The sequence below is a fragment of the Protopterus annectens genome, chromosome 3.part0 (assembly GCF_019279795.1).
Source record: "Protopterus annectens isolate FY-2018-M chromosome 3.part0, PAN1.0, whole genome shotgun sequence".
Classification (NCBI taxonomy): Eukaryota; Metazoa; Chordata; order Ceratodontiformes; family Protopteridae; genus Protopterus; species Protopterus annectens.
The window spans coordinates 1,988,040,986-1,988,113,074 of NC_056731.1; positions in this window are offsets into that span (position 1 = coordinate 1,988,040,986).

Below are 72,089 nucleotides of genomic sequence, written 5' to 3' on the forward strand. Positions count from 1 at the left end.
AAAATGATGTGAAAATTACTGAACCTACACACATTGCCAACATACTGGCTGACAGGTTCAGTGCAAACTTTCCCTCCCCAAAAGGAGAGATATCTATTCCAGAGGATTGTAGCCCCAAACATCTCCAAGGTGAGAACTGCCCTTACTAAGGCAAAAACACAGCATCCATGGGACGGATGGTGTCACGACTCAACGAGGAATTAAACCCACAGTTAGGACAGCTGTTTAATCTTAGCCTCACCTCAGGATATGTACCCAAGGAGTGGCACTGTGGTCCCACTTCATAGGGCGGTGCCTCCACAGACCCTGAAATTACCGCCCATTAGCTTGACAAGCCTTATCTGCAAAGCCATGGAGAGGATCATAATGGAACTCATAAATAAAGACATAGGGAACTTGCAGACTTTGGATCCAACCCAGTTTGGCTTTGTCAAAGGCAGATCCTGCCTCTTAAACTTGGTTGACTTTTTGAGACAGTCACCAAGGCCATTGATGAGGGAAAGGCAGTCCATACAGCCTACCTCGACCTGGCAAAGGCCTTCGACACAATACCCCACTCAGGTATCATCGAAAAACTCATCAGCTTGAATGTAAACCCATACATCACAAGATGGGTTGCAAACTGGCTAGACAGAACCCACAGGGTCAGAGTTGCTGGAGCCATGTCAGACTCAAAGCCTGTCACAAGTGGTGTCCCACAGGGCTCAGTCCTGGGTTCACTCTTGTTCGGCATCTACTTTTCTGAAGTACAAGCAAACACAGGAGGGTTATGACAAAGTTTGCAGATGACTGCAAACTGGGCCATAGTCGAAAACACATCTGACACAGATATCCTCCAGAAGGGCCTCACAGAAACTGATAACTGGTGCCAGAGCCATGGCCTGAAATTAAACTCCAAAAAATGCATAGTCATACCGAAAAACAAGGTTACCCCTAGCTACCATATAGGTGGCAATCCACTGAGCACAGAAAAAGTCATCAGGGATCTGGGGACCCAGGTTGACAGTAGCCTTTCATTTGACACTCATGTTGCTAAAGTAGTTAGGAAAACCTTCTATATCGCCCACCTGATCATGAAGGGATTCACATCTAGATCAAGGGAGGACATCGTCCACCTGTACTCATCACTCATTAGACCTATGATTGAGTACAATGCCCGCTCGAATGTATCTGACCAGACACCTGCTGCAGCTTGAAAGGCCCCAAAAGTTCCTCACCAAAAGGATAAAGGGTCTCAAAAATATGTCTTATGCTGCCCGACTGAAAGAACTCCAGCTCTATTCAGTCTCATACCGCTTGCTCAGAGGTGACCTGTGCCTGACATATAAGGCCATGTCAAACCCAGATTTGATGAATATGCTTCACCTCAAAAAATCTAGATCCCTCAGAACCACAAGGGTGGGAGACTTAAACCTTGACACGGTTATAAATAGAACGTGCTGGAGGGACAGATTCATCACCCAGAGACTCCCTATGCTGTGGAACAAAACATGTGAGGCAGAGGCTGGCCTTGTTCAAGAGGAATCTTGACCAATGGATGGGAGATCACAGATATACCCCAGGGATTACTTCAGTGTCACTGCTTGACAGAGGCACAGCATAATGATAGGCATAGTTTTTATTCAAACTAAAGGGGTGGCGAAAGCCACATAACTATGGGCTAGGCTTATAAATGCCCTTGGGCAGATAGCCTAGTATGAACCTATGAACCTATGAACCTATGAAATAAATCCATACTCCTTAAAAACTAGCATTTACCCAACTCATGATGTATAACAATGCATATTTCACTCCTGTTATTTTACATAAATTTAACTCTAAGAAATCCCCTCTTTGTCCACACTGCAAAACTCTGTTGGCCGATACACTTCATCTATTCTGGAGCTGTAAGTGTGTATTTAAACTTTGGAACTCCCTTAAGTTTCAATTACGAAAAATGGGCTATCAATCATCCACACTCACCTGGGAATTTACTCTCCTACATATCATACCAAAGAATATTTCTAAAACTCATGCAATTACTATGATTAATCTTTTTCTCCTAATAAAACTCTATATAGCAACCAACTGGCTTAACCTAACTAGCATTTCCTGGAGGAATTTTAGATTAATGGCAACTAAGCATTGCTTAGCCTAAAAGATTTTAATTGACAAGGGGAATAAAAACATCAAGCACAGGAAATTATGGGAACAAACATTTAATATTATTCTGGCCTAGCTCATTACAATATATTAAAATTAACTACATATAAAAAGCTCCATATTAACCTATATCTATAGCCAACAAAATATTTCTCATTTTTCTTCTCCCTCCTTTTTATAATGTGTATTTCCAATCACAATAACTTTCACTGAACTGTAACAATTTCTCTCTTGAGTATTGAAAGCATCCATGTATATAGTGTAAATAGTATTGTTTGATTGTGTGATGTTACCTCTACATATTATACTATGTTTGTTCAATGAAAATCAATCAAAATAATAAATAAAGAATTTCTGAAAAAAAACATCCCAAGCCACAAAGTTTTTCCGATGGTAAGTAAAAACTTGTCTAAAACAGCACAGTACACACTGAACCATCTAAACCCACCTAAGTGTGGGGGGGGCTATGCCCTCCACACACTCCTAACTATATGTACCAACTCCAGGATCACACTGCAGTCAAGAAAAGGGCTTCTAGCTACGGACAATCAAAAAAAACTTCTCCAAAGCTGATTATAGACTCCTGAGGGATGGTGTAAACTGCTTCAAAGCCTCTTCCCCTCTCTAAGAACTGGCACCAGTATCCAAAACTATACCAAATTACTATACGAACATTTATATAGATGCATGGAATCAGGAATACTTGACCAGACTAAATCATCACCCTTGATAGAAGTGATTTCGGTGGTTGCTCATAGGTGATTACTAGGCTAATGGCACAAGAGCCTTGACAAGCCTAGCCAATAATACCCAGGATATGACAATATTATATCTTAATTCCCCAGATATGGGATGGGGTAGTATCAGAGTAGTTGGTGTTTGGATGTTGGAGCCCTGAGTCATTTTACAGACTGCCTCTGTCCATAAGGGACATGGGCAGTACTCCGGGAGTAAATTTATGATTCCCCATCCATTTATCCAAATTCTTTTTGAAGACAGTAAGTTTATTTCTTGAACAAGGTAGTGTTTGGGATACAAAATTTGTCTCTCCAGCAAGCTCTGTTATGGTCACAAGTTCAGGTCCATGGAACACTTGACCCTTGCATAATTTTTCTTGCGAATATGTAACATTTTCATTAGGGCTGGATCAGAAAATGTCTTGTAGATCAGGCATTAGTCTCCTCTCAATAAATGACATGAGATGGAGTAAAGAGATAAGGTCTTTAGTAGGGCTTACACTTTGTATTTTTTTAGTGAGAATCCTCTGGTGCTACTCCATTTGGTATTAAGTGACTGGTTAGGTACATGCACAATGAGGAATTGTGCTTTATTATGGACCTGATAAGGGTTGAGGACAGTGCCACTATGATGTCCTTTGATCTTAATGCCATGCCTTTATTTATAAATTGGGCCACACAAAAGGATTTCAAAGTTTAGGTTACTATTTATCTATGTTCCTAGGTCCCTCACCACTGGGTCTACTCTTAGGAATGTGCTATCAATATTATAATTTGCAGGGATGTTTGATTTGCTGAAGGGTATGATTATGCATTTTTTTAGCACTTAGTCGCAGACCATGATTTTGCAAAAAAAAAAACAAATCCCATAAATGAATGCAGAAGGTCAGATGGTAGTGGATTTCATGAAAAGGAAGGACATGGCTGCAGTGAATACACATTTTAAGAAAAGGGAGGAGCACAGGGTGGTGTACAAGAGTGGAGGAAGAGGCACACAGGTGGATTATATTCTATGCAGGAGTGCCAGTCTGAAGGAGATTGTAGACTTCAAAGTGGTGACAGGGAAAATGTAGTTAGGCAGCATGGGATGGTGGTTTGTAGGATGACATTGGTGATCAAGGAGAAAAAGATGAAAGTGAGGGCAGTGCCAAGGATCATACAGGGGAAGTTGAAAAAGGATGACTATATGGTGGAGTTCAGGGAAGAGTTAAGACAGGCACTGGGTGGCAGTGAAGAGTTGCCAGATGGCTGGACAACCATGGCAGAGGTGGTAAGGGAGACAGCTAGAAAGATGCTTGGTGTGACATCTGGACAGAGAAAGGAGGACAAGGAGACCTGGTGGTGGAATAAGGACGTACAAGAGAATACACAGAGGAAGAGGTTGGTGAGGAAGAAGTGGGATATCAGAGAAATGAAAAAAGTAGACAGAAGTACAAGGAGATGAAGCATATGGTGAAGAGAGAGGTGATGGAGGCTAAGGATAAGGTGTATGGCAAGGTTTATGACAAGGCAAACACTAAGACGGGAGAAAAGGACCTGCACCAATTGACTTGGTAGAGGGAACAAGCTGGGAAAGATGTGCAGCAGGTTAGGGTGATAAAGGATAATGAGGGAAATGTAGTTAGAAGCAAGGAGAGTGTGTTGCGCAGATGGAAAGAATAATGTGAGGGGCTGATGAATGAAGAGAATGAGAGAGACACAAGTTTGGATGATGCAGGAATAGTGAATCGATGAAGAGGATGAAGAATGGAAAGACTGTTGGTCCAGATGACATACAGATTGTTTCACTCATTGCATCCAAGTGACACCTCCAGGTGCATCTGTAGTTAACTCCTACTGATGCCTCTAGGGGTCAAATATTGCTTGTTCATATTTATATCAGTAATTCCAAAATCATGCTATGTACAAGCTTTTAAAAGATTTTTATTTTAAAGCTTACAAATTGGCAAACTCAACTGCATTAATATTTGACCTTGGTCTAATGCAGCCAAATAAATATTAACTGTTGTTTTTTATGATATTAATTTATATAGATACAGTTTTATCATTTTTCTAAATATCTCAACAACCAAGTAACACAGACAGAACACTTTAACCTCATATGAAAGCTCTTAGCTAGATGAATAAAATATTGCTGACAGTATGTGTGTAACTTGAGTGGTTTCTGAAATGTTTTAAGTTGTTTACAAAATATTACAAATGCAATAATTACTGTTTTTACTGTGACTTATAAAATTTGGTTTAAGATGTAGAACCTAAAGAATACTACCACTATATAAATAGTTTGTGCTGAAGAGTTTGCCATTCGTACTTCTTCTGAAACCCATATGGTTCCAGAGATATGAACATTTGTTTGAAATGTGAGGGCATAATTTCATTCTGTCAAAATGCTTTGGCTCCTCCCATTGGAAGTTACAGTGCAAACTTCCTGAGCTCTATTGGGGTGAATGAGTTAACAAAATCTTGGAAAATGATAGGATGCCTAAGGAGTGGAGGAGAATTGTATTGCTACAGATTTTTAAGAGCAAGGGTGATGTGCAAAGCTGTAGTAACTACAGAGGAATACAGCTGATTACAGTATGAAGCAATGAGAAAGATTAGTGGAAGCTAGTTAAGAAGGGAGGTGATGATTAGTGAGCAGCCATACATGTTCTTGCCAGGAAAGAGTACTACAGATGTGATGTTTGCTCTGAGGACATTGATGGAGAAGTACAGAGATGGCCAGAAGGAGTTGCATTGTATCTTTGTGGACTTATAGAAAGCATATCACAAGATGCCTAGAGAGGAGTTGTGGTATTGTGTAAGGAAGTCAGGAGTGCCAGAGAAGTATGTAAAAGTGGTACAGGATATGTACTAGGGCAGTGTGACAGTGGTGTTGTCTGCAGTAGGAGTGATGAATGAATTCAAGGTGGTTGTGGGATTACATCAAAGATCAGCTCTGAGCCCTTTCTTATTTGCAATGGGGACAGACAGGTTGACAGATGAGATCAAATAGGAGTCCCCATGGACTATGATGTTTGCAGATGACACTGTGATCTGTAGTGAGAGTAGAGAACAGGTTGAAGAGACCATGGAGAGGTGGAGACATGTTCTAGAGAGGAAAGGAATGAAAATCAGCAGGACTAAGACAGAATATATGTGTGTGTGAATGGCAGGGAGGACAGAGGAATGGTGAGGATGCAGGGAGTTGAGCTGGTGAAGGTGGATGAGTTTAAATACTTGGGATCAACAGTTCACAGTAATGGTGAGTGGGGAAGAAAGGAAAAGAAGAGAGTGCAGGCAGGGTAGAGTGGGTGGAGAAGAGTGTCAGGAATGATTTGTGATAGACAGGTAACAGTAAGAGTGAAATGGAAGGTCTACAAGTTAGTAGTGAGACCACCTATGTTATATGGGTTGGAGACAGTGGCACTGACAAAAAGACTGGAGTCAGAGCTGGGGGTGGAAGAGTTAAAGATGCTAAGATTTGCATTGGGTGTGACAAGGATGGACAGCATTAGAAATGTGTATATTAGAGGGTCAGCTGAGGTTGGATGGTTTGGAGACAAAGCCAGAGAGGTGAGATTGCATTGGTTTGGACATGTGCTGAGGAGAGATCCTGAGTATACTGGGAGAAGGATGGTAAGGATGGAGCTGCCAGGTAAGAGGAAAAGAGCAAGGCCTAAGATAAGGTTTATGGATGTGGTAAGAGAGGACATGCAGGTGTTTGGTGTAACAGAACAAGATGCAGAGGACAGGAAGAAATGGAAACAGATGATCCACTGTGAAGACCCCTAACAGGGAAGCCAAAAGAAAAAGAAGAAAAAGAAGTCTAAGACTATAGTTTTAGCACCAGTTGTTTGTCCTTTTTAGGCCTGTTTATTGGATGTCAACATCATCTGGGGATTCAATGATTGCTCCCAGCTTACAGTCATCCATGAAGTGAGCCAGAGGCCTCCAACATTGGCCTTCACTTCAGAGAAGTACATACCAAACAGGAGGGGTCCCAACACTGAGCCTTGTGGGACACAACTAGTAACAGTGTCTTATCAGAAGTGTATTCACCTATCTGGACAACGTGTCCTGTCAGTGAGCTAGGTGGCTACCCATGTGATGATTTAAGAGTTTATGCCTAACTCAGTAAGTTTATTTGGATCATAACCTTACACCAACAAGCCAAAAAACTACATTACATGTTTAGCTGAAATATTTTTTCTTGTCATATGTAATTATTATGCTAGTGACTCCATGGGGTGTTTTATGCACTGCCATGCTTCTCAAAGTTGCAAATCAGATACTGTACCTTGTATCTGTAAGGTAAATACCTTAAGAGTTATGCAAAATCCCACCCCCTGGGTCTATGGTTCCTGAGTGTGGGATTGTGTCAAAGGTTTTGGCCAGGTCTAGACCTCATCTGTGGTGATGGTGACTTTCTCAAAGTCCACCAGATTGAGTAGGCAAGACTTCCCTTTGACAAAGCCATATTGGGTCTGTTTCAGTTTTTGGAGAATTCCTATGTTGTTATTGATCAGGTCCATGATAATTCTCTCCATGGCATTGCAGATAACACTGTATTAGCTTATGGGTCTTGATGCCCCCCCCTTGTGCAAAGGGACAACTGTTGCAGTCCTCCATTCATCTGGGACAAAGCCTATCCAGAGGGTGTGGTTAAAGAGGGTTTATAGAGGCCCTGATAGATTCTGTTTTAAGCTATTTAAGAAGCATCCTGGAGTGTCGTAGGGACCCATGGAGGCTGTGTTTTTGGCTTTAGTGATGGCATTAAGGACCTGGTCCTTTGCAATGACTGGTAGGGAGATGATTGTTGGTAGTTCTTTGGGAGTGGTAGGAGGTGATGGTGGGAGAAGTTTGAACTGAACTTGTCAGCAAGCAGTTTTGCTATAGTTTCAGGTTGGGTATAAATGTTGCCATTCATGATTAACCCGGCACATTGTTAGTATTTCCCCAGAGGTTATGCACATAAATAAAAAAAAAAACAGATTTATGGTTATCTTTCACCTAGGAGGCTATCTTTGCTTCACAGTTTGCTTTGGCAGATTTGGCCAGCTCTGCAATTTGTTTGTTTAGACTGGTAAGTATCTTTTTGCACTATTTTTCGTCCTTTTTGGTTTTGGAGAGGATTTTTTCCTTTGTTTAATAGTCAGTTTATGACAGGAGTCCATCAGGGTAGTTTATTTTTGTCAGTAATCATAGGTTTGACTTGGACAGCTACTGTCTCCTCTCTACAGCTATATCTGTGGTTGTATAGTGCTTCTATGTGCAATTTAGAGTAGGCCTCACTGTCATCCAGGTCTGGAGAGGCTTGGAAGTTTAATAAGCTGTCATTTAATCTGATTTAATTGGCCTTAGCAAAGTTCTTAACAGGTTTGGAGTTTGATGGGGGTTCTAGGCTAGTTTTAATGCTAATTGTCATAATTTTTGTTCAGATCTTACCAGGGAGGAGTTAATGCATGGGAGAGAGCAGTATTACCCTATGTTTGTGAGTGCTAGGTCTAGGATACTAGGATATTTGTACCTCTAGTTGGAGAGCTAACTAGTTGCTCCAGGGTGCTTACATTGACAAAGTCCAAAAAACTCTCAGCAAGAATTATGAGTGATGTAAGTCTACCAGTTTATGGAGTGGTAATTGAAGTTACCCATAAGTATGGTGTTAGCCTTAATGTTAAGAGATTCCAGTCATTTTAGTTAGGAGTTGTGATTTTTCCAGATTTATATTAGGGGATCTGTAGCTAGCAAAGTTATGATAGGGGGTCGCACCTATGGTTAGTTGGGCATGGAGCAACTCAGGAAAGTCATGTTGTTGGACTAGTCTAGCAATGTACTTGTCCTTTGTGAACACTGATACACCTCCTTCCTTTGTTTTATCATGAGCTGAGGGGGATGAAAATCTAGAAAGGCATTGTAGCCTTCGATAGCCTTTCTATGGTTCTGAATCATGTTTCCGTGACTGCATATGTCTGTGTTATCTAGAGTAAGGAATGGTTCCAGAGAGTGCAGTTCTTATTTAAACTTCTAGCATTGTACAGCAGTACCTTTAGGAAGCTGTGAGTTGTTATTGTTACATTGGAGGGTTTAACAACTTGGCACATCTTAAAAGGCACTATGGGGTAGATAAGGTTTTTGCCAGTATCTGGAAGCCAAGTGGTGAGAATTGCAAACCATTCCTGGCAATGCATTGTGGTTTGCCAGTCATGCCTCCCCAGGCTGACAGATATTGGATTCCCTTGTTGTAAAACCAGAAACTAAGCCAATTGTTGAAGTCAGTTATTTTTTCTGGTACTGTGGCATCATCACTGGTGAAGGTAAGATGTTGCTCAAGGTTAAAATCATACCCACTGGGACATATATTCAGAAAGCTCCATCATGTCTCTCTTCACATAGACCAGTGAGGTACAACTTAGGTCATTTACACCTACATGGACTATAACTGTATCAGGCCTGTGCTAGTGGTTTAAAGACCTAAGTGCATGCATGATCTGGTGGATCCTGGCTCCAGACATACAGCTCATTGTGATCTTCTCCTTGTTTAGCTTGGTAAGTATGCCTTGCATTGGAATCCTCAATAACTAGAATGCTTGGATGTGTGGTATGTTTCCTTATGGGCTTGGAAGTGAGGCCCTTGTGATTTTCACTGTTATATGTTGTGTGAGGTGCTGTCATTTTTGAGTGTATGCAAGGCCATTGAGAGATGTTTTAGGAGGTCTTGGAGGTTAGGGTAGATTATAAGTGAGTATCTCCACATATGTGGGTCTATGTGTTTGTTTCTTAGTATTGGTGGTGAGTGTTTTGGGTGTAATGCGAACAACCGGGGTTGTATTTTTCATCTGTGTATGTGAGAGCTTTGCCGCCATTGACATTGTGTATTTACATCTCCTCTCACACTGTGTTTGCCTGTTGTTAAATTAAATGGTTGTCAGTAAACACGAGGCAGTTAATACACTGCCTCAGGATGCCCATATCCACCAGGCTGAAAACAGAGATGACAAGGAAGTGCCTCTATATTCTACCAGATCCTTATTAGATGGGAATGAGTAGGAGAGGGTCACTTAAAGGTCTAAGTCAGAGTGTTTAGTAGCATACAATTAGATGACCTACAGTGGTGCTGCCTTCTGCACAAACTGGCAGCTCTTCAAGCAGCTGTGAACAGTGAGAGACTATGGCAAGTGTTTCCTATAGCGAATTCTAAACTGGAGAGGTTTCCTTATATACTTGCATTTGTATGAGACTTTATAGAAGCAAGATGAAAGACATTTACACAGTTAAACCTTTAGGCCAGTCAGATAAACACACAGTAAGGCTTTCACCAGAACAACTTTGCAATATGGAAGTATTTTGGCAAACTCAGAACAGATTTTGCAGTATTACAGAAGGTTACAAAATATCAGAGTACTAGTAAATCAACTTAGGAGCAGTATAGTATCAAACAGATGGTGTTTCTTTAACAAGTACAGGATGGAAACCAGAGCAACACAAGAGTATTAATTAGCACTGAGATAGAGCAAGTGAAAAAACTATGTATATCAACTTTGTATGACCAGATGGTTTTAAAAGCAATCCAAGTATTGTAGTCACAGGCGACCAAGCCAGACAGAAGGAAGCTCAGTCTTACAAAAATGTAAGGTGGAAGCTCAGTCTCACAAACATGTAAGGCTTTTTATAACAACAGGATGAAAGACTTTTACACAGTTAAGCCCTCAGGCTAATCAGACAAAAACACAATAAGTCTTCCATCAACAGTTCCCAACTCAGATGGTTGAATCAGCCTTCTGCTCCCATCAGAGGACAAAAAAACCTTATTAATCTCAAATGAACTGGTTTTGAGCTCAGGTGCAGTAATAGATGCTATAAAACAAAAGACAGAACTTCAGCAGTTTTAGGAATCCATGGAAATAAGTTCACAAACCCTGAGAAAGGTTCACAAATACAAAAAAGTGCACAAACAGAGGAGAACTTCTATAAACATAGAAAACAAAACTTGGAAGTATTTTGGCAAACTCAGGAGAAATTTTGAAAGCTCGTAACAGCTTTTGCAGTATCAGGGAGGTTAGGAAATATCACAATACTGTTAAAACAACTTAAGAACTGTACAGTGACAAACAGATGACTTTTTTTAACAAATGTGGGATGAAAAACAGTGATAAATTCAACCAAATCAATAAATGCAGCATAGAAGTGTTAAGTAACACTGAGATAGTTAGAGCAAGTGCAAAAAAAAAATATTTATATCCACTTTGTAGGTCCAAACGGTTTTAGAAGCAATCCAAGTCTTGTAGTCACACGTGTCCAAACCAGGCACAGAGAAACTCTATCTTATCAAGAGAGAGCACTTTAAATTTTGTTTTTTCATGAGAGAGGGATTTGGCGAAGAAAGTAGTAGTTTGGTCTTCTTTGGGGTGAACGTGTGTTGTGAGTTGTGAAGCCATATTTCAGTGGCTGTTAAAGTGTTCAGAGTAATTTTTTGAGGTGTGCCATGTTGTCAGATGTGCAAATGAGAGTGGAATCATCTGCATATTGTATTAGGGTGGCCTGTTATGTAGACATATAGAGGGTGTTGATGAAAATGATAAAGAGGATGGGACCAAGGATAGACCCTTGTGGTACACCAGCGGTGACTGAGAGGTAAGGAGAGAGCATTGAGTGGCATTTTACTTATTGATACTTATTGTACAGGTAGCGTTTGAACCAAAGAATGGTTGGCTAAGAGAGAGACCTAGTAAAGGCATTTGACAAAGATCTTTGCTGTGACAAACTGTGATGAAGGTTTTAAACAAATATTGAAATAAGAAAGAGAATATTTTTCTGTTATCTCTAGCTTTATTTGACAGTATCTGTATCAGTATCTGTATAGGTTAAAAGGGCAGTGGTAGTACTATGGAAAGGATGGAAACCATCTTGTGTAGGGAATGGCGTTCTTCCTGCAGGAGATAGTCTAGCAATTGTTTTTGAATACATTTTCAAGTATTTTAGAGAGATTAGATTGCTATAGGTCTAAAGTTATCAATGTCTGATGAATTCCCTCCTTTGTATAGAGGGATAATATGTGACTTTTTCTAGAGAGAGGGAATGTGGGATTCCTGGATTGACCTATTAATAAGAATTGAGACAGGCTAGGCACTGCTTTTGGCTGCTATTTTTAGGTACTCACTTGGAAGGTCATCAGCTGAAAAAGAACACATTTAAGTTTGTTTAAGAGTAGTTTTATACAGGCTGTGGCACAAGTTTGCAGGTGAACGTGAATGTTGTGATATGTGGCTTTTGCGCAGGGTTGGGATTAGATATTGAGGAATCCTTCATTAGAGATGCTATACTATCTATAAAATAAGGGATGAACTGTATTACATTTTCGAGTGGTCAGTTACTGGGAGAGGAGTTTGGGTTGAATTTTTGGTTGAGATGCAAAAATTCTTTAATATATATATAGGTTCATAGTTTAGTACTAAGCTAACTGCTGCCAGCAGCCATTAGCTAGAGCAATTTATTCCTTGTATATATATATATATATATATATATATATATATATATATATATATATATATATATATATATATATATATATGTTCCCCTTTATTTGCTTTTTAAATTATCATGTATGACATAGGCCATGTTACATTTATATAAATGACAATAAACCATAGCAACACAATCTCGGTTGCAACCATTATACATTCCAAACCATGCTGACACAACTGTAGCTGCAAACATTATACATAACTTTTAAAATATCCAGTCATTGTTAGTCAACCATACGTTTTCAAGATATTCAGGTATTTTATATTTTTGCCATTGTTTCCATGCTTTTCAGTATCCTGCATTAGCATTCTACTCTTTTTGGATAGACAAACTGCATTATTTGATTTCAGTCTCTTCCTTATAGGAGCTGCAAGGCTATTTAAGATATTTAGAAAAGTTGTATTAAATTCACTTACAGTATTATCTAAGGAGCGGATGTTTAGGAAATTCCAGTTAATCAATGATAGTGCAGTAATGAACATCATCTTTAAACAAATGAGATAAAAGAGTGGATTTGGGGATGTACAGCTTTTGAAGTTACTCAAAGGTGTGTGTTCAGTTTCTAGATCACCTTACAAAAAAGAAAAAAAAAACAAAAACAAATGGACAATTTGTAGTGCTCTGGAAACCTTTAATCCCTTGTAAGAGAAGTGATGATGGAATGCAGTGCAAACTTAAAGTGTGAAAAGTATTAAAACAGAAACGTAAGCATTACACAAGGTTATGGAAAAGGAAAAGGGCACAACTGTCAGAAAGAAGAAACTATCTAAGAAGAAAATGTGGAGTGATGTAAAACTCAAAGTATATCATGCAGTGTGTGACCAGTAATTAGTAATTTAATGTATGTGTATTTTAACTACAAAATGGATTTAAGAAGGATGGAATAAGAAAAACATTAAGTCATAGAGGTGTGGGCAAGCAGATGTTGACCAGGTTAGCCTCAATAAGCAAACAGAAATATGTAGGAGAGACCCACGGTTGTATTCATATTGACTAGGGAAAGTTTGGCTAGGGCACCAGGGAACTTTCCCTACTCTTGGTAGTCGGGGAAGAGTTTGTTTGTTACACATTCTAACTTTCTGTTTCCTGTCCAGTTGTGCAGGCAGCCAGGAGGAACAGGGAGAAAACATGGCTGATTCAGCTTTTGCTGAAACTGGAGTAAAAGTTGTTGAAAATGTAGTTGAAATGGTAGAATCACTACCAAAAGTTTTTTTTTTTTTCTAATGATGTAGGTGCAGAAAAATCAGTGACATTAGAGGAAAAGGAGTTTGTAGCTGAAACAAAATGGATTCAGAAGAAACCTTTCAGAGGAGACTGAAGGAGAGACTGTTACTTCTGAAAAAAAAGTCATTATTACAACCCTCCAATCGGGGGGGGGGGGGGGGGTTCCAGGATGATTATTTGGAAGAAATGGTAAACCAAAGTGAGCCAGAAAATGGAGCAGCAATTTCATGGAGTGACATTATGGAAAAAATAGAAGAAGAAAAAGGATAAGAAGAGACTGTGCTAGAATGTTCTTGAGACAAAAACTTTGGCACAAACTGTTGGAGAACAAACAAAGAAGAAAAAAAAATTAATGAAAATGAAGTATACAGTATGCATGAGCAGTAAAAAAAGAAGAAAATTTGGACAGGCATGAGGCTTGGGACTCTGTCATACCACCTCTGAGTGTCAAAGCAAAAGAGCTAAGAGCATTTATTTTAATTAATAAAGAGACTTTTGTGACTTGATATTTGAGACTGGTAAAGCCATGGAACATTTTTTGGGTGCGTATGAACAAAAGAAAAATATTTATCCAGGGTCAGAATATGTGGTGCAAGCTATTTACAGACAAACAGACATACAAAAAAGAATAAGGATCTAGTTTACAACTGAAGTTGAAGCAAAATATTTGAAAGAACATTTTTTTAACTATATGTAACAAAGTAATGGGCATTACAAAAATATATGATGAAAGAGGACTATGGACTGGAGGATGGGAATGTGAAGTAATAGGGAAAATGGAAAATGCTAATGTTATGCATGTACCGGAAGCTGAAGAAAGTAACAAGGAAAAAGAAACAGAGGAGGTGGAGTTTCAATATGTGTTAATGACATACACACCTCCAAGCTGGTCAAACAGTATGATTCACAGGAGACATTCCAGGTGCAGTTAACCATTGATAAGACCCCTGTACAAATCATAGCTAGCTACCAGACACAAAATATGACTCAAGATGCCCAATCTTGCCTATCTAGACCTCTTTGAATCTATTAAGATTCAACCCTTTACCCTGATCCTGGGTGACTTTAACTACCCAAACATAGACTAGAACTACTCATGCCAGAACACAAATGCCCAGAGTTTCCTCGATTTTGTCAATACAAATACTATGGAACAGCTAGTCGATACCCCCACAAGAGGTGATAATATCTTGGACTTGGTATTAACCAACATGAGTAACCACTGAGCATCCCTGCAGTATCATCTTCCATTGTAAGACCATAAAGCAGTCTGTTTGAAGTCACCATCTCCCCCAACCTCCCTCTAACTAGGGTCAAACAAAAAAAACTTCTCCAAAGCTAATTACAGCCTCCTGAGGGATGGTTTAAACAGCTTCACAGCCCCTGCCCCCTCTCTAGGAACTGGTACCAGTATCCAAAACTATACCAAATTATTATATGAACATTTATATAGATGCATGGAATCAGGAAAATCTGATAAGACTAAATCATCCTCTGCAAGGAAGAGTAAACCTGTCTGGTGGACATCTGGAATAAATAAACTCTATAACAAAAGAAAAAAAAATGCTGTTCTGAATGTAAAAGGAGCAGGTGTCTAATTTGAAGCAATCTCTCCTTAGCCTAAACAAGCAAATAAGAACACTAGTAAAATCCTCCAAAGCAAACTTCGAGTCCAAGTTGACCACATCTACTGGAGACAGTTATAAGGCCTTCTTCACATATGTCCATAATCTCAAAGGTAGAACCTATATCTATTCAAAACTGCTCGTGAAGGACACCACATATACAAATGCCATAGGTATAGCAAACTTGCTGGCTGACAGATTCAGCAAAAATTTCACCCCTCTGTCCCCCATCAATAAATCAGTTAATTCCCAGTACCTACTCCCTGCACATTATATCTAGGGATCAGGTCATTACTGCTCTTTCAAAAGCACAAAATACAGCCTCCATGGGACCCAATAACATCTCAGGCTGCATCCCACATGAACTCAGGCAGGAACTTGCAGCACAATTAGGTGCCCTATTCAACCAAAGCCTGAGTACCGACTTTGACCCAGCTGAGTGGAGGACAGTCACTGTCATCCCATTACACAAAGGTGGAGCGACCACCGATCTGGAAATTATAGACCCATCAACTTAACTAGCTCAATCTGCAAGGCCATGGAATGGATTATTATGGACTTCATTAACAAGGACATTGGCAACCTCCAAACACTCGATCTTACACAGTTTGGCTTCATCAAGGGGAGATCATGTCTGTTAAATTTGGTCAACTTTTTTGAGACAGTCACCAAAATCATGAATGAGGGGAAGACAGTGCACACCACCTACCTTGACTGGCCAAAGCCTTCTACACTATTCCCCACTCGGACATAATAGATAAACTCTCTCAACAAGGTATCAATCCATATGTTACCAGATGGATAGCTAACTGGCTCACTGATAGAACCCACCTAGTCAAAGTAGGGAAAGCCACCTCAAGCAGTAGACCCATTATTGAGTGCAGTACCCCAGGGTTCAGTCTTGGGGCCTCTGTTATTTGGGATATACTTTTCTGAGGTGCAGGCCAAAATCAGCGGGCTATGGCTGACCAAGTTTGCAGATGACTGCAAGCTGGATGCTGTTGTCAATTCCCATAGTGATGTGGCCATCCTCCAAGACGGTCTCACCTAAACAAATGACTCATGCCAGAAACATGGTCTCAAGCTGAATACAAAAAAAAATGCATCATCATCCCCTTTGGGGAGAATGACACCCCCACAAATTATCACATTAATAACAATGTCCTAAGCATGCAATTAGGTATGAGGGATTTGGGCACCCAGATTGATAGCAACCTGACTTCTGACCACCATGTTGCTTCCATTGTATGGAAAGCTTTTTAAATGGCCTGCCTCATAAGTAAGGGTATCTCATCCAGGGGCAAGGAGGCCATAGCATCCCTTTATTCTTCCTTTATAAGGCCCATTATTGAGTACAATGCCCCATTCCACATGTACCTCACAAAACACATGCACCAGCTAGAGAGACCACAGAGGTTCCTCACCAGGAGAATCCAGGGTCTCAAAAATCTATCATGCACAGACAGGCTAAAAGCCCTATCCCTCTACTCACTTTCATACAGACTGCTCATAGGTGACCTCTGTCTGGCATAGAAGTCAATATCGGACCCTGCCTTGATGGGATTACTGCATATCCACAAGTCAAGTTCCACTTGAGTAACCTGCATGTGTGACCTCAATGTAGTCTATGACATCGATAGGACTTGTTGGTGGGACAGATTTGTGTCCCAGAGACTCCCCCATCTGTGGAATAGACTCCATCTCCACATCAAATAGAGTACCTCTTTACCCTTTTTTAAGCACAACCTGGATAACTGGATGGGAAATAGAAAATACATCCCTGAGATTCCACTTGTGTCCCTGCTAGACAGAGGTATTGGGAGCTAATTGGTCTAAAGATGGGATAAACTGTTGGCTAGGCTTATAAAGTACTCAGGGCTAATAGCCTAGTAACTTCCTAGGATTTTATGATCCTATGATCTATTAATGTTCATAGTAATAGGGGTTTTGTGAAATACATGAGTCAACCAAAGGCTCGTTATTTTTGTGGAAAAATGATTATTTAATCAATGAATGTGATAGCAAAAGATGTTATTTATGTGGTAAAGCTGGGCATAATGCAAAGAAATGTGATTTAAAGTGCAGAAAAAGTGGCAATACTGGTTATTCATGGCTAGAATGTGAAATGAATGTGCAAGAAAATGAAAATGAATTTATACAGGAGAAAGAAAAGAATGTGTTATACAAAAAAGGTACAAAAAGATGTGACTAATAAAGAGGTTGTACATGAAGGTGAAGAAAGTGACAAGGAAAAAGAAACAGGGGAGACAAGTGAGGAAGATGCTGACTGGCATACAGTAAGAAATAAAACGAATTTGATAGGAAAAAGAGTTTAAAAAAGTAAAAGAAAATTCAAAAATATAATGCTTAGAGAAAATGAGAAAAGAAAGGGATAACACTTTTATTATACTAATGGTTTTTAAAAGCTGAAAATGTTAGCTTTAAATGTGAACGGTATGAAAAATCTTAAGAGGAGAATATGTATATTACAATGGTGTGCTGCAGTAGATGCACATTTTATTGTTTTAGAAGATATTAGATTATTAACAGAGGAAGAAATAACATGAACTGAAAAGTTTTGCAATGGTGTGGTAGTTTGGAACATGGGGAAATAAGCATGCTCAAGCATATGTATATTACATCAAGAAAGCATTAAAATATTAGAGGTAATCATAGTGGAACTAGGCCAAATTATGGTAATAGATTTTAGATTAAAAAAAATATGTGTAGAGAGGTATACCTTTATATGCATATGTAACAAGAAAGACAGAGACATGTTGTTTAAACATATTCTTGAATATGTTTGTGTAAATATGGACATTGTAGTGGTGGATGATTTTAACTGTAATTTAAGAATAAATAAGAGCAATTGTGATGTTAAAATGGTTAAAGAAATTATGAAAAGTGGAATGTTAAGCGTATGTGACAATAACCAATGGACCTACAAAGGGAATGAAATTAGGACTGAAATTGATTATTTTTAACATCCGATAGTTTAAAAGTTAAACAAAAAGGAATTAAGTATGCAGGATTTTTGGCTCATGTGGTTATATGGGTTAAAGTACAGAAAAATGAAGAATATATAAAAATAGGAAAAAGAATAAAGAGAATTACATTTAGAAGAGAAAAAGAACGTATGGAATTATGGAAAAATCATATGAATATGAGAGAGTTTTATAAAAATTGGACTGTTTGATGGCTTAATTTTAAAGAGAAATATAAAAAAGTGTTTTTGGAATTTATAAGGAAGAAAAGAAGAAAAAACGAGCGATATAAGATATTAAGTCAAGAAACATTCAGAGACTTATTAGAGAAGAAAAATTCCTTTTATGAAAAAGAAAGATAAATTTATAAAATGAATCAAATTAAAATTAACAACTTGTTATATAAACAACAATATTGTTTACAAGGAAAGAAAGAAGTGGTAGTACCATATTTGAATAAAATAATTAAAAAGGAAAAATAATAAGATAATTAAAAATAAGGAAGGTAAACAAATAAGACAGCAAGAAGAAATATATGAAATAATTAAAGTTTATGTATTGGAATTATTTGTTAAAAGAGATGGAAACAGAACAAATGTATAAAGGTGAAAAATTAAATAAAGGAGATAATGAGTATTTAAAAAAATAACTATGAAAGAATTGAATAAAATTCTAAAAGATATTAACATAAATGCTGCAACAGGACAGGAGGGAATTGAATATGATATGCATAAAGAAATGAAGGGGTGGCAAATTTTTTTTTATGGAATTAAAGAGAAAGAGATATGTACAGGAGTTATCAAATTTATTTTTAAAAAAAGAAATAAAGAGGAGATAAAAAATTGGAGACCTATAAAATTGAATAATATTGATTATAAAATTTTCACGAGGATAATAACAAAAAAGTTACAAAAATGGATAGAATATATGACCAAAATGTATTCGGAAGAAAAGGAAAAGGAAGTCAAATGGTATTATGGATAATTAGAGAAATAATTGATGATATAAAATGTATATCATTTATCATATATCATAAAATGTATATCAATAAAATGTAGAAGCAAAGGTTATAATAGGGGATATAAGTAAAGCCTATGATAATATTCAATATAAATAATTATGGGAAATTTTGCAGGCATATAATGTAAGCAAAAAATATTGCAAGTAATAAAATGAGCTTATGAAAAGAGCTATGTGAAACTAAATTTAAATGGCTGGATTTGGGAAAAATTAAAATAAAATGTAGAATAAAGCAAGGTTGCTAGTAGTTTAATTTTCTCATTAGTTATGAAAGTAATAGTGAAATAAATTAATAAAATGTCAAGTAGCTGTGAATATAAAATGATGAAGGAAGTACTATTACCAGTAATGTATAATTATGTGGATGATATTCTACTAATTGTTAAAAATAAACTATGGATGGAAAAAGTAAATGAAAAATTAGGTACAAATTAAAAATGGTTTAAGTCTAAATAAAGAGAAAAGTAAAGGATTTGGTTTTGAAGGTATGATAGGAGGCATTGAGTTCAATGAAAAATATACGTATATATTAAGAATAACATTTGGAAGGAATGAGTACAGACAATAACAATGGGACAATGCAATCAGAGAAGTAAAGGATATGACTATTTTTTGGAAATCATATAGATTTCCATACAGAAAAAATACACTTGTTGAACACTATAGTAATAGGAAAGACTGCTTCTGTTGCTAACATCTATATGATTCCTATTAAGTATGAAAAAGAACCGATGATTATATTTTCTTTTATATGGGGTGCTAGACTGAATCCAGTCATGAGAGGGATTCTATACATAAAAGAAGAGAAAGGAGGCTTGGATTTAATAAACCCTATAGTACATGCAATATCTTTAATTTTATATATGGTATTAAAAGTAATTATGAAGGAAAATCAAAACTTGATAGAAATTATACTATATTATAAATACAAATAACTGTGGGAAGGAATGGAAATAAAAAAAAAAACAAAGTAAAAACATTGTGAATGAAAAAAATGAAAGTGCACCAAAACAAAATTGTGTTATGGAAAATAAAAATGGATATAAGAGAAAAAATAGAAAGGAATGGTACTTAAATATTATGAAAGCATTTTATTGCATTGATCCATGGAAAGATTTAGAAATAAATGAGAAAAAAAGTGTAATGATGGCATATAATAATTACATAATAAGGATAACTAGATTATAGCATGTAATGATTTTTTGGAGATTGTCTATTAGAAAATTGCCAGTTAAGTCAAAAAGCCTGTACAAGAAAAAACAAGATGAAATATGTAATAAATGTGAAGAGTTTGAGACTACTGAGCATGTGTTTTTGAAATATGAAAGAGTTAATAATTTGTAGAAAGAAATATATAAACATAATAGGGTGAAACGTTTGATAAAATTTGAGAAAATAAATATGGACATAATAGAATTTGGTTATTATGGTGCACAAAAACAGGAAGAAGTGAAAAAATAGACAGAGTAATATTTTATGTTTCATGGACTATATGGAATGAGAGACTAAGTGAAATCAAATACAATAGAAAATGGACTTTGACAAAGATTCTGGAGAAAATAGTGTTTTGGTTGTGGATAAAAGAGTGGGGGAATGCTTAAATTGAAGTTTGTAATGTATTAGGATTTGTAAATAGTTGTAAATAATATGTAATTTATATATCAATAAAAATTCTACTCATCATTGTTGTGAGTGGGACCCATTTTAGAGAAACACTTCCTATTTTCATTCCAGACACAGAGCTGGCCTGGAGAACAAGGAGGCAGATGGAAAGAGAAAGAAATGATGGTGTGATGAAAGAAATGGCAGATAAAGCAAATATTGAGGAAATGTTTCAAAGAAATCTGTTTGATGGAGATAAGTCAGAAATCGGTGGATGCATAATTGCAACCCTCCAGTTGGGAGGGTTGCAGAATGATTTACTTAAAGAAAAGGCATTGCAAAGTTTGCCAGAAAATGAAGGAAATGTTTCCTGGGGGACTAACCCAGTCAACAAAGGATAAATAAAAACAAATAAATGCAAAAATAAAATAAATGCAATTCAGCAGTCTCAGCATATACATATATATATATATATATATATATATATATATATATATATATATATATATATATACATATACTAAACCTAGGCAGTTAAGCTACAAAGTATGCAATAACAAGTACTTCAAATAAAAAAACAAAATCAGATTTGACTTACCAGTTAGTAGATCTATGATAATCCCAACACATGGCATACAAACGTACTTAACTGTACTGAAATATGGATCAATTTCCACTATCCCCCAAAGAAAAAAATATGGTTTCCATGTTCTACATACTAACTTAAGAATTTGAAATAAAAAAAAAATAAAAACATTTTTAAAAAAATATCATCCACAATTCAGTCCAGATGACTGTGGGCATGTTTGCATAGAATTTCTTTTCCCAGTGAAAGCCTTTATTAAGGAGTCAAGTGTTGTTTTGTAATAAAAAAGTGGAATTTTTGGTTAAAGTCTTGGTTGTGAGGCAATCATGACTGTACTCTGACACCAGAGATCTTTAAGTAAACTGACATTTCTGCTTTGACTTGAAGTCCACATGCCTCCAAAGAAAAATCCAAAACCATCACTACATTTGCAAAAGGTGAGAAGGTTTTGTTACTCCATATGCCTCCATCAGCTTACTGTCAGTACTTCATCTTCACAAAGTCCACTGAATAACTAAAACATCTTCAGAACATATCAGTGGATTCAGAAACATTTAACCACTTTAAATCTGAAAAAAGCTGTCATCATGGTACACTATACAAACAGTGGAACTACAATTCAAACTCAAGACTTTTTCTACCAAACATAGATTAGGGCATAACAATCAAGAATGAACAAGTTGAGGAACTGGATCATGTGATCATAATTAAAAAAATAACTTATAGTGTTTCTTAAAGGACAAAATCCCTCTAAAACTGAATGTTCATATCTCATTATTAGCAGAATCGCAGCAGCCCATTATTTATATATCCATCAATAGAAAGATATTTGTGTATTCTCATAATTAGGTAATAAAGGTTTTAAGCTTCATATGGTTTGTAAATGGTTTATCACATACACTATATCCCGGTGAAATTTTTTAGTATCAAATGATTTAATCAACACACATATTTAGGGAGTGGAACCACAGAATTCGTCTATCCTTAAATGAATACATTTTGTTCAATGTATTCATAATAAAAAATAAGTGCTGAAAAACACCTGTCTTCCTTGTTTAGTTAGCATCCCTGATATCAAGTGTTTCTGCTTCCAAAATTTCCTTTCCACTGTTGCTATATTCTCTACTTAAGTTTGTGCACAGTACTTGTGAACATTTCAAAAAAAGTTTATGTATTTTTAGCTATGATTCTCCCACTACATAAGAAATTGATAGCACTCAATAGCAAGTAGAGGAAAATAGAATACTTTTGAAATTACAGATAAGAATTTGTTTTATTTTTGAAAACATCTTTTTAGAATAGCTGGGAGGAAGGTGTTGTCCTTACTTTTGATCAGAGCAAGAGTCAAAATCCAAGCTTAAAGGTGTTGATATCTACAGCTAAGAATATAGGCTGATCAGTAAAGATTTCTACATCTGAAAGTACAAAATGTAGCAGAATGTCTAGCCAGACAAAACCATCTCTGCTATCTCTTAAGCAAAGTATTTCTGCTCTCAACAAGTTAAGCTATTTATGTCTTTTGGGGGTATGTGAGTTTTCCCTGCTGCAATAAAAATATTTCGAGGGCACTACCCTTACAGTATACAAATAAGCTTTTATTTTCTGGATTCTAATCTCTATTCTTTTACTCAAAACATTTTTATTGAAGAAAAAAGAACATTTTTTTGAAAATACATCATATTGCATATTGTTAAACAGAAAAAAAGTGTGTACAGTATATATTAAATCAATCAAATAATTGGAAAGAATATACAAAACATTTGAAACGTAGAAAACACCAAACTATTTACAAGGGTGTCCAGATAGATAAATACTTTTGATTTTTGCTATTCAGAGAGTTTAAATCAAATTGTATTACAGTCAATTTTTCCAAGTATCTCCATAACTTTCAGCCAAGCATTGTAATAGGAGGTAATTCTTTCTGTTCCTGTCTTGATTATAGCAATTTACATGCATGATACATTTAGGATGATAATCTTGAATTATATAAAGGTGGGAGAAATCTCACTTTTCCAGTTAGTAGTAATAGTTTTGCAGGCAATAGCTAATAGAATCCAAAGTAAAGCATATTTAGATTTATGGGCACATTTAGGAAAAGGGGCATTAAACAAAATCAAGGATTTGGTCAACTGAAAATTATCATTGAAAATGATTTTTAAAAAATAATTAATTTCTCCCAAAAAAAATGTAAGTAAGTTACACTCATAAAACATATGTTGTCATTTAGCAGTCATGTTTAACTTGCATCTCCAGCATCCTAATTCTTGATTAGATATTAATTCTATTTTATGAGGAGTAAAATAAATTTGATGAGTAAATTTCCACAAGAACATTGCCATTGTAAGGATAAGGAGGTTCGCATTGAATAAATGAAGATGATTTCTTTGTCATCTTCAGAAGGAGGTTGATTATTAATGATTTTATAATAATTCCAATAATTTAGTTTAAAATAAGATTTTGTATTTCTAATTAGTTTATACAATTTAAAAAGATTACCTTTTCCATAAACAGTTTGAGTACTTATAATAATTAGGTATTAAATTAATTTAGGAGTGTTTTCCCTGTATGGTGACTGCATTAAATTGATTTTAGTTATAAAATGATTTCTTATTTCATAAAATGCCAACCAGCGCTCATTATCTTTATTATATTTTTTCATAAGTTGGTTCATATTAAGTATCTTTCCAGTGTCCATCAACTGGTGACAAAATATTACATTTTTCCTTTTGAGAATATTCATATTATTGTTAAAAGGGTCTAAAATATTAGGTGTGTAAGTAATTGGGAACAATAGGAAAAACCAGTCTTTAATAATGGAATTTTTATTTATGAAGGTTCTAAAATAAGATAATGTCTTAGTTATAAATTTAGAGGTAATAGATTTTATTTATTTAGAGTAAAATCTTTCACAATACGATACAATACAATACAGTCTATTGGTTAAAATATTTGTATATTGAGGATTAAAAGATAAATTTGAATTCAGCCATCATATTTGCTCATGAAATTGTTTCCATCTTTCTGAATGTGAAAAGTTTAACCATAGGAAAAGTGTTTTGATGGTTAGACATACATATCAATGTCTGGAAGGTTAATTCCTCCTGTCCCCCAGTCTCTTAAATGATTATCTAATGCAAATCTTGTTTTTTTAGGGTGCCATACAAAAATTTGCATAAGTTTGTTAAATTGATGAATATACAATTTAGGAGGAGGTAATGAAATGGCGTGAACATAATATAATATTTTTGGAAAGATAATCATTGTAATTAGGAAATATCTATCCACATTTGTAAAAAAGAATGCATTCCATTGAGGAGTTTGATTTTATTTAAGATATTATTAAAATCAACATCGAACATTTTATCTAAATCATCGGTTAAGATAATACCCAAATATTTAATTTTTTATATGTAGCTATATATTTAGTAAACTGTTTATATCATTCTTATTAGAATTTATAAGTAAAAATCTTAGTTTTATTTTCATTATATTTAAGCCCAGAATTTTTCTTGAAGTAATCTATAACATCAACTAAATGTTGTAAAAAATAATTATGATCACTCAATGTTAATAAAATATCATCAGCAAATAACTGAATCTTTGACACTGAAGTGTCTGTGAAACGAATTCCTTTAAGGTTTGGATTCATTCTAATACAATTTGAAAATGGCTTGATGACTAAAGCAAATAACAGAGGGGATAAAGGGCAACCTTCTTTCGTACCTTTAGTAATTTTAATTGATGTAGATGTACTTGATCCTATCTTAATTTAGGCTAAGGAATTTTTATATAGGCATTTCATTAATTGGGTAAATGCATGTGAAAATCCATATTCATCTAGATCCTGAAACAAATAATCCCAGGAGACTGAATCAAATGTGCTATGTATATCTAAACTTACTATAATCATTTCATATAATTAAAAATTAATATTATCAATTAATGTGAGCATTCTTTTAATCTTATCATATGTATTCCTATCTTATAAATCCAGTTTGGTCTTCATCAATTAATAAATGGATCAGATGTTTAATTCTATTAGCATATATGGCCATGAACATTTTGTAGTCAATGTTTAAAAGCAATATTTGTCTATATGAGGAACATTCTTTAGGATTGTTCTTTGATTTTAAAAGTGGATGTATTATAGTATATTTCCAATAAGAAGGAATATTACTATTTTTTTAACTGAGTTATATACTTTTAAAAGTAAATTTAAAGATTCCCTGGATAATAATGTGTACATTTCTGAGATAATATTATCAGTTCTGGGTGCTTTATTTAATTTTAATTTATTAATCTGTGACTTAATGTCTGATATTGTAACTGATTTATCAATTAACTTTATAGCTGTATACTGTAACTGATTTATCAATTTTTATACATTCTTCTGTAAATTCATTGTGTTAATTTATTGTTGATGTATTTTTTAAAAAAAGATTTTACTTTCATTTGTGGTTGATTTTCAATGTTATTGGTGTTAATTAAGATATAGTGTTCTTTGAAGGATTCAAAAATACCTTCTAAATCATACATGTTTTCTTAGTATCAGGGTAATATAATTATTTCATTTGATTAGACTGTCTACTATTTTCTATTCTATCTGCTATTCATCTTTGATTTATGTGGTTCATGGAGTAAGAAACTAGTTTATTTTTTCTAAGTTAATCATAGTTTTCTGATGTAGTGTCTGTAAAGAACTTTTGTTTATCGCATCATATTCCTTTCATAAATTAGTGTTCCTTTTTGGATATCAAACTTCACTTTATCCAATTTCAGTTGCAAATCTTCAAGTTCTTTATCCTAATGCCTTTTCTTATTTATAAACCAAGCTAGTATTTTACCATACAAATAAGACTTCACTGAATCCCACAGAAAAAGTTTCTGACATATTAGTAGTATAAGTTATTTTCAAAAAAAGGTTGAATTTTCTTAGCATAAAATTCCTTGAAATCTTTTTAATTAATTATATAAGCTGGAATTCTTGTAATAATTACACATTGTTTATGACTCATTGTTAAATTAAATGTGATTGCATTATGATCAGATGGGGGCACGCAACTACCTTAACTCCACCCATTTTAGAAGAAATGTTTCTTGAATGAGTACCATGGTGATGACAATAATATGTAAAATATAATGAGTTAGGATCAGCAACATTATTAACATCTATAAAATTTATATTATTGATAAAGTCTAACAGTGCTTTTGATGTGGTTGATTTACTACTTTTATTCATTGCATTAGTATCTTCATAAGATAAAATGCAATTAAAATAATTTGCAAATATTATATTCCACTTAGAGTATTGTATAAAATATCCTAAATGATGCTTAACCATTTTGACTCCTAATCCAGGAATCCAGTATAAGTTAATTAATGTATAAAGTTTGCCATTTATTTTCAAGGATACTAAACATAACATGCCAGAAATATGATGTGTTTATAATTTTAGGCATTAAAACAGAATTTCTCCACAGAATTGCTACCCCTCTTTTTAATTATGATGTGAACTTACTAAGGAATAGTAGTTATTTGAGTTAAGTCTGTCTATATCTCCATGTGGTAAATTTGTTTCCTAAAAAAAAAACAAATTGAGTGTTAAATAGCTGAAGATATTTATACTCCTCTTACAACTGTTCTTTAGACCATTAACATTAATGGAGATACATTTACTACATATATTCTGATTAGTAGCGTATGTAGTTATAAGTGTATAATATTGATTCAAGGAATGAAAAAATAAAAAGCTATAAAGAAGAAAGACAATTATACTCATCTTCTAGTATTTTAAAAATAGTAACCCTAGACATCCATAAGCAAACAATAAAATAAAAAAAACATTAATATCATAACAAAACAACAAACTAAGCCCATCATGAGGTGTAAAACCCCACACTTGAATACTGTCACCATCTAATTGTACCTTCTAGCTCAGTTACAAGACTACTTCTTAGGTCTAATAATCTAAAATATTAACTCTGTACTGAAAGCAGCAAAGCAGTACATATCAATGTTTGAGATATAATTATGGCATAGAAACATAGGTTTTAGAGATTAAATTATAATTATAGTAAAGGATAATATGAAAGCAAATAGGTATGCTCAAACCAGATTACTATCAAAATGTTGAAGTGGATTCCATCAAATCCAATTTGACGAAGCCCAGAGGTCAAGCAGTGACCATGTCAAACTCCAACATTGTCAAAGTACAAAACTCAACCCTATCTCAACCCATGTTAATGCTTGTTCCAAGGTCAAATTTATGATGTAATTCAAGAATCTCAGAATTCGGCATTGTGAGTTTCGCAGACATGGGTCAATGATACAATCGTTCAATCGAGTCTTCTTCAGCATTTTGATAGTAAACCTTCAAATCAATTAGCTTGCTATATAAACACTTGTCTACATTTTTAACTACACATATAAAGAGATAAAGGAAAAGATTCATCATATTTATATTTAACTTCTAGACAGAAAACAAATATAAAATGAACCAATAAGGAGCTTATAGAATGTAAACATTAAAGTGCCATTATGAAATTGAGATGTATGGCAGCATTGAAAAAACATAAAAACAAAACACATATCTCAAATTGCTACGACAAATATAAAAGTTGCAATCTATACAATGAGAAGAATCTCATAGCAGTATGTACTTGCTTCAATTAAGCATAAATAAGGTCTTTGATAATACAAGTATAAAATAAAGTATAGGAGCTCTTATTTCATTCAGGATGGCATCTTAAATTAAAGCAATTGAATTCCAGTTGAAAAGAGAATTATCAAGTGCTATAATTTAATAAGTACTACTACATCCAATTAGGACACAAAATAATAGATTAAAAGCAATAGTGGGAAATTCCCAAACTAAACAGATATAGTTTTACAGCATTAGGAAGCTATAATGAAATTCACTCACCAATTATTTGTGCAATCAAAGTAGGTGTCACTTTAAGTATTAAACTATTAAGCCACTGCAAGTAAAAAAAAAAAAACTCATAATGAAAAAGAGTAAATTTTTAAAATAAAAGTCATGTTTGTTAATGATATTTTTATTAGTGATCCCTTTAACCAGAACACAAACTCTTTAAAACAACTAAAAGCCATATAGTATTAGCCAAATCAAATAACTGCCACTACCTGTCTGCAAAGTGGCTGTGTGTATATTCTATTGCATCTGTCAATGATTTGCTATTACTCATTATTGAAATGCTTTTTCCTTTTTTGTTTTTATACCTTTTCTGTTCATTTTATATTTTTTATTATTATTCCCACTCTTTTCCCCTCTCTCTCACTTTTTTCCTCATTTTTCTTTACTTCCACTTTGTTCCTTTAATCTCTGTCAACTAGGAATAATTAGCATTCAAGAATAACATAAAGCAAATGGAGAGAAGATTATAAACAAGCTATCACAATAAAAAACTAATTAAATGTCAGTCATCATCATTTCCAAGCCCCTTTCATTTACTCATCTTTAAAGACATGTCCACTTGTACAGACAGTAAGTATGCTGTACTAAATCATGATTAGTTTAAAAATCTCAATGAATCATATAAATCTTTTAAAAATAGAAAATAACTACTGTATTTCATAATGTATTTTAATCATATGAATTACATTTTTTCATCTATTTTTTTTAAATGACAGGATGCAGAAGCAGCTCACATCTAACCTTTAACCCCATCAATTGCTTCATCAAAGAGCTGCACTGCTCTCAGCAAAGGCTTCATACATTTACAAAGGTGGATTATAAAAAAAGGTCTGTTTACAGTGCTGGAGGGATAGATTCCTGTCCCAGAGACTCCCATGCTTTGGAACAGGATTCCAATCTACATTAGGCAGAGCCCCTCACTAACACTCTTCAAGAGAAACCTTGACGAGTGGATGGGAAACAGAAAATTTACCCTGGGGATCACTGCAGTGGCTCTGCTGGACAGAGGCACAGGGAACTAATGGCTCTGCTGGACTGAGGAACATGGAACTAATCTAAGGGGGTGGTGAAAGCCAACACATTCTGGCTAGGCTTATAGATGCCCTCGGGCAGATAGCCTAGTACTTACGTATGAACCTATGAACCCATAAATAGAAGAGGAATGAGCTGAAATGATTCATCTCTGCTCACAATTTTGGAAAGAAGCCAAGAATGGTGTATGTTAGCCTTTTAAAGGTTTAAAAGTGTATCACAAGCAAAGAGCAAAATAAATGGTTCATTTATCAGCAGAATGTAATATTTTCCAGTCAAAGGGATTCACTTTTTTTTTAAACAAACAGATTTAAATAACTAAGTACATTTCTAAGGCTATAAGTAGAGGAAAGCAACATAAATAAACAGAGAAAATAAGAACTACCCTAAAAGCAAATATGTGTATCAACAATAGTAATGAATAACAATGAACAAATCAAGTATAACACTTTAAATAAATAACTAGTGATAAAAAATCTACAAAATATACCTATTAAAGTTCAAAGATATGCACAAATACTGTTATGATTGTGCTTGACAAATCCTTCTAAAAAAATCACTCTTTTTTGACTATCATATAAAAGATAATACAGTAGTAATAAAAAAAGACATTGTTTACTCTTTGGATAATTATTCCACCTTCTCTAAATAATCAATGGAAATGGAATTAACAATAAAAAAGAACTAATAATAAGATCTGGTAGTTATATTATAAGTAATGAAGTATGGTATATAGAGATAAATGTAAGTAGAAAGAAAAATAAAATATTATATTTTACCTTGTTTATACTTTGTATATGTACTCCATGAGAATGAAATATTTGTTTTTGAAACAGTAAACTGACTTTCCTTCTTAATAGAAATTAGTACAACAAAAATGATTTCATTTATATATAATGAAGGTGACATAAGCAACATAAAAGGTTTATTTGTCTTTTAATTTCTTCTTTATTTGACTTCAAAAATTTTCCAGTCATTCTTCTCAGTTTGTCTCTTCATTGAATTGAAGTGCCAATCCATTCCTTCTGATTGTTATAAAATGTTGCTGGATGTTAAAAAGAAATAGCTGAATTTAATGTATCAAATATCTTGATTCCATAAGGTAGGAAAACTTTGGCTGGAAATAACGGATGAGTTTTAACTTGTTTATTTTTTAGCTCTTTTATGACAGGGATGAATGATGAACTGTTTTCTTCTCAAAATAACTGTAGAGGAATAATCATTGTCAAATCTTATTGTGTGATCTTTATATTTAACCGAGAGTCTGACCATGCTGTTTTTAAAAAAGTTCTCTGTCTTGGGAAGAGAAAAATCTTGAAAAGTACAGGTCTTGGTTTAGAGTTTGTTTTGATGGAAGACCAGGGGGCTGCAAAAGACCTGTGTGCTCTTTAAATTCCAAATGAAAGCGCTTCAGTCAGTTTCAGAATATCAGGAATCCAGGTAGCAAGGAAATTCACCATGTTGTCACCTTTAAGGATCTGTGGTAGATTATAAACATGAAGGCTGTTTCTCCAAGATCTATTTTCAAGATCATCAATCTTCTGTAGCAAGGAAATATTTTGTTTTAAAAGAAATTCCACTTGTTGTTCTTCAGTAACTCTTCCCTCTATCATTTAAGTATTCTTGGATGTTAGATATCTGAGTTTTCTGTTTAAAACAATATCTTTTAGTTGATCCATCTGATTTTTACACTCTTCTTTAAAGGTATCTAATTTGTTGTCCATTTTGTCTATTTTTATCAATAAATCATGTATACTGGTGAGTAAAGATTGTAACTCTTTCTTGAAAGACAATTCTTAAGAGTTGTTCTTAAAATAGCTGAAACTGATGAACAGTCAGTATTGTTTGCTTATAAATGACAGGGATTTGCTAAAAAAAAGTTCCAAAAACTGAATATACACATCAGAGGTTCTTAGTAGGTGAAGAAAAACACAAAATTAAAGTCCAGACTTTAAGTAGTTGAAAATTCATGTCAGAAATATGTTTAAGATAGGAGAGCCTGCCACCATCTTGGCCATGTCCCTTAGTTCTAATCTCTTAATGACCAAGCAGTTCACTTTTTAAAGATTTTTCACCAAATATTCTAAATAAATCTACTTGACAAGAATATTTTCTTCCCAATTTTATCTATGAATAGTACATGGTTAATCCTTACCGCCTCGGCAATCAGCCTTCCAGGAGATAATACCAATAAAAAAGAACACACCTTATATAACAACATCAATTAAATCATAAAACAATTATTTACTAAAATTAAATAAAAATTATTACATCACAGAAGATATTTTCAGTTGCATTCCTGATTCAAGCCAGCAGGTGTCATAATATTATATTTTAAAATAAAAACTGTTTTTTTACACAACAACCTGTTTTTTAAACAAATAACATTAGCAGCTTTAACTTGTTCCAAAATGCAACCTCATAACTCAGTGTAAACTCCCCCATGCACAGAATTAAAATGACACGCAATGGGCCTTCTCTCTTATTTTTAATATCTAAAATGTGTTCCTGTGATCTAACCCTTAAAGGTCTCTTACTTTCACCAATAGTTTACCAACAAGTTCAAGGTACAGCCATGGGAGCTCCTTTTGCTCCCATGTATGCTAACCTGGTTATGGGATATTTTGAAATTGTTTTTTTGTATAGACTAGATTTTTTTAGACAATACGTTGTCCATTATTACAGGTTTATAGATTATTTGATTTTTTTTTGTGTAAAGGAGGTAAATCTTTGTACAGGATTTGTTAATTTGTTGGATGGCGCAGTGGTGCAGTGGTAGCGTTGCTGCCTCACAGCAAGAAGTTTACCAGTTCGATTCTCAGGTGGGGTGCCTTCTGTGCGGAGTCTGCATGTCCTCCCTGTGTTCGTGTAGGTTTCCTCTGGGTGATCCAGTTTCCTCCCACATTACAAAGACATGCATCTGGAGCCTTTCTCCCTGGGCCTCTGCTGAAAATTGGCTTTGTTCCAAGTTGGACTTACCCGGTTAACAAATGTTAAATAAATAAAAATTAAATTCAAATCAGTTTGGTTTTCAATTTGAGGGACTACAGAGTGGAAACTCTTGTTTTTTTTTTTTTTGATTTGATCTTGGAAGGTCAAATGAATGGAAGAAAAAGTACAAGTATACATAGAAAATTTGATAAGGTCCAAAATGCTCGGTGCTGACTAGATCCAACCAAAGGAAAACAGTCCAGGCAATCAGATAAGAAAAACCCTCCAGAAGGATACTGCTGTCGTGTAAAAGGTCTTTATTAAAACCAAGACAAAAGTTAATATGCCCCAATGTGCCAATGTTGAGGGAAGTAGGAAAGTGTATTTTGTGACATCTTACAATGTATTGTCTAATGATATAATAGATAGTATAAAGTATTATTGGCCTTTTCTTGTGGAAGGAAGACATAAGGTTACTAATTTATGGCATGTCCCTTTGATTTCTTTTAAAAGGGGATGTAGTTTGAAAGATATGCTAGTATATGCAACATATTCTACACCTACCCCGGGATTCATGAAGCTTGCGCCAGGTGCAGGCGTAACGTTGGCGTTCTATCACCAAATATTGCCACTGAGCGATTCAGATGTGAGCTGTTTCCATGTGCACTACCTACGTACACTACGCCCACACAACTCCCAGGCCTTGTATGCTAATTACTCCATGTGCAGCAGTGTAGCATGCAAATGAAGGTATGTAGCTATTCAGGAAGTGGTGCAGGCATAGTGTAAGCATGCAGAAATGTAAACCGTAGAAAATGGTTTACATTTTTTCAAACATAAATTTGGAGCCATGACAGCTGACCAAACACATGTATTATAGTGTTAATATATGCCAATGGCTAAATATATAGCCATTGGCATCAAAAAAATGTACAAAATATAAAATTAACATTTAATATATATAGTCGCACTATTGTGACGTGGAAGCGCAGGGCAGCAGTGCGCAAAGGGGATCACAAGGAATATATAAAAATATAGAATAAAACCGCAATGAAACACATGTCACAATTTCCCCATAATAGTCAATGGCAGGCATGATACACCATACTATGGTGCAGGGTTGCTAAGGGGCAGTGACAGTGTTATGCACAGTAGCTAGGAATTAGTAGGCAATGCCATACAAATGAGAGGAGTGATAGTGAATCACAGACTCCCCGCTGGTGTAAGGATGCACCTCACAGCATAGCGTTATAAGACTGAGGTGTGCCCTTGAGATAAAGATGACATCAAGAGAAGGGTGTGTCACCATTGCTGTAAGCACATTGGAGCATTGCTAAACTGGTTTGCCCTAGCTATGCAAAGCTGCAGGATAGGGGTGTGTTGAATTGGCTATAGCTATACTTAGCTGAGAGTACACAAGGTAACCGAGTATGCATGTGAACGGAGATGAAAATGCGCGTAAACCCGGTGAATGGGTATGTGTGGTACGCACTGCAGCTGAAACAGGAAGGATATAGGAAAGAAATAAGGAAATGCTGCACAGTGAAATTGCAGTACAATGACAAATTAATACCTAGGAGCCTGCAGTGGCCATTGACAACAGCTAACAAGGCTGCAAGCAGCTACATGCAAAACAGGAAGGGGGAGGAGCTGTACTGCAAAGAAAACAGTAAAGTGTCAAAGCAGAACAAAGTTGATTTCCTGTATATCAGCTACAAGGCACATTTTACCATGACTGGGTAGGGAAAGTACAAAACAAGAAAGACGGCAGGTGGATGCATGCCTGATAATGGGAGGTGATCCAAGTTTAAAAGTGAATTAAAGGGCAACAGATTAATCAAGGCAGGCAAGTAGATCTCCACAGTAAAGGCCCCACACTTGCAGTACTCATTGCAAAACCCATAAATAAGACACTCTACAGCTGAAATAGCTCATACACACCCACTGATATCATCAGCATCCATAGCACAATACTATAAAGTGTTAAAGCACCTCACACACATTTGTGTATTCCCATACACTTTACACCAGTGGGGTATACAGATGGGGAACTTTTGGTATGTACATGTTAGGGGCTGCCATAACTTTGATCCACCAGCATGTGTTGGAGACTGAAGGTGGTGTGGAGGATGATGCACACGACCACCTCAGGCACCAGAGGAGGAGGAGATTTTTTAGAACCAGGGTAACCTACCAGGGGCTACATGATCTGGAGATAGTAGAGCATTACAGGATTGACAGGGACATCCTACCGCAACTTGTGGAGCGGTGCCGGCCATGCCTCAGAGCCAGAACAAACAGAGGGGAACCCATCCCAGTGAAAATGAAGGTATGTGTAAGCCTGAGAATACTAGCTACAGGTACCTTTCAAAGACCAACTGAGAATATCATGGGGATCTCACAGGCATCAGCATCCAGTGTACTACACCAGTTCTTGGATGCCATGTTATCACATGACAATGAGCACATATACTTCCTCTGAATGCAGGAGGAGTTGGCCAGCAATATGCATCTCTTCCACCATGTGGCAGAATACCCGGAGGTACTGGGTGCAATAGACTGCACGCATATACACATCAAGTCACCACCCGGTGAGCAGGGTAGGTGCTATATAAACCACAAGAGATACCCCTCCATCAACTGCCAGGTTGTGTGCAATGCCCAGGGCATTATCATGGATGTGTGTGCTGGCAGCCCTGGAAGCTATCACGACTCCCACATCTGGCATGCCTCACAGCTGTATCAGTTATTTTCCAGGGGGGACATCCCAAATGGCCACCTGGTGGGGGATGCTGGCTATGCACTGGAACCGTGGATGATGACTCCCATCAGAAATTCACACACACCCATGCAGAAATGCCATAATGAGGCACACGCACACACCAGAATCCTTATAGAGCATGTGTTTGGGATGCTAAAATCATGGTTCCATTGCTTGGACCTATCTGGTGCAGCCTTGCAGTACTCTCCAGGCACGTGTGTCCACGTCTTCATAGTGTGTGCCATGCTACACAAATTGGTCCTATGGAAACAGCTGCAGCAGGGACAGAATGGTGAAGGCCCAAACAGCCCACAACCATTGCCAAGGGCCCCACAGGCATAGAGGTACTCAGACCACGAACACCCTGAGCCAGCCCCACTAGGCAGATGGAGGTGTGCCCAGTATGCCCATGCCTTGGCAAAGAGGGAATGTATAGCACACACACTCTGACAGTGTAGGCACCTAGGGACTGACACCTTTCTCCACCTGCACACACAGTAAAAATGGATGACACACACACAAGACTACCTGTAAATTGTCATGTATAGGCAGTCTACTGTGTGCATCCAACATAGTCAGCCCTCAACTACAGCACACACAACTGCCATTGGCACAAGGTAAGTCAACACCTGAACAGTAAATTAAGCTTTCAGCATATGCAGATACTGTATGTATAGATTCATTGGTAGGTACTCGGCCAACTGCCAGAGGCCATTCATAAGCCCAGCCAAAATGTGTCAGCTTGTGCCACCCCATTGATTCATTAACTATCCCTCTGTAGAGCAGAGTCAATGGTGGGATCCCTGGGGTGCATCTACTGTTCCCCATCCACTCTTCAAGGTTTCTATTGCAGGGTGTTAGTGAGGGGCTCTGTATAATGTAGTTAGGGATGTTGTTCCAAAGTATGGGGAGTGTCTGTGACAGGAATCTGTCCCTCCAGCATCTTCCAATTACTGTTGTGGCAAGGTTCAGCTCACTACAGTGTGTGGCTCACTGTGACATGGATTCCCATAGGTAGAGCATATCCATCAAGCCTGAGTTCAACATGGCTGTGTTGGCCAGTGGAGGTCATCTCTGGCTAAATGAGATGCCACTGAGTAAATCAGGAGTTTATTCAGTCTGGCTGCATAGGCCATATGTTGGAGGCCAGTATTCCCCTTGGCGAGGTACATTCATGGACCTTCCAGCTGTTGAAAGTGTCTTCTGAGGTACATCCCACATGGGTTATTATACCCTATGATGGGACTGATGAGTGATGAGTAAAGGGGCACTATAACCCCAGTATGTCTAGATGGGAATCCTTTAGTAATCATATGGCCTACATAGAAGGATGTCCTAACTACTGTGGAGATATGATTGCTAAAGGGGAGATCACTATCTACCTTTGTCCCCAGATACCCCATTACCTCGTCTGTATTAAAATGGATGCCACTTATGTGTTAATATGTGGGTGTTTAATATTCCACAATGGAATGACCAAGCAGTTAGTGGCACTTTGCTGGAGGCCATGACGTTGACACCCTGTGATGTTCTCTGTGAGGCCCCTTGAGGGATGTCTGTGTCAGCTGGACTATCAATCATGGCTCCCAGTTCACAGTCATTGCCAAACATGGTCTGCCATAGTCCACATGTGTTTGCCTGTACCTCTGAGACATATTTGCCAAACAGTAGGGCTCACAGGACTGAGTCTTGTGGGACACCAGTCATGACTGGTCAGGAGTTGGACCTGGAGACCACTAGTCATACCATGTGTGTTCTGTGTGTAAGCCCATTGGCAACCCAACCTGTGATGTATGGGTGTATGTACAGGCTGGTGTGTTTATCAATAATACCTGAGTGGGGCATGGTGTCAAAAGCCTTGGTGAGGTCCAAGTAGTATGTGTGAACCACCTCCCCTGACATCTAACGTCTTGGTGACTGTATGTAAGAAGTCAAACAGGTTCAGTAGGCATGGACTGCATTCAACTAAGTTGACCTGGGTTGGGTCACGTGTTCGGACGTTACCAATGTCTTTGTTAATGAGTGCCATGTGGATGCAAACCATACCATTGCAGACCAGGCTAGTCAGGCATATGAGGTGGTAGTTACCATGGTCAGTTGTGATTCCACCTTAATGGAGTGGAATAACCAATGTCACGTGCCATGGTATAGTCATGTAGCCTGTGAAGAGGCTGAGGTTGGGAAGCTTAATTAGGTGGTGGGTCATGTTGTCTTGTACAGTTTGCAAGATGCAGTCTGGGACAACATCTGCCTCCAGTGATGATGTGTTCTGCTGTTAGAGAGGGCCATTTCCACCTGTGTGTGTCTGATGTGTGGGATACTGTCATTTCGGGTAGTGTTGTGGGCTCTTTAGGGGGTGAAGTATGCACTGAATGTATCTGCAAGGATATTGGCGATATCAGTAGAGTCAAGGGTCAGCATATTTTGTGCTGTATTTCACCGGCACAGTGCAAATCTGTGTGTCACCACTTAGATCCTTGACATAGCCCAAGAAGGTTTTCTTGTTATCATTCGAATCCTTGCGTATTCTCCTGCTGATTTTAGCCTTGGATGATGTCATGAGGGACCTATGTATCATACCAATAGTGGTCACGGATGTCTGCCCTTTGTGGGATTTGCTGTTTGTCTGGAACAGTGTCCTACTTCTGTAGTATAGCCTGTTTATTGCAGAGGTCCACCAGACTGGTGTCCATGTCTAGGAGGAGTGAGTCTTGGTTTACCAGTGATGGCACAATCCATACATCCCTGTAGGTGCTTATAGACTGCATTTGTAAATCTGTCTGTATCTTCAGCAGTTTTTCCCCTTAATGTGGGGGCTGTGAAACGTCCCAGCCCTGTCACTAGTAGTGTAAATTTAGCTGTAGGAAAGGTATACACTGTGGTATCTGTGGGTGGGGGAGATGCTTGGGTGTGGAAACAGTGAACAGTGCATGGTCAGATCTAACCAGTGACTGGTTAACCTCTGCTGTGGTGCACCTGTTGCCCATGTTGGTGATGACCACTTCTAGTAGTTTCCACCCTTCATTAGGGAGGTTACCACCTGATACAGGGCATATGAGGTGATAAATTCCAGGATACGATGGGCCTGGAAGCGAGTACTGGAGTACGTTTCCCAGTTAATGGTATGATAGTTGACATCGACCAATGCCAGGGTGTGTGTTAGGACTGTCATGTTCTCCACTGTCTCCAGGTAGGTGGAGTGGTGGTTCTGGATCATGGAGGGTGATCCGTAGCAGGCCACAGTTTACACTGCAGTTGTAGCTGATGTTACCTGCACATGGATGATCTCAGAGATATCATGCTGCCCCACTAACCTGGAGGTGTAGGTATCCCTGATGAATATGGATACAGCCCCTCCATGTCTGTGTCAGTCCATGTTCTGTAGCTAAAATGTGTGGTATGGGTTGTAGTCTGGTAGTGCTGGTGTGCACTCAGGAGACTTAAAACAGATCTCAGTTACTGCACAGATGCTGATGTTGTCCATCCTGAGGAGTGCTGTGAGTGCATGCATGTTGTGATCACAACCCCTGGTGTTGAGTAGCATAACCCTCATTAAATCTGCTATTGTGCCATTTACAGAGCTGGTATTCACCTTTGAGACTGTCCTAAATAAGGCGCCATGGGGGCGCCAATAGCCTTGGCCAGTACTCCAAAGCCTAAGGCTGACACATAGGCCGGTATGGTATCATTCATGCATGTTCCCCATCTGTGCTTGTTTCTCATCTCTCCTGTAGGTAACCTAATGGTAAGCAATAGAAAGCCTTAAACTTATACAAGTCTTCTAGCTTCCAAGATAGGCTTTTGGGGTGACTAAGTATCAGTGTTCTGTATGTTCTTGCTGTACTTAACTGTTTCCTGACTACATGGTGATTTCTCACTGTATATTGTGATCTGAAGGTCTGTTTATTCACATATTATGGCTGGGATGGCCTGCACTTTGGAGGTTCACAGATAGCCTACTACCTATCTGCCCAAGCGCAATTAGAAGCATAGCTACAGTGTGTTGGCTTTCTCTGCACCTTTGATGAAGTAACTGAGCCTCTGTCAAGCATAGCCAATGAAGCAATTCCAGGCAGAGTTGCTGGAAGCTGTTAAAGACTGGGGCTGTGGAGGGTGATAGGGGCACTCAGTGATCTAAAGTGGGCATGTTAATGTGACAATTCAACACCATTTGATTCTGCCAACAGGTCTCACAGCTATCAAACTGGACAGGCTCCCCCACCCCCTTGCTGTATGGTTCTGGGACACATGATCCCAGGGGTGTATATTTTACCCATTCACACAACAAGGTTTCCCTTGAAGTGTGTCATTGAGGGGCTGTGCCTAATGCAGTTAGGAATGTAATGTGTTCTCTCATAGTACATTTGTTATATGTTGTTATTTCAAGAGTACATGAAGCTCAGTGAGTTTGGGGGCCTCCGCCCTTTGCTTAGCCTAGCTTACACATAGAAATCATCTAAATAGAAAATAGGCGGAAGCAACGTTAATGTCAACAGTGTAATGATTACATCATCTGCATAGTATCTGTGCATTCGAGGTTCCAATCCCGATAAAGGCAGGGATGTTTATCATGTTCAAAAGTATACCTTAACCACAGCTTGCATAATCATCTGTATAATAAACATTCAAAACACCCATATAAACCCATGTGTGCTGGAGATCACAGTCAACCAAGAACGTAATGTTATGTCAGCACATAGTGAGATGTTACTTCACTGACATGTACATATCCTGAGTAGTTAGCGGATGTGGCCATGTTTGCGCGCACAGGTTATACGTTACAACGTTTGTTTAACTGTGTTTAACCACTGCTATAATGTCACACAAACACTTTTAAACATGCTTACAACTGCTTAAATGAGCCTTATTCTGTAGTAAAAAACATTTGTAAAGTATTGCAGATGTTGAACCCTGGACCATGCACCCTAAGCCATCTGAGGTGTATACATGTTTTGCGGTCTTGAGACTACACCTTATACCATATGCATTTCACTGTAATGATCACAAATGGGACAGTCACTTTGTGTACATATGTATAGTACATTGTAATGTACTGTAGTTTGTGAACCAACACATTCCAGTCTACATATGTATTACTGTTACAAATTAATATATATATATATATATATATATATATATATATATATATAGATATATAGATATATAGATATATATATATATATATATATATATATATATATATATATATATATATATATATTATACAGTTACATCAATAGCCATATATATAAACATCTATGAACACACTTCATGACACAGAAGCACTCCAAAGGAATTGGAAACACATGCAGCTCTGGTATTATAACAATTAATTTTAACTTACATAGAAGGGGTGGTTGTTATGTATGTGAAGATTGGGGTGGGGGTGGAATGATGGGTAATGCAATCATGAATCAAGGAGGGCCTGGGTTGGATGTCCAATAAGTGAACTGGAGGGGTATACACGGAGTATGGGGACAATATAAAAAGGACACAAAACGAGAACCTTTCTCATTCATGATACACCCTGTCATGTCACATTGCAACACCTAATTTCACAAACATATGAACATTAATATGTATCAGACATATGTACACTAACTGACTGTCACATTTGTTTTCAGTAGTGAGGAATGCTTTAGTACAATTTATATTCTAAACACCATAACATTTGTACATATCTCAGATGCCTTAGTGGTAAAATCAGTGATTGTGGTGTTCATGGCCCAAGGGCTGTTAAGTTATTTTGAGGGCCAGAATAAGGGCTGTTGGATGCAGGTGGATTAAAGCACTCTTAAGCAGTTGTAAGTGGGTTTCCACGGGTTTGCGCGAAGGTAAGCGGTGCTGAAACATGGTAAACGGAGAAGTGCTTCACAGGTTTAACCTTTGCTTAACGTCATGCAGACTACGGGCAAACCTGCTTACAACCGCATAAATGTGCGTTATTTACACTTTCGCTACCAGTGCCTACTCTGAAAGGTAAAATAATAACACCTTCCATGATTATAACCCCCAACCATGTACTCTATTCTCAGAGTAACCTAACACTAAGCTACCTGGGATGTACCTATCCCAGTTGTGTATGCAGACAGGTTATAACACAAAAGGGAGGAATGTGTTGAAATAGGACAACCTGCCATGTACCCAATTAAAGGTGTATGCTCATATATATATATATATATATATATATATATATATATATATATATATATATATATATATATATATAGAGAGAGAGAGAGACATGTCGATATATACAGGTCTACATATATATATATATGTAGATATATAGATAGGTTAAAAACATCTACACATCTATGGAGGTACAGATAAACGTATGCAATGATGTATATATATATATATATATATATATATATATATATATATATATATATATATATATACACACACACACACACACACACACAGACACACACACACACACATATATATATATATATATATATATATATATATATATATATATATATATATATCTATCTATATATATATATATATATATATATATATATATATATATATATATGAGTCTACCTGAAAACACCGACATGCAAAAGCGTCGACAATGAAATCACCGATACCGCAAAATTGAAAGTTTAAAAACACGAAACTTCACACGCCCGACAAACCACAATCCCGACAGTCAACAAACAAAACAAATCCCGTGTCCAAAAAGCGCACACACAACACAAGCACACAAAAAACTTTACAAACCTACACTAAACCTTACAAACACAACTATCTATGCACTAACCTTAACCCAAACCCTAACCCTAAGGTCCGTCACTATCGCACACTCACCTAACCCGCGCCCTAACCCTAACTCACTTAACCCGCCCCTAACCCTAAACTCTGTCACTATCGCACACTCACCTAACCCGCGCCCTAACCCTAACTCACTTAATCCACCCCTAACCCTAAAGTCCATCACTATCGCACACTTACCTTACTCGCACCCTAACCCTAAAGTCCGTCACTATCGCACACTTACCTTACCCACACTCTAGCCCTGCCATCCGTCACTACCGCATACTTACACACTAGCACTCGTTTGACATGTTGGTGTTTTCAGCGTCGGGATTTTCAACTGTTGGTCATCTCCATTGTCGATCTTCCGGTGTCGGTGTTCTCGTCGAAGGCATTTCCAGCTTTTGGCATTATCAGGTAGACCCACACACAGACACACACACACACACACATATATATATATATATATATATATATATATATATATATATATATATATATATATATATATATATATATATATATATATATATATATATATACATATATCTTATTAATCTGCTCTTACTGTAACTGTCTTAGTTGCTCTTCTGTGTGCTATCTGTTCAGTCGTTTTTACTCTGCACTTATTACTGCTTGTTAGTAGCCTTCTAATTTACTGCCTTCTGCACTTGTTTTTTAGTCATTTGTTAATTTAATTGCATTTATTTGAACTGTATTTGCCGTAGTGTTGCTACACGCTCAGGTGTGCTGGCCTGCAGTACAATTTGAATCTTATTTACTGCTGTTTTAGCTGCTTTTCTGTAACAAAAAAAATTATAAGCTTGTTTCCTGCCTTTCCTGTAACTAGTCAAGTCCAGACACAGATTTGCTGTATCCAGGACTGTTGGTAATCTTCTGAGCCCCCAAGCCCTTCTGTGTTGGAGAGAAGCTTTCTAGCTTATCAATGAGAGCGGTAAGCACTAGGTAAACTATCTACCACAGGAGGAGTGGCTTCTGGCCCAGAAATTATAGTTTATTGGCCGTTTGGGAAGCTTTTCCATCTCTTTCAACCTTTTAATTTAAAAGGCTGTGTTTGTGCTTGTTTCCTGCATTTCATGTTACTAGTCTAGTCCAGGTACAGATTTGCTGTATCCAGGACTCTTTGTAAGCTTCTGAGCCCCCCAAGCCTTTCTGTTGTTGGAGCAAAGCCTTCTAGCTTATGAGTGGGAGTGGTAAGCATCAGGAAGTCTATCTACCACAAGAGGAGTAGTCCCTGGCCCAGAAATTGTAGCTAATGGCTGTTTGAGCAGCTTTTTTCCATCTCTTTCAAATTTCTGGTTTGAAAGCCTTACTTGTGCCTGTTTCCCACCTTTCCTATAACTAGCCTAGTCCAGTTACAGAGTTGTTGTGTCCAGGATTGTTAGCAAGCTTCTGAGCCCCCAAGCCTTTCTGTGTTGGAGGAAAGCCTTCTAGCTTATCAGTGGGAGTGGTAAACACTAGGTAGCCTATCCTCCACAGGAAGAGTGAGTTTTGGCCCAGAAATTGTAAGTTTATTTGGCCATTTGGACAGTTTTCCATCTCTTTCAACTTGCTGGCTTAAGTGCCTACATTTGTACTTGTTTCCCACCTTTCCTGTAACTAGTCTAGTCCAGGTACAGATTTATAGGTTCATAGGTTCATAGGTTGGTACTAGGCTATCAGCCCTAGGGACTATACAAGCCTAGCCATAACAATTCCCTGGCTATTTCTTCCCACACTATTTACTTCCCTGGACCCCTGTCTAACAGGGCGACTGACGTGATCCCCTTTTTCATCTCCCAGCCAATCATCAAGGTTCCTTTTGAAGAGGGCCAAAGAGGTGCTCTGCTTGACATGTATGGGCAGTCTATTCCAGAGTCTGGGTCAGGAACCTATCCCTCCAGCATGTTTTGTTTATTGTGATGACAAGGTTTAGATCCCTGCAGCATGTGGTTCTGAGGGATTGGGATTTCTTTAAGTGTAGCATGCCCAACAGCTCTGGGTTTGACATGGCCTTGTATGTTAAGCAGAGATCACCTCAGAGTAAACGATATGCGACAGAGTATAGCTGAAGTTTTTTAAGGCGGTCAGCATAGGGCATCTGCTTTAGGCCTGTGATTCTTTTAGTGAGCTATTTTATGCGGCTTTTCCTGTTGTTTCAGAAGTCTTGAGAGGTACATACCAAATAGGGCATTGTATTCTATAATGGGTCTAATGAGGGATGAGTACAGTGGGACAATGACCTCCTTTTTTCTGGATGAAAAGCCCTTAGTGATGAGGTGTGCCATATAGAAGGATTTCCTGACTGTTGTGGCGATGTGGTTATTGAAGGTGAGATCACTGTCCACCTGTGTCCCTAAGTCTCTTATCATACTTTCGGTGTTCAGTGTACTGCCACCTATGTGGTAATTCACGGGTACATGTTTTTTCCCAAAGGGGATAACTATACATTTCTTGGCATTGAGCTTGAGCCCATGGCTCTGGCACCAAGCATCTGTTTCTGTAAGGCCCTGTATTCCAGGACTCTTTGTAAGCTTCTGAGCCCACCAAGCCTTTTTGTGTTGGAGGGAAGCCTTCTAGCTTATCAGTGGGAGTGGTAAGCATTAGGTAGTCTATCTACCACAAGAGGAGTGGTTCCTGGCCCCAGAATTGTAGCTATTGGCTGTTTGGGCAGTTTTATTTCCATCTCTTTCAATGTTCTGGTTTAAAAGCTGCACTTGCACTTGTTTCATACCTTTCCTGTAACTAGCCTAGTCCAAATTCAGAGTTGCTGTATCCAGGACTGTTGGTAAGCTCTGAGCCCTGCAAGCCTTTCCGTGTTGAAGGAAAGTCTTCTAGTTTATCAGTGGGAGTGGTAAGCACTAGGTAGCCTGTCTACTATGAGAGGAGAGGTTCTTGGCCCAGAAATTGTAGTTGAATGACCATTTGGACAGTTTGTCCATCTCTTTCAACTTTCTGGTTTAAAAGACCACATCTGCACTTGTTTCCCATCTTTCCTGTAACTAACATACTGGGTAGCACTTGAAAGCCTTAAACTGATACAAGCCTTCTAGCTTAGGAGAGAGACTTTGGAGTGATTAAGTATCAGTTTTCTGTATTTTCTGCCTTACTTAACTGTTTTCCACCTAAACGTAGATTTTCCAGCGTTTATTGTGATTTCAAAGCTTGTTTTTTTCACATATTGTATTTATTTGACTGCCTGCACTTTTAAAAAGTTGTGTTTTGTTTAAATAATTTGTTTAACTGTTGTAGGCTACACAGTAAAGTGTGATACCTTTTCTGATTGTTTGTAATCATTTAAAGCTGTTTTATGTGTATTTTTTTACTGTTTTTGCCTTATCATTTCAAAAAAATAAACAACAAAATCCTTGTTTCCCTCCTTTCTAAGCTAGTATAGTCCAGTTTTCAAGCTAGTACTGAAGTACTGAATTCAGGGCTGTGATACTAGTTTCTGAGTTGCCCATACCTTACTTGGATAGACTGTGAGAGAGGGAAGCTTTGAGCAACCTATCTGTCCCTGGAGGAGTGGTTCCAGCCCAGAAGTTAGTAGTTTATTGGCCATTTTGGGCTAATTTCTATCTCTTTCATTTCCCTACTATAAAAACCATGTTTGCATGGTTTTGCGCACCGGGCAGTGCTGGTTAGCTGTGGTTAAATTATTCCCAGCTCCATTAAGTCTCCTCTTCAGTTTTTCCCTTGAAACTAGTCTAACTCTCAACCTAAGCACTCAAAAAGCATCTTACAGCCTAGCACTTGCTCAAACCTAATAGCAAGTACTAATATACCCTGACACTGATTGCCCAGCTGGGCAAGGCTCTTTATTCATCCCTCACCAACCAAGTGACTAAGCAGCTCACCCTACTATTCAGGCATGACCAAAGGGCAACTTCAGGTGCACTCTCCAGTCCAGCTGGTGAATCTGAGTATCCTGAGGCAATGTTACAACTGCCTCATGTACACAGACAACCCTCTCCTCTTACCACAAAACACTAATATATGTGAGAGATGCAATTATACAGCCAAACTGGAAGCTAAGCTGTCTCTACCCAAGACTGGAACAGACAGTCAAGAGGAGAAGGTAAACACTTGCACCACAACTCCAGCCACACACAGACCTACTAAAACAGCACTGGCAAATAATACACAAAAATACACAACATCATACTCGGAGGCTCTAAATAAAAACCTACAAAAGCATCAGAGACCTCCAAAGCAGACACCCAAACAACCTGCACTTCCCATCACAAACCAGACAACACATACAACACAAAATCAGTGTGCCGCACAATCGCAGCCCTTAAGGCTAAATAACATACCTAACACACTAGTAATAGTAGAGTCTATAGTCAGGCACACTGATGTCCTACTCACTAGGCGGGACAAGCAGAAGGTAACTGTTAGCTGCCTGTCGGAAGCCAGAATCCACCACATAACTCAAGCACTCAGGTCACTCCAGGACAAGTACAAATATGACTCTGTCATTGTTCATGTTGGTGTGAATGACCTGAGACGTACCTCCCTAGACTACATGAAAAGAGACATGGAAGAGCTCTCTGATCATGTAGCCCAGGTTGGCATGACCCTGATCCTGAGTACCATCCTGCCCTCACCAAGAATGATACCTCAGTATAAAGAAAAAATTATCAATTTCAACAATTGGCTAAGCTTCTGGTGTCATTCAAAGGGGATCCAGTGTCTGTCAGCCTGGGATGACATGCTCGACAAGCTGCATTTCTTCGTAAGAGACAGCTTGCACCTGTCACCCCTATGCTTTTGAATACTGGCCAAGGCACTTGCTGCCCCCATACTGCCTTTTTTAGGCAAGGCTCAAAAGCAAACCCACCTCCATAAACAGCACAATTAACAAAAAACTGAGGGTTATGCTACTCAACGCCAGGAGTTTAAATCTCAAAATGCACACGCTCAAAGCACTCCTCAGTATGGAGAACGTCGACATCTGCGCAGTAACTGAAACCTGGTTCAAGGCTCCAGAGAGCACCCCAGCACTACTGGTCTACAACTCATACCACATGTTTCGGGCACAGAACGTGGACCGAAACACAAAAGGAGGGGGTGTATTCATATTCATCAAGGATCCCTACACCTCCATGTTATTTGGTGCAGCATGATACCTCTGAGATCATCCATGTGCACCTAACATCGGGCAAATCTGCAATGCAAATTGTGGCCTGCTGCAGATCAGCCTCCATGACCCAGGACCACCACTCCACCTTTCTGGAGACACTGAAAAACATGAAGGTCCTACCAAACACCCTGATACTGGGCGATTTCAATTACCCTACCATTCACTGGGAAAACTACTCAAGTACAAATTTCCAGGCCCAGCGCTTCCTGGAATTCATCAATTCAAACACCCTGGATCAGCTGGTAAACTCCCCCACCACAGGTGAAAACATATTGGACTTGATCATCACCAACATGGGCGACAGGTGTTCCACACCGGAGGTCAGCCCGTCAATGGTTAGATCAGACCATAAACTAATTACTCTGGATTTCCACACCCCACCACCATGCCCAACTAAGGAAACTAAAGTAAAAACTTTTCTAAAGCAAACTTCACCTTACTTAAGACAGAGGTGGTAAGTTTCACAGCCCCCACTCTAAAGGATAATGCTACCCAAGATGCAGAAACCTTTACAAATGCACTCTATGAGCACCTACAAGGATGCATGCATCGTGCCATTCCTAGAAAAAACAAGACTCACTCCTCTAAGAGAAGGAAACCAGTTTGGTGGATGCCTGCAATAAACAGGCTATACAATAGAAAGAGGAAACTTGTTCAGAAAAAAAGCAAATCTCAAGAAGGAAAGACATCCCTGATCAATATCAGTAAGAAACTGAGGCCCCTCATGAAATCATCCAAGGCTAACTTCGAAAGAAAAATAGCCAAAGATTCAAAAGATAACCACAAAGCCTTTTTTAGTTATGTTAAGACTCTAAGTGGCAACTCACAGATATGCACTGACCTAGTGCAAAATAGCACAAAATATACTGAACCTACTGATATTGCCAACATCCTGGCAGATACATTCAGTGCAAACTTCACCCCCTCTTACCTCCAAAAGGGCCCACAACAATACCAGAAATGTGTAGTGTCCCATAAATCACAAACTCACAGTTGAAAACAGCCCTTTCAAAAGCCAAAAACACAGCATCAATGGGACCAGATGGTGTCCCAGGATGCATCTTGCATGAACTACAGAACAAACTAACCCCCCACCTAAACACACTGTTCAAACACAGCCTCTCCACAGGCTACATGCCCATAGAATGGCACACAGCAATGGTTATTCCTCTCCACAAAGGAGGGGCCATAACTGACCCTGGTAACTATCACCCCATAAGTCTGACTAACCTGGTCTGCAAGGCTATGGAGCGCATTATCATGGAACACATTAATAAAGACATTGGGAACCTCCAAACACTTGACCCAACCCAGTTCGGCTTTGTTAAGGGCAGATCATGCCTACTAAACCTGATTGACTTCTTTGAGACAGTCACCAAGGCCATAGATGAGGGAAAAGTGGTTCACACAGCCTACCTTGACCTCCTCAAGGCTTTTGACATAATTTCCCACTTGGGTATTACAGAAAAACTCATCAGCCTGAACATAAACTCCTACGTCACGAGATGGGTTGCCAACTGTCTTACAGACAGAACTCACACGGTAAGAATAGTGGGCTCCAGGTCCAACTCTAAACCAATCACAAGTGGTGTCCTGCAAGGCTCGGCCCTGGGACCAATACTATTCGGCATATACTTCTCAGTGGAGGACTATGGCTAGCCAAGTTCGCCAATGACTGCAAACTGGGAGCCATAACTGACTCTCTGGCTGACACGGACATCCTCCAAAAGGGCCTTACTGAGATGGACACCTGGTGTCAAAGACATGGCCTCAAGCTAAATGCCAAAAAATGCATAGTCATCCCATTTGGGAAAAACAAAATACCCACAAACTACCACATAGGTGGCAGCCCCCTTAATACAGAAGAGGTATTAAGAAATCTGGGGACCCAGGTAGATAGTAATCTCCTTTTGCAATCATATTGCCAAAGTAGTTAGGAAATCTTTCTATGTGGCCCATCTAATTACTAAAGGGTTTGCATCTAGAAATAAAGAGTTTATAGTGCACCTCTATTCATCACTCATTAGACCAATCATAGAGTACAATGCCCCATTTCAGATGCACCTCACAAGACACTTCCAACAGCTGGAAAGACTACAAAAGTACCTCACCAAGACGACTGAAAAATCTCCGGCTGTACTCAGTGGCATATCGCTTACTCAGAGGTGATCTCTGCCTGACTTACAAAGCCATGTCCAACTCAGAATGGATGGACATGCTCCACTTAAAGAAATCCAAGTCACTGCGAGCCACGCTTTCTAGCGAGCTAAACCATGCCACAACAATAAATAGAACATGCTGGAGGTATAGATTCCCGTCACAGAGACTCTTCATGCTTTGGAACAAAATTCCAAATTACATCAGGCAGAGCCCCTCACTAACACTCTTCAAGAAAAACCTTGACGGGTGGATGGGTAACAGAAAATATGCCCCTGGGATCACTTCATTGGCTCTGCTTGACAGAGGATCAGTTAATTAATCAATGGGGTGGTGGAAGCTGACACACTCTGGCTAGGCTTATAAATGCCCTCGGGCAGATAGCCTAGTACCTACCTATGAACCTATAAACCTATATGAAGAGTATATGCCAATACACTGTTACAAATATGTTCTGTGGACACAGTCACCAACACAACTGCAATGACTGCAAATATCCATGACAGAAATACACAGAAAGCTTTCATTTTGCAAAACCTTATTACATTCCAATGTATTGTCAAAAGGATTCAAGGACTAACGGTACCTGCATGCTATACAGGAAGCATTTAACAGTGCCTTAATGAATCAGCCTGCAATTGCCATAGTATTAGTCCACTAAGGGATAGGTGTTCACATAGGGAAAGAACACCCACACACATATAGACGTTGTATAAAAGGGGTTACTACACACCTACATGTGCTATGTACACCCACCAACATCTACCCCACAACCAAAATAATTACGTCAATACATACTGTCATACTATAACCAATTATTCAACTACTGTACAACATCTACTGAAACCTTAATGTACCTGGGCAAAGACACACTAACATGGCCCTATATGAAATAGTTGCTGTTATACAATTGAACAGCTGCTGATGTAACAGGGATTGTATGAACTAATCCTGTTTCAGAGGGCTGAAAGGTTCGTACACCAGGAAGTGTTACCGAGTACTGATTATCAGCACAGTATGATACACAGTAACACCAAATGTAATATGTCTGGTAAGCACACTGTAAACCCCTTAACATTATATGCATAGCTATGCAGCCTTGAGCTGGTCAAACAACCTGGCAAGACTGAAACATATGCAGAAGTATTAGATACAGACAAACCCTGCACAAGTAGCAATGTTCAAAAATATAACAGCAGTACTCACATTTAGACCAAATCCTCTAGGCATTACACACAATATATTACTGTTCGTCTCCATACAACTGTTGCAATAGATTCCAAACAACACGTCCACACTGTCTTCCTCACAAGTAAGGCAAAGGGAAACGCCCAAGTGGAGTACTCAATTATACTCCACTGTAGCCATGGTATTGGCTAAGGCAGCAGCAGCACAGCTGATGTGCATGTAATTAGGTACTTAGGAACACCAATTGGTTATCGGGATAGCACATGTTACTGTTCTGTAACTATAAAAGATTGCCTTGTGACACATTCAAACCATCTGTATCTACCTGTAGGACAGTACAAAACACTGAAAGACAAACCGAAAATGAGTATTATACTAGTAAATAACAGCTCCAATTACTAAGAAGGTATGTATAACATGTAGTATGCCTGTGTATGTAGTACCTGTTCTGTAAGAATTATGGTGTAATCAATGCATATAGTGGAAATAGCTATCTTGTAGCGATGTATTGTTGAGCAGTAGTAATGCTTGTAGTATTCTATGTGTGTACTGCTGTAGATCACAAGGCAAACTTCGCATACACCACAAAGGATGATATGGGCTTGGAATCCACCAATTCACTTCCAGCCACTGTCAGTGTCAGGATTGGTCCAAGTATGTGCTATAACAGGAGATAGTATATGTCAATATATTGTAACAGTCGATATATCTATGGGTGTATAAGTAAGATGAACATGTTAAAGGTGGGCACCATGCGAATATAGTGTGCATTGTGGGATATTGTGCCAATAACTGTATAATGTACAGTATTTTAGGCAGATCTGTATTCTATTCTGCATAGCAGTTCTGTTATGTTATGCAAACAGTAGTTATGTCTATTGGCAATTGCAATACTCAATAACAGGATACATATTATTTGTATTCATCTGACAGTTTAGCAGCATGACAGCAAAGATAATTGGAAGAGCCAGGAAACTATCCATGCACATAACACATGTAACATCCACCTCTCTAGTATCGTTTGCAAACAATAAGAGCTGTGCATGTGTACATTTTATGCAAATGTGTAGTGACCCTTGTTACAGGGCTGGACCTCTCTAGTATCATTTGCAAGCAATAACAGCTGTGCATGTGTACATGTTATGCAAATGTGTAGTGACCCTTGTTACAGGACTGGGCCAAATGGCTATGTGCACACCTACATAGAGTGGATATTGAGAGTAGAGACACACTGGTTGAACTACCAGGTTTGTGTAGCACAACCTCTCATTGCCAACCTAACAGCCGCTTGCACATACTGTATGTAAGGTAGTGCACAGTACTGGTAATGAAACAGGTTGCATAGCATCTTTAACTCCAGTGTAACATCTGCAGTAGGAGTGTAAGATGTAGGAGACAGCTGCCCATGTGTAATAGCTGCTTCATATGTGATGGCTTACACTATCTGATTATATCCTGATCATGTTGATAGTGGCATCAGAGTCTATTGATACATGACTCTGTTTGGAGAGTGGGTGTCTGTGCCCAACAGAGCTCATGGTCCTGGTGGATATGTGAGTGTCCACCCAGAGAAGGAAACAGACCTGTAGACACTTGCATCATCTGTAATCAACTAACAGGATGTGATGTGCTCCTCAGAGGAGGATTGCTGCTAAAGGTAGCTACAATGTTTCCGTAATAGCCAGTGTTGTCATGTCCATAACACAAATATTTGCATGTGAGCATCACTGTCTAAAACATCTTCATAAGCAATACATAAACTAAATACAGTACTTGGTACTTGTAGTACTGACTGCTCATACAGGCATGTCCACTAGTCAGCTACTGGTGTTTACTAATGTCAGCTTTGTGTATGTGGCCATCCTGGGGGGGAATATAATCTGTATGCCATGTACACTGCCAAACCCACCAAACACCATGCCCCACACATTGTTTGGGATGCAGCTACAGGGGTAAGCTGGAAGGCAGCCCAGTCTACAGTCATGATTGGACTGGACAATCATAAGTTGTAGGTTAACACATGCATCTCATCAACACAATCAACACATACCCTTACCAGAACACAGTAAGGACACCCACACACACTACCAGAAATCATACACATTGGGGCATGGCCAAGGATGAACACAGGATAGCAGCAGATTTCTTCAGCTCCACCAACTTAACTGCACTGACAGGAAATAATTACTTTAAAAATCAACTAATGAAATAATTTTCTTTCTAAATACGTTTGGAATATCAGTTTCTTGAATAATATCTAAAAAAGAAAGAAAATTTCAATAATTTTCCTGTCAGAAATCATCTTGGAAATTTTTCTTTCATCACCTCTGTTCAAAATGAGTTCCAGTAAGGCAAATACTCAGGATTCCAGCATCAAGAAAGAGCTTCAGTCTTTGATATCTACTATTCAGCAACTTACTACCAAAACGGACAAACTGGATACTAAAATTGATAACTTCATAGAAAAAAACTATAAAACAAATGGATTTGTTACATCAAGACTTGCAACAACAAAAGGCTCAGATTTCAGGCATAGAAGAGACTGTTAATGATATGGAGAACAGAATCCAGGAAGAAGAAATTAACATTGAGTTTTTGCTGAAGCAGAACACACATCTACAATCCAAACTTGATGACCTGGAAAATAGATCTAGACGCAATAATATTAGGATTTTTGGACTGCCAGAAAACATAGAAGGTAACAACATTACTTCCTTTTTAAATACTTGGCTTCCCAAAACTTTAGACTTGTCAGAAGCATTTTCTTTTGGTATTGAAAGAGCCCATAGGTCCTTATCTAATTTTAACTCTAACAAAAAGTATCCTAGATCAGTTATAGTAAGATTTTTATCATCTTATGACAAGGAGATGGTACTAAAATCTGCATGGGCTAAAGCACCTATTAAAATTAATGAGGCAACTGTGCGTTTTGACAATGACTATTCTTCCTTGGTAATAACTAAAAGAAAAGTTTTTTTGCCATTAATAAGAGAGCTTAAGAAAGCACAGTTCAAAACCTACCTTTTGTTTCCTGCCAAACTAAAAATCTTTTTACCTGATGGCCCTAGAATTTTTGAAGACTTGGACTCTGCTTTGCTGTATATTAAAAAAAAAATAAGATATTGGATAAAATAGAAGATATGGAATGGGCTAGTTCTTCGTTAAAGAGGATGGCAACAGGAACTTCTTGGAAGACTTCAGAGAAGCAAAAAAGACTAAAAAACAAATGACATGTTCTATGTTTTTTTTTTTTTTTCTCTCACCTTCTCTCTTAATCTCTTCAAATACAGTTACTGCATCTCCAGAAAGCCACAAATATTCTAAAGTTTTATTCAAAGTTATTTTTCTGTGTGCAAAGAACTGTTTTTGTTTCATAAATAGTCAAACTCTCTGAGGAACAAATAACAAGCCATCAATCAACTTGTTTCTCTTTGTGATAAAGAGACCTAAGGTTAGTAATTTGATACATTTTCTTTCTCTTCTTGTTTTAAATAATGACATTCTTTTTAAACTATGCATTTAGTGAGGGGTGGGGGAGGGCAAGGAGAGAAGTATGATGAAAAATATGAAAAAGTGAAATAATAACTTATTAGTTTTTTAAAAAAACTATATATGCTGTTTAAACACTGTTGCTAAATATTATACCATGATTTTATTGCTTATACATGATTAGAAATAATATGTCATGCTTTAATTGCAAATAATTAGAACTAAAATAGTTGTAAATAATATGTTTCATGTTTCACTTTATTAATATAAACAGCAAGTAATATTTCATTGTAGATACTCTTTGTAGCTTCTTTTTTTTTCCTCTTTCTTCTCTCTCTCTCTCTTTCTTTTCTACTCTCTTCCTTTTCTTTTCTCTCTCTCTCTTTTTCTCTCATATAAGTGCATTTATATGCTTCTGATAATACTGATATATGTATATAATAAGATTTGTATGAGGAAATGAAATGGGGCATATAAAAATAAGTTGTATAATATGTTAAATAACTATAGGCTTGGTTTCACTGTCATAGAGACTGTAATGACTTGTAAAATACTTCGCGAAGGTTTTGCACTGTTTAGTTTCATTTGTATTGCTAAATGAATGTCAGTCACTTGCATTTACTAAAATTCCCGCCAGAATGTTAAGGGAGACAATTTGGGATGTGGGTTACCTCGTGAATAGTGTCCTCGAGTTGTTTTAAAAGCTTCAACACTCAGAATACACGCAGAGAAGCTGAATGCAGTCATTTTGAACTTTGACCCCTGATTTCACACTGACACATCGCAGATTCAAGAAGAACACTGTTCCAGGAAGTAGAACTGCTGTAAATGTGACTTTGTGATGAAAAACAAAATCTATGACATTTAAATGTGAGTTATTCTTTATAACAACTTACTTATTTAAGATGTAATTTATAAAATATGAAAGTTATAATGATTTTAAATGATTCAGTATGCCATAGTAAGCAAGTGAGATATTTTAGAAGGCATAGAAGGTAAAACATATATACATATGTTTTTGAAAGCTTACATGACTGCAACATATTAATGTATATAAATACTTATGATTTAAACATATATAATGTTATAAATCATTTGACTTATCTAAATGACAAGCACAAGTAATATTATGATTATATCTTAGAAGAAACTGCCATGTGACATATTTTAAAGCAGCAATTCAGATATATAAAATACAGATGGCTTTCTTCACAATGATTTATGTATAACTAGGAATTTACATTGCTGTGCAGTATGATTTGTAAACATATGTATGAGTATAAATATTTTATTTAACTGGCAATAACAAGTATGAGAAGAAAGCTTTGGTGCAAGTAATTTAAAGTTTTTAAAACTGTTAACTGCATTTCTATGACAGAAAGTAGGAATATCCTAATATATGTAATGTCTGAACCATAATAGCCTAAGTTATTGAATCCAAATGAACATAAGAACTTATTTTTACTAACTTTTAATAAACTAATATATAGATATGCCCCCCCCCTTTTTTTTTTCTTTCTTTCTCTCTCTCTCTCTTCTTGGTTCCCATTATCAAGTTTATTAGAATGCCATTTTGACTATGAATGTATTATACAAAATAGATGTACATAGTAATATGAACTGTTTCTAAATGTTCTTATTTGTTTATATGAAGCTGATTTATAAATGGTTTAGCTTTGTCTTACTAGATAATCTAATTAAATGAGGTTAACTTTAGTTAATAATAATTAGTATTAAATTGATATGGTGGCAGCTGAGGTACTGCTGCTTAGGATAGGGGGATAACTTGAGTGGTATGTGCTACTCAAAGTTGGAGTTTTTAACTCCAGGCTGGGTGCAATGTTTAATCCTAATATTATTTTCATCTGTTTATTGTTGTTTGTATATAGTTCTGACATCCACAACACATTTTATAAACTCATTGTCACTACAAGTAAAAATGAAGCTTATACAAAATCCCATAAGATTTTCAATAAATACAGCTATATTTATTGGTACACCTAAAGGAGGAGGTATAATATCACTTATTTTGTTAATTGTTATTCTGATTATAAGTTTTATATGTTTAAAAAAGCCAAATGATTTCTCTAAAAGGAATTTATTTAAACATTAATGGACTGAATAACCCATGTAAAAGGGCAAGTTTAATGAGATACATTAATTTACATAGGGCCAACTTAGTATTCCTTCAAGAAACACATCTCCTGAAAAAGGATATTAATAAATTAGCCACTAATAAATATACAGTCTTGGTTAGTTCAGAACACACTCAGAAAAAAAGAGGAGTGGCTATTTTATGGAATAAAAGTATGCCCATACCTAAAATTATTAAATCTTATGAAGATGATAAAGGAATGTTTTGTATGGTTACAATACAGATTAATGGAAAGACATATACATTAATCAATGTATATTGGATACCAGGAATTGGCATTAATACAGTGAAACATCATCTCAATAAGATCATATCATTTTCTATAGGAGATATTATTTTAGCAGGTGACTTTAATTGTATCCTACATGAAAAAGATTCTACTACTATAGGAAAAAGGAAAATTACATCTAATGCAAAACATTTAAAGGATTTTGTTAACTTATATCATTTGAATGATATTAATAATCAGATAGATTCAAAATCATTACCATACACTTTTTTTTCTAACAGATATAAAACTTATTCAAAAATAGATAGAGTCTTTATTTCTAACCAGATGGTAACAGACTTAATTAATTCTAAAATCATTTCGTGTCCTATATCAGATTATAATTCAATTGTCTTTGAGTTTATGATAAAAAGTACTTACAATGTTCAGATCAAAAGGATACCAGCATACTTAACTCAACTAAAAGACTATAAAGATTATATACTTTCAGAAGTGCAACATTTTTTAGACTTAAACAATACACCTGAAGTCTCCATTGTTTATGTTTGGGATGCTTTAAAATCATACTTATATGGACAAAGTATCAGATGGTATAATAATAAAAGGAAATCTTGGGACAAGGAATTACTAGATATTCAAAGTAAATTAGACTCATATAAACATAATAATAAAGAAAATATTATGAACAAAAAAGTTATTGAAGAAATAAATAAATTAAATGAGAAATACAAAGAAATTTTAACTCATAAAGTTAAAATAACATTAGAGAAATATAAGTTTTTGTCTTACTCAATAAGTCCCAAATACTTACATAGACTTAAAAATAAAACAAAATGGTTGAATAAGCAAAATCATATCAAAGACATTTTCTCTCCAAGGAAAAAGAAGAATGTTTCTAGTTTACCAGAAATATTGGATGAATTTAGAAATCACTTTCACAAAATTAATCATAATAACATTAACATGGAGCCTAAAGATAAAATAAAGAAATTTATAACTACAAACATGAACAAAAAACTTAATAAACAACAGACTAAACTATTGGATAAAAACATGAACAAAAAACTTAATAAACAACAGACTAAACTATTGGATAAAAATATTTCATATACAGAGGTTGTTACACAAATAAACAAGCTTAAATCAAACAAAGCACCAGGTAATGATGGTATTATACCAGAGATCTATAAAATTCTTCCCAAAAGTACATACTCATTAATACATAAGGTTTTTATTTTGTCCCAAAATGAGTTAACAACTCCCCCATCTTGGCAATACACATTTATTTCGCCAATTTTAAAACCCAATAAAGACCCAACCAGATGCACTTCATATAGACCTATTTCATTACTTAATGTTGACTATAAAATGTTTATGAGTATTTTGCTGATAGATTAAAGACAATCATCCCAGGCATTATAGATATAGACCAGACAGGCTTTATTGTAAATAGAAATACTTTTGATAATATAAGGAGAACTTTAACGTTAATTGATTTTGCAAATAGGAAAAAGAAAGATTTAACACTTATTAGTCTCGATATAAGTTCAGTATTTGATTCTGTAAGTTGGGACTACTTGTTTATCTTACTGAAGTGCACAAACTTCTCAGATGCATTTGTAAATCTAATTGAACATCTATATAAAGGAGCATTGGCTTACATTAAGATAGGAACATATGTCTCACAAAAAAATACCCATTTTAAAGGTACAAAACAAGGGTGTCCACTCTCTCCACTATTATTTACTTTAATAATGGAGCCTTGGGCTAATTTGATTAGAAACAGTACTGATATAGAAGGATTTGATATAGATGAAAATACAATATCTAAAATTCAACTTTTTGCAGATGATGTTCTAATTACATCAGCAGGAACTAACTCTTCTATGCAGTCCTTATTTGATAAAATGATGGATTTTAAAAATATCTCTGGTGTAAAATTCAATGAAGAAAAAACTAAAATATTACCAATATACACACGAAAAAATGTCCTCATTAGTGATTTTAGCAAATATATATACCCAACTCAGGTCAGATAACATACTTAGGTATAATATTAACTAAAGATATCAAATCTATTATACATAATAATTATAGTACCTGTCTTCTTAATATACAAAATCTTTTCAATAGCTGGAACAATATGTTTTTTACCATGGAAGAGAGACTCACAATTATTAAAATGATAATATTCCCTAAGATATTATACTTAATACAATCAATAATACTCCCACCTACAAAAATAATTATTAAGAAATTGAATTCACTAATGTTAAATTTCTTATGGGCACCTAATAGACCTAGGATTGCATTAAAGAAACATACTAATAGCTGGTCTCAAGGGGGCATTTCATTTCCAGACTTTAATTTATATACTATCTCTTCTATTATAAAAGTTATTACTTTGTTAATAGATCAGTCATATGTTGCAAGATGGGAAGATTACTGGGAACTAATTAGTATTCACTTCATGAAAATCTCTTTAGCACATAAAAATATTATTGTAAATAACACCATGTTATGGTTACTAAAAGAATTTTGTACTTCAACCATTACACCAAAATATATAGTTAGTTACCCATTAAACATTATTATCAGTTATCGTAATTTTATATTCATGCATCCTAAGTATAAGGAATGGAATTTTATTCTATTCCCTATAATGTATACACAAGGTATGCTTTTGTCAACCACTTCTGAAAGAACTCTTTTAGTCACAGAGAATTATCTAAAGTATTGGTATCAATTGCTGTCTGATAATAAAGTAAAAGATTTAGACTTCTTAAAGCAAGAATTTGATTTGAGAGAAACTTGTTGGTTAGAAGTTCAGACCTTTAGACAACATCTTATTAATAAAATTGATTTAATGTCTTTAACAGTTAAAGAATCTGTTCCAATACTGATTGATTACTTGATGTTAAATTTATAACATAAGAGTTTCTGATAAAGGTAAACTCTCATACATACATAAAATTATCAGAGAAGAAACTCATTACAGTGCAGATACCTATTGGAATTATTTCATTTCCATTAATGGTGAACCACCAAAACAACAAGATAAACAATATATATTGGAATCTGCTTATAAAACTACTTCTTCCATTACTTGGAGACTTTTTACTTGGAAATTTTTACATAGATCCATCTATACACCTTTAATGATGAATAAAATAAATAATAAAGACAACTTATGTAAAAGATGTAATGTAGAAATTAATGCTGATTGGGCACATATGTTTTATAACTGTATAAAATTGAAGGAATATTGGAAGTTAATCAATGATTTTTTTCAGGCCCTTTTCACAGATAATGTCACTGTTTCTAAATCACTTATATTATTTAACACACCTGTTCCTAAAAGTGTTAAAAAAGTTAAGCTTCCCTTATTATGGTCTATTCTAGCAGTGGCTAGAAAAATAATAACCAGAAATTGGATTTCAGATACCCCTCCTTCATTTAATGAATTTAAAAATGTTATAACTGAAGTGTGTCATATGGAATTGATGACAATAAAATCAAGAACTACTAGAAAAACATCTTATTATATTATATGGAATACTTTACAAAACCTGTTAAAAAAATCTTAGTTTCATGAGCATGACATTATAGTTTAATCAATTGATTTGATTTGTAGTGGATGTCTTTGTAAATACTTTGGTTATTTTATTGAATGTTATAACTATTTCTATTTTAATTACTTGTATAAAATTGTTATGATATTTATTTTGTATGTTAAAAACAATAAACATGTTTTAAAAAAAGAAATCATACACATTCACAGATGCTTCTACGTATTTGGCCAAACAAGTGACCTCCCAAGCTGGAAGAGACAGACACCGAAATACACAAACTGTATGACATAGTTTGCATAATTGTGCCACACCTCAAAACACATGGCTGGAAACATGCCCAACAGTACTCATTTGTGAATGCAAACTCTAGCACTATGTTACACACCAACCTCTAGGAGAGCATACATACTGTCAGCTGCCTGTCTGCCACGATTAGCCACATACCCATACACTCAGACCACCTTTTGAACTATACACATGGCTCTGGCATATTCCATGTTGTTGTGCAGGACCTGTGATGCAGTAGCCTGGATTGCATGGAAACACATGTAGGAACTGTCAGGTCTTATAGCCCTTATAGGTATGTCCCAAGGTCTGGATAGCATTCTACCATTGGCCAGAATGATACTGCAGTACAGGGACAAAAGGATTGTATTCAACAATTGTCAAGTGTAGTTGTGCAAGTCAAAGGGTATCCAGTATCTGTCTGCCTGGAATAACATGGTTGACAGACCATGATGCTTTGCCAGACAGGGCCTGCACCTGTCACCCCTGGGAATCTGGATACTGCCTAGGGGCTCATGCTTCTCCTATAGTGCCTTCATCGTGCATAGTTCAAGTGAAGGTCCACTGCTGTTACAGGGACAGGCAAGCAATAAACTGCGGGTCTCGCTACACAATGATACATGTCAGAAACACTATATGGACACACATATGTCAATCCCTGACATGGAGAACATATCTGTGCAGTGGCTGAGACATGTTTCAGCGCTCCGGAGAGCACACCTGCATGACCATGTTATAACACATACCTCACCTCTTGCCCATTATCCTTTATCGGAACACATGGGCCTCAGGTGTGTCCATATTCCTGAAGGATATGTACTCCCCCACGCTAGATGCACTTGCATAACTTCAGATGAATTATGCAGAGCAACTACATTTGTGCCAAAGTCAAATTCAAATTGCACCTTGCGACAGATCACCCACCATGCTGCGGATTTCCCAACTGTCATAATGTGCTGTAATGGGGAAGATTAGGTCTGAGACAGAACCATAATAATGGCTACTCTCAACTATTCCATTATGAACTGGGAAGACGCCTCATGTACCAACACCTGCGCTTAATGCATGTTGGATTCCATTGACCCCAATGGCCTGGATCACAGTAGTCACACAAACAGGGCTAACAGTATGCCGCACATGGTCAGTCTCCAATGCCAATGCTATGTTTCCTAAGAGCAGAGTGGTGGCTGTCATGGCACCCATGCAGATGGACAATGCATGTGCAAATGCTGAATCCTACACAAATTAACCTTAAGCAGTCATATACGTGCAGTGATTGTGCCATTGAAACAGAAGCAGGATTCAACCAAACACAAACAAGAAGGCAAACTGGTGGTACCATGCTTTAAACTGTACCACAGAAGATAGTAACTGTTGCAAGAGTGAACACACATGAGTGTAGGTGATCCCTGGTCAGCTTCAGTAAGATGCAGATACACCATATAAAACCACACAAAGCTACTTTGAAACTAATCAGCCACATATTATGAAGCCAAACACAGAACATTCTATAGCTGTGCCATTAATCGTAATGGCAACAACAAGACCTGCCGTGCTGCACAGCACTATGGCATGGAAAGTACTGCACCTACAGAAATAGCACCTGTTCATCCAGATAGGGTCTTAGAGAACCTAAACCCACTCCCACTCCCCCCCCAACAGGTACACTTAGTAATATATCCATGTATACTACAGGGCCCCTGTAATAACGACTATGCAGGTACAAGCTGCACTATCTAAAGCCATACATACAGCTTTAATGGGACCTGTAAACATCCCAGGGTGTATCTACACAAATGTAAGAACAATCAGCTATCCACATACACATCATGTTCAATCATAGCTCCATGTCAGGCTGTGTACACACCGAATGGTGCACAGCAACAGTTATCACACCCCACAAAGGGGGAGACACCATTGATAATGGGAAATAGTGCACAACTAGCCTGCTGAGTCTGGTCTGTAGGGCCATGCACCGTGATAAACATATTTGATGTACTCAGTACAGATGTAGATGTACTCAGTACAGATGTAGATGACAGTAGAGTTGATTCACACTGCATATCATGACCTTGCCAGGTTGTAGGACACCATCACCCATACTGTGTTCCAGCTACACTCAGTAAACTTGGTGTATATTCCTATGTCACAGGAGTGGTTGGCAACTGGACCGCTGGCAGAACCAACACTACAGAAGGTGTCTGACTAATACACACACATCAAACCAATGCCAACCACAGTAATACAGGGTTCATTCTTTGTACTCCCCCTCTTTGTTATCTATACCACACAGACCAACACAGAAGGCATCAGCCTATTGATGTTTGTAAATGACTATGAACTAGGAGCAATAGTTGACTCAATGTGTGCTGCATTCAACATACAGAAGGGCCTTAGTGTGTCAGATGTGTGGTGTGTGACGTATGGCCACAATCTGACAGCTAAGTATTGCATTGTCATCCCCTATGTTACAAACCCTGTGCACTTGAACTACCACGTAGGCAGCGGTCAACATAATGGCAACTGTATGTATGGGATGCAGCTGGATAGTACTCTTTCCTTTGATAGTAACTTCACCACACCAGAGAGGTAGTCGTATGTAGCACCCCTAATCATGACAGGGTGCCATCCAGGAATATAGAGATAATTGCTCAGCCATACTCAACACCCATGTGACCCATAATAGATCACATATTTCCTTTAAGGGTTATTGCATATGTGTAGATGGCCTACACTGCCCTTCCCAATCCCTAGCTGCACTATGTAGCATTAAGCCTACCCTGAATAAAGCCATGTCCAACCCAGAGGTGTTGAACATGCTACACTTAACACATCCTGATCCCCAATAAACACATGCTTCGTGAATATCCACCTTTCTAGTACAAGGATCACAACATGCCTGACAGATCTCTGTCCCATACACTTAACATACTCTTGCCATACTATGCATCCCCGTCCAGCGAAGCTGCACATCACCCCTCTCTGTGACATGGTGTGATGACCTCGGGTCTATATGACTAGACCGAAAAATCACAACAGCGAATGTATGTGCATTGACACATTTACGTCGATGTACATACAGAGCAAAACACCTAAACAGTGAAAACCGGAAAGCCAAATGTGTTTCATGTGGTGGGGATAAGGAAATATATCCTTTTCCTCACTGTAGTGCTGTCTCAGAGTTGGTATATTTAAGTAGGGGGTGTGGGGGGTGCAGGGGGGCTTGCTCCCCTGCAAAACCTAATTAATTTAATATTTTAGTTTAGATTTTACCTACTTGTGTGGCGCATTATGATGATGCAACACGTTTGGAATTCCGGTTTTCGCCGTTTAGGTATTTCGCTCAGTATGTACATCGACGTAAATGTGTCGATGTACATACATTCATTGTTGTGATCTTTCATTCTAGTCATATTGACCCGATGACCGCATGCCAAATATATCAGTAACCCTGTGGATCAGTTCTGTGGCACTGCTTGAACTGGCCACTGAAACTTACCTGTCTGTTGCCTACAGATAGGTAACCTGTCTGCCTAGGCTCATAAATGGCCCAGGGCATATAGCCTACTAGATCACTATGACCATACATGCTATAGTTGATATCCAACCCTGCAAATACCATCAGGCTAGCTATTGTCCCATGTGTTACACATGTGCAATGCAGGCAATGCATGGCAGGATGCTACACAGCTGTACAGTGCCATGTAGATGTATATGGCAAAACATGTACATGCTTGCAAGTCTGCAGGGTCACAGGTCATGTCCCTAATGGCTATGTATGAGGGTTTACATAGCTTGACTGCACCTCCCCCCTCCGATGGGATGGCAAGTATGCAGAGCTGTACACCTGTGCATTATGGCAGCAGCATTACAACTGCATGAACTCAGATGTACCTGACAGGAGGAACACAGGCTCCTAATGGCACAGCAGACCAGCCTGGTGGACAACTGCCATTATCAGGCTGTACAATAGGAGGTGGACATTGCTGTGTGGCAGTTGGGGTGGGGGTGCCCCCCCCTAAAATGGTGACAAAACCTCAGCTACAACAACCACATAGTGTTGTAATGTTGTGTAGACACAATAAGTGACAAAATTAGCCATCTACACAAAGCAGAACCACAACACACAGTGTGGTTACATGTGTAACCTCAAAGCACAGGCCCAGATTGTTGGTGAACTCATACTTAATGATGCCATATAGAATGGGTCTGTACCCATAGCTAACCTGTACTCCCATATGTTCTGCATCAACTTCACTCCACTGTCCCCACCACATGTGACAAATGACATTCCTACAACCTGTCCCATAACTTCCATATCTACAGAGCAGGTCAAAATGGCCTCTCAATGGAGGATACACAACATTTATTGAACATGCTAATATCCCAGGCTGCATCCTACATGGGATGTGCCATGGGTTTCTAACACCATTGGGAACACCTTGCAGTCATATTTATTATTTATATATATATTTATATTATATTAATAAATAAATAAAATTATATTATATTAATAAATTAATAAAATAAATAAATAAATGTGCCATGGATTTCTAACACCATTGGGAACACCTTGCAGTCATACTGAAACCACTGGTTGGACCCCAGCTGAGTGGACAACGGCAACTGTTATACCCTTGCACAGAGGTGATTCATGCACTGACCAACAGAACTATAGACCTTTTTGCCTGAGTATCCATATCTATATGACTGTAGGGGCAATCATCATGGAGCTGATCAGCACTCATATATGTGGTCTGCACACTGTTGACTGTACACAGTTTGGATGTCTGACAGGGGGATCATGACTGTTAAATGTGGTGGACATTTTTGAGGAAGTCACCAAGGACCTGGGTGAGGAGACATCAAGGCACACAACACCCTGGACTGACCCTAGCCATCTGACTATACCCCCGACTCAGGCATAATTTACAAAGCACCGCCTTAGGCATCCATAGTACTATCATTTTAGGGGACACCTAGTGGCCCATTGATGGCACACACATACTCAACATAGGGACATCTGCCTCCAATAGCTAATCTGTAAGCAGTAGTGTTCAACAGGCTCAGTCCTGGGTCCTTTACTGCTTGGAATCCATTTAACCACAATACAAGCGAATACTGTCTGTCTGTGGTTAACAAGGTTGGCTGATGCCTGCAAAGTGGGGACACTCATGGAGTCTGTGATTTATGTCAATATCCTACAAGAAAGTAGTGAGGAACAAATGCCTGTTGACATAGTAATGGTCAACTACAAGAGGGTAGTGATGAACAAATATCTGTTGACATAGTCATGGCCATAAACTCACCCCTGGTTTGGAACCTATGTCTCTGATGCAAACAGGTAACCTGTAAATGGTTCATCTCCCTGGCCTATGCTTATACTTATCAAGGATATCAACACTCATCAGAGATTTGGGATGTATGGCTAAGCTTAAAAAGGCCCTTGTGGTCATTAGCCTAGTAAGCACCTATGAACCTATGAACCTATATATGTGACATATACACAGCATTAAGGTTGAGTGCATTAATGTGAACACATCCAGGCATGTGCTGATAGGTAAAGACACCAGTACAGGCAAACAGACATGCCCACGTCAAGACAACATCCACATGGAGTATGAGCAATGTCATCACATGACACACACATATATGGCAATAACATCACATCACCAATAAGTGGCAAATGTGTGTGACTTATGCATTTCAGTGGTGTTAGTGCCATGTAGATTTGCAAAGACTTATTTGTAATCTTAATAAATGTGATACACATGTATGTTCAGCTGTACTTCTGTACTTCTTTGTGAGTTACTGTGACCTGTCTCCATAATTATGTCTTCCAGGTATGCCACGTAGCAGGCTGCCAGCATACAGCCACTTGGATGATGTGGTCCTCATCCCATACCTCCTCGACAACCATACAACCCTCTTCAGCCATGTGCCACAGGATGCACAGCAGCAGGATGTCCTGTGAGAGGAACTCTGCAGAAGGGTAAATGATGTTGACGGTCACAATCACACCTATTAGCAGGTGTGCCAACACTGCACTGACCTCATAAGAAGGGTGAAACAGAGTGCTAATGCAGTTGCCAGGGAACAAGGTGCAACAGATGGGGGACACTCACCCAGCCCCCACTCACACGTGCCGAGGAGCTACTAGCCAACCTGGGAACACCAGCAGACCTCCATCCACAAGCTTTAGCTGGTATTGTGGAGATGGTTGTCTCTCAAGCACCGAGCCTGGAATTGCCTGGTAAGTCAGTACTGCACATATAACACAATTACATTTCACATAGTTACATGTGTTACTGTACAATATGTACTGCTAGCATGCTATCTGCTATGTGCATGTGTGTAATGACTGTAGCCACCTGTATGTAGAAAGGATAATGAAAGCTATGGTAATGTCATTTATAGGTTCATAGGTAGGTACTAGGCTATCGACCCAAGGGCCTACGTAAGCCTAGCCAGCAAGGTTCCATGGCTTACGCCACCCAAGAAAGTTATTTTCCTGTGCCACTGTCGAGCAGAGACACAGAAGTGATCCCCGGGGTGTATTTCCTATTTCCCATCCATTCATCAAGATTTTTCTTAAAGAGTGCTAATGAAGAACTTTGCTTGACATAGATAGGTAGCTTGTTCCAGAGTATAGGAAGTCTCTGGGACAGGAATCTATCCCTCCAGCATGTCCTGTTTATTGTGGTGACAAGGTTTAGGTCCCTAGAGCATGTAGCATGGAGGGATTGGGATTTCTTTAGGTGTAGCATGTCCAACAGCTCTCGGTTTGACATAGGTTTATATGTTAGGCAGAGATCACCTCAGAGTAGGCGATATGCTACGGAGTAAAGCTGGAGTTTGTTGAGGCGGTCAGTGTAGGGCATTTGTTTGAGGCCAGTAATCCTCTTTGTGAGGTACTTTTGTGGCCTTTCCAGCTGCTGCAGATGTCTTGTGAGGTACATTCCAAAAGGGGCATTGTACTCTATAATGGGTTTAATGAGTGTCGAGTAGAGGGGAAAAATGACCTCTTTTTTCCTGGATGAGAACAATTTTATGATGAGGTGTGCCATGTAGAAGGACTTCCTGACTACTGTGGTGATGTGACTATCAAAGGAGAGACTACTGTCCACCTGGGTCCCAAGTTCTCTTATCACACATTCGGTGTTAAGTAGATTGCTGCCTATGTGGTAGTTCATGGGTACAGAGTCTTTACCAAAGGGGATGACACTGCACTTTTTGGCATTGAGCTTGAGGCCATGCCTCTGACACCAGGTATCTGTCTCAGTGAGGCCTTTCTGTAGGATGTCCACATCATTTGGGGACTTGACTATGGCTCCTAGTTTGCAGTCATCTGTGAACATCATTAGCCCGAGGCCTTCTGTGTTAGCCTGTAGTTCAGAGAAGTAGATACCAAACAGGAGAGGTCCCAGAATGGAACCCTGTGGTACTCCACTTGTCACTGCTTTGATGTCAGATTTGGAGTCTGCAACTTTTACAGTGTGGGTTCTGTCAGTCAGCCAGTTGGCAACCCATCTTGTGATGTAGGGATTTATACCTAGTTTAGTGAGTTTAGCTATAATTCCAGAAAGGGGGATGGTGTTGAAAGCCTTGGCGAGGTCAAGATAGGCTGTGTGAACCACCTTACCCTCATCCACAGCTTTGTTGACTGCCTCAAAGAAGTTGATCAGGTTCAGGGGACATGATCTGCCTTTCACAAACCCAAACTGGATGAGATCCAGAGTTTGGAGGTTACCAATGTCTTTGTTTATGAGTTCCATGATGATATGTTCCATGGCCTCGTAGACCAGGCTTGTCAGGCTAATAGGTTGACAGTTCCTGGGATCAGTGGTGGCTCCACCTTTGTGGAGTGGGATAACTGTTGCTGTGCGCCATTCAGTGGGCACAAAGCCTGATGCGAGGCTAATATTGAACATGTTGTATGAGTGTGGGATGTACATATCCAAGGCAGGTACATTTAGATCATATCCAACCATGAGGGTATTTTTACTGGTGTACAGCAACAGTTGACCATGTTAATGCTGACAACATCCGAGGGACCCTGGTATGTGTACAACTGAGCTGGTTACAAACAGTGCTATTATTGCATTGCATAACACATTATGCAGCTGTGTCTGTACATGGGTACTTTGCACAACTGATGTAGGCCTAGGTGCAGTCCACCAATCGAGGGGCATCTGGTGGTCTTCCATATTATGTCATACCACATATGGATGTGTGTTGGTAGTCTGGGGACAAGGTGGTGGATGTATATGAGGATACAACCTACAATGCAGCATTTACCACTGTCACCTGTACCTGACTCATCTGTGATGAGTTATGTTGGAGTAGTGGTCTTTACATGTGAGTAGCATTTATGAATATGTGGGCACCACCACCTGGAATGGTCCATACCACTGTTATGGCCCACATGTCTGGATCTGAGTTATATGGTGGTAGTGCAATTGTGCACTACAGAGCCATCAGCCAGGTGTTCCTCACTGCACAGATGTCAGTATTCCCCATTGTAGGTTCTACATTGAGCAAATGGATTACTAAAGCCACACATCTAGCACTGGTTAGCATAAGCATCCAATGCAATTGTCTTGTAAGTGTCAGGGTGTTACTTCTGGGTGTAGGACATTTGCCTCGGAATGCGGTTATATGGGTAAATGTGACCTAGGTATTATCCACACATATGTGAAACATGGATGCATGTGCTCTGTGTTGAAGGCTTGTTGTTCAGTCATGAGAGCCCAGAATGATAGAAACTGGACAACCTCATAATAACAGCAAGACATTGGCTCATTGTTTTGGTCTAGCAGTTACCACTCGTACCATGACATCACTGCGAGTAGAAGTAATGTGCCTGGTAGCAAATGCCTCATGTAAGGTGATAGACATCAGCAGAAATTGTGTATATGACCAATGTGAGATATACTTAGGGTAGCAGTCCTGCTAATAATGACAACTACTAACACAGCCCGGAGAGGTCATCTTGACACCTGCACCTCAGTACCATTACACAATGTGGCTCACACATTATACTTGCACATGCCACTGTTCCACGTATAATGCCACTGTCCAAAACCTGCTATCAATGTATGCCTTTCAGGGCAGCAAGGTGTGTGACACATGCTGTAGGTAGCATCCACCTGTGTGTCCCAGGTAACCTATTGTCTGTCACGGCCACACAGGCATGAATGTGTATACTTAGCATATATATGTCTGTACTTCATGTACATGTATGCATGTGAATCACACAGCACAGACACAGATATATCATTTAGGAGCCACATACTGGTATCAGGTAGTAAACCAGTATGATGGGCATATATACTGACAGGTAAGATGTACATAGCTGTAAACCTGTGTGTTTACAATAGGAGTCCATTACAATGTGTTCTGTACATGTAAGTGTATGAACATGCACACTGTGGCCTTCTGTGGTTATTGGAGTGCATCCCAAACAGCCCTGTGCTACTAAGTGTATGAGCGTACCCACTGCTACCTTGTGGAATTTGAGTCAGTGCATCCAATAAGCATTTTGTTGCTAAGTGTATGAGCATGCCCAGTATAACCTTGTGTAGTTGTAGTCATAGTGCATCCAAAACTGCCCTGTGCTACTAAGTGCATGAGCATGCCCACTGTAACCCTGTATAGTGATAGTAGTTGCCCATTCTACAGATGGGCATACTCCAGTTCAGGTTCCTGTTGTGCTACAACTATACCTCTCAGGTCTACCTATGTACTACCTGCAGATGATGTGTCTTGTTTGTGCATACAGGTTGTAATGGATGCCTACTTTAAACACACAGGTTTACAGTTATGTACTTCATGACTGTCAGTCTCCCTTTTGTTGTCTTCAGTCTTAGAAGGGCATTCTGACTGCCTTGGAATGTGTAATCTCTGTGGCGCATCTCATAACTGCGTAGTACTGTAATAGTGATCTGTAGATAGGCAGGAGTTCTGATCCCACCACTGGCAACTGTGTATATGTGTTTGTGTGTGTGTGTCAGCAAATGGCTGAGTGTGTTTGTGTGTGTGTCTCAGCAAATGCCTGAGTGTGTGTGTCAACAAATGCCTGAGTGTGTGTCAGCAAATGGCTGAGTGTGTTTGTGTGTGTGTGTCTCAGCAAATGCCTGAGTGAGTATGTGTCAACAATTGCCTGAGTGTGTGTGTCAGCAAATGGCCAAGTGTGGTTGTGTGTGTGTATTTGTGTTGGCATCCTGTCATGACAGCGGGTTTTGCTGCACTCCAAAAAGATATCACATTTTGCACTGGCCTTGTCAACTGATAAAACTCTCTCTTACCCCCTCCCCACTGCAAGTAATCAGTCATGTGATGTCACCCAGTTCAGAAGTGGAATCAGAGTAAGTGTAATTGTATGTGTTCTGTGGCACATACCCTAAATGCATACCACTGTACTAGTTACCTTTACATAGGCAAGATGTGTATGCACAATACTGGTAAGTGTATGCGTATTTGTGTGTGTGACTACCCTGTAGCCAGGCATACACATGTGTAATGTCTTTTAGCACACCATGGTAGTCATCTGTGGTGACTGGTGTCTACAAAGTATTACATAGTTAGGAATGATAAAGAATACACAGTCAAGCATGACTGCAGTTGGGTATGTTATTTTCCTGTGCCACTGTTGAGCAGTGACACAGAAGTGGTCGCCGGGGTGTAAGTCCATACCCATTATTCCCCCACCCTAACTCCACAATCCCCGGGGTAGATTATATTAGCCATCATTCCCCACCCCAAACTCCAAATTCACAACAACTATCCCTTCTCTGGTGGACTGCTTAAGATTTAAATGTTATAACACAAGGATGCCTCTGTTTTGTGTACATGTCAGTTCCTTTGTAACCCTTCTGTGTCACAAAGGGTGTTCATATATATATATATATATATATATATATATATATATATATATATATATATATATGTGTGTGTGTGTGTGTGTGTGTGTGTGTGTGTGTGTGTGTGTGTGTGTGTGTGTGTATATACATCTATACATATCTCTATATATATATATATATATATATATATATATATATATATATATTTATATATATGTATATATATATATATATATATATATATGTACTTATGACAGTTGTACAGATGTAGACTTGTCTTTGTTGTGTCACAGAGTACAGTACATTCAAGGGTACTGTACATATGTGCACAAAGTGACTGTCCCATGTGTTTCAGTACTGTGGAATACCTGTAGTAATATGTGCATTATAAACTCCATGCAACATGTATACAACCCAGATGGCTTAGTGGTACATCCAGTGACCTCAGTGTACATGGTACAGGTTTCACGACCTGCAAGCCTTGTTGATGCTGTCAATTAGGACTGCATAAGACACTTTTAAGCAGTTGTAAGCAGGTGTAAATGTGTTTTCGTGACAGTAAGCAGTGTGCACATGCAGGTAACAGACATGTACAATTCGCAGTTCATTTGAAATGCCAGTCTTTGGCAATCTTGCTGATGTCACCCACCTACGAATACACCTCTGGGCTGCTGTAACCCAGTAATCTCCATGGTGCATGCTGTAACTGCGTAATACTGTAGTGTGTGAAACTAGTTTGGTAGGTGTTCTAATCCCAGACAGGCCAAGTGTGTGTGTGTGTGTGTGTGTGTGTGTGTGTGTGTGTGTGTGTGTGTGTGTTTGTATGTCTGCCTGCCTGAAAAAGAAGCAATGCTTTTAGTATGCACACCCTTTACAATTCACATACTCACCTTTTGCAATCCTGCTGATGTCACCCACTTAGAAATACACCTCTGGGAGTGCTGTAACCCAGTATTCTCCATAGCGCATGCTGTAACTGCGTATTGCTATAGTGTGATACACTAGTTAGGTAGGGGTTCTATCCCAAGACATGGCAGGCATGCGTGTGTGTTTGACAGTCAGAGTCTGTGTGGAGGTGGCTGTGAGTGTCTAACCACTGGACATGTTGGGAAGCAGATTTTGTAGTTTTCCTATATGGTGTCCATATTATATGTCA